Source organism: Lontra canadensis, unplaced genomic scaffold (genome assembly GCF_010015895.1).
Source record: "Lontra canadensis isolate GAN:19392208 unplaced genomic scaffold, GSC_riverotter_1.0 scaffold1, whole genome shotgun sequence".
NCBI lineage: Eukaryota > Metazoa > Chordata > Mammalia > Carnivora > Mustelidae > Lontra > Lontra canadensis.
The window spans coordinates 61173348-61242270 of record NW_022630995.1 but is presented as its reverse complement, the minus strand read 5'-3'; the positions used below and the strand labels follow the sequence as shown (position 1 = coordinate 61242270).

General features: G+C 48.3%; 2 protein-coding genes across 2 annotated transcripts; both read left to right on the top strand.

The window, feature by feature from the left end:
* The first annotated feature begins 8630 nt into the window (after positions 1-8630).
* Positions 8631-42006, top strand: OTOP1 (otopetrin 1). Its single transcript, XM_032852455.1, has 6 exons — positions 8631-9090; positions 22450-22586; positions 26207-26265; positions 30159-30289; positions 33451-34379; positions 41233-42006. The coding sequence occupies exons 1-6, from the start codon at positions 8631-8633 to the stop codon at positions 41401-41403; spliced, it is 1887 nt and encodes a 628-aa protein (XP_032708346.1). The 3' UTR covers positions 41404-42006.
* Positions 42007-53218: 11212 nt separating this feature from the next.
* On the top strand, positions 53219-55156 carry DRD5 (dopamine receptor D5). The gene has a single exon (XM_032868826.1). It carries the CDS (start codon positions 53219-53221, stop codon positions 54644-54646), a length of 1428 nt encoding a protein of 475 aa, XP_032724717.1. The 3' UTR covers positions 54647-55156.
* Positions 55157-68923: the final 13767 nt, after the last annotated feature.

Below are 68923 nucleotides of genomic sequence, written 5' to 3'. Positions count from 1 at the left end.
ACCAGCACAAAAGGCCTGGGACTCCCAGCGCACATCTCCTCTCCATATCTCTGTGTTTCGGTTGTCTGTTGCTGCGTGACAAGCCACACGACACGCTTGGGCTTAAAACCACCACCACTGTGGTTTTGTTCACGAATCTGAAGTCTGAACAGGAATTTGCAGGAACAGCTTGTTTGCACTCTACCTAGGGGGGACTCGATCGGCTGTCTGGACCTTCCAAGGAGGGTCGCTCGGCATTGGCGAGGTCGTTCTTCGTGCCCATTTCTCTTCCCAGGGCCCTCCTCCATGGAGCAGCCGGGGTTTCCTCCCCGCAGAGGAGCTCCAATCCAAAGGTGAAGCTTGCGTATTCAGTTTTCAGTTCCTGCTGTAACAAATGGCCACACACAGCAGCTAAAAACAACAGAAATTGATTATTTCACAGCTCTGTCCTTTGCAGTCTGGTATAGGTCTCAGATGCGGGCAGGGCTGTGGTCCTCTTTGGAGGCTCCGGGGGAGGTGGGGGGGACCATTACCTGTACTTCCAGGTGGTTAGCAGAGTTCAATTCCTTGCAGTTCTAGGACTGAGCTCCCTATTCTGAGCTGGCTGTCAGCGAGGCCGTTCCCAGCTCCTAGAGGCACCTGTGTTTATGGCCTCATGTCGCTCTCCCTCCATCCAGGCTTCACATCTCTCCTGCCTCCCCTTCCTCATCCTATCGCCCTGACCCCCTCTTCCGCCTTCCCCTCCTGCTGAAGGGCCTGTGTGATTACACCAGGCTCTCCTGGGCAACCCCAGATCTACTCCCTATTTTAAAGCCCTTAATTCATCTTCAGTGTTCTTTGGGCATGTAAAGCAACAGCGTCAGTAGCTTCCAGGGATCAGGGCGGGGACCTGTTTGGGGACATCGTTCTGCCCACCCCCGTGTCCCAGAGATAGGAGATGGGAGCTCTCACTAAAACCTGGGCTCAGGAACTGTTCAAGTAGCCACAGACCCCAGATTCAAGGGGGGCATAGCTTCCCCCATCCTAAAGGTTAAGGAATGTGTGGGCCATGTTTTAAAATTGCCCCGGTCTCTGGCCACACATAGTCTGTATCCCGCCCCCATGCAAAAGCCAGAAACCCTGGGGAGCCTCGTCCTGTAATCAGCACCAGACACAGGCAGGCACTCCAGGATCTCATCATCTAAATCAACACAGGTGCTGGCATGTTGCTCAAGTGCAGGGACCTTGACCCGAACACCTTCACAGGCAAGCTACCGGTCAATTACGCACAGAACCTACAGTGGCCAGGCAGGCATGGGCTGCCCGAGGTAACCTGCCCATTCAGAAAGGGGTGAGCAAGGCATGCAGTCACCAGTCCATAGAAGTTTTGAAATCCAGCTGGGAGCATGTTCCCTCCCCCACTTAATTAGGGACAGGGACCACTTCCAAGGACCTGTCAACGCTTTAAGCTCTACCCTCTGGGCCCTATCTCACCCCCTGTGTCAGTTTGGAATTCAGCAACATTTTCAGTCTGCTTCCTGTCCAGAAAACTTTTGAGGTCCTGAGGGCTCTTTATTTTGTGCTGTCCTTTTCTGTCTCAGCTGGAGCTCTTTTCACTAGAATAATTTGCAAACAATGAGAACTAGGAGGTCTTCTCAGGGCATTTAAAGAAATCTTTACCTCCTGGAGCTAGAGGGTAGATATCACTAAGGATCAGGCTCAGGACTTCATTGTGGGAGAGTATTCCAGGCAGCTGACTTCTCAGTCTGGGAAATCTCATCCACCAGAGTCAGGGCCTGAAGGGGAAGGACCTGATCTTGGGAAATGGACACCTACCTATGGCATGAACTGGGTGTCCTCTGAGCCGCCCAACATAAGGTTGGGCAGGCACAGCGGTAATACACTGCCGAGTAGAAATAGTATGTAAAACTTGAACTTGAGCGGGGCGGGAGACCATGAGTACGTTGCCTGTACAGTGGCTCAGGGGCCTTTGAGATCCATTCCTGCTGTGTTGTCTCCTTTACTTTAAACTACACCTGTAGTTCCCTGGGGAGTTTCTCATGATGGATGAGAAGTAGCTCGGGCTGAGTTTACAGGTGGTTCTGATAGGATGTCCGACCACGTAGACAGCTGCAACGCCACGGCCCCACCCAGAGGGGCCCTTGGAGGGAAGGTGGTGAAGGAAAATCCTCCCAGCGGGCTGAACGCTAAGTGCTACATTTGGTTGGCCGCCTTGCCTGGACTGGGAGATGTCCAGAATGCAAATCTCCGTGAATTCAAGGATGGTTGGTCAACAGGCTACCGGTTTGGCTAGATGGTCCGTGATGTGGAAAGAACTGGAAGCTGAGTGACCAAGAGGTTTGGGGAGGAATACATGGAGGGGCCTGTCAACATGGATTCAGAGTGAAGCAGAAGTCACACAGATGTGCACCCACAGCATCCCGTAGAGAGGAGGGGGTTGGCCAGCCTCTGCCTAGCCACGTTTGCTCAACGGCCCGTGTACGAGGATGGTGGTGGCAGGAGGGGCAGGGTTGGGCCAGTGCTCAGCAACACAGAAGCCTCTCCCCAAGGCTGACCTGGAGGATACCAGCACTCAGTGCAGACCCTGCTGTGATGATCTGAAAAGAGCATTCTAAATTTCGGTCATTTCTTCCTTCCCTTGAATCCAGATGGCCTTGGGACTACCTTCACCAACAGAGTACGCCAGAAAGGACGCTGTGTGGCTTCTAAGGCTGGGTCGTAAAGGCCATTCGGCTTCTGCTGGGTCTCTTGGAGCGCTTGCCATCCAGGTGTTCCCTCCTGGGATGCTCCCTTTCAAAGCCCAGCTGTAAAGCCATGGCAGGTTCAAGCCACATGCAGAGGGTGTGTGGGGAACCCAGCTGAGCCCAACCTTTGGGTTCATTCAGGTGCCAGAATGTGAATGAAACCTTCAGGGGTTTCAGCCCTGGCCATCAAGCCATCTGCAGCTGCTCTCATCTTCCCCGATAAGGGCCTGAACACCGTAGAGCAAAGGAAAAAGCAGCCTGCTTCCCCCATGTCCCCTGCAAATTCTGACCCCAGATCCATGGGCACAACAAAATGGTCACTATGCGCCCCTAAGTTGGGTGGGTGATTGGGTTGTGGTAGAACTTGCTGCTGATAGCAGACGCCATCACTGAGCTGCCTTTCCCTGGGAAGACCTGCCTGGTGGACATTTGATCACATCAGATCCCTTCCATCATGGAGGGAACAGAGATTTGTCCTCCCTAGAAGAGACATGGACGCCGAAGGTGAGTTTGCCTTTTCTCCCCGTGCCACTTCTGCTGGCTTGTCCATGATCAGTCTTACACACCACAATCTTGCTGACCCCCGACCATGGACTTAACCCAGTGCCCAGGACTTCCCATCCAGCCAGAGCCCATTCTAGTGCTTCCCAAAGGATCTGCATAGAAAAGAATGATAGTAGCGGAAAAAGAAGTTAAATCCTAATAAAGACTGCAGCTTAGCTAGTACTTCGGTATCAATGTTAATTTCTCAGTTTAGACAAAGGTCCTAGGGTGTATGATATTAGCAGGAGGTGTGGGGAGCTGGGCGAAGGGGACATCGAAACACCGATACTATCTTTGCAACTCTTCTGTAAATCTAACATTATTTCAAGAGGAAAAGTCAAGAAAATAGACCCAGTAGTGACCTCTTCCGGGTGAATGGCCACCGCGCCATCATGCTGCATGTCCTTTAGGGGAAGGCTCAGAGGAAGAGTCACAGGGTATCCGTGGTGATGTGCCAAGGGCTTTTCTCAAGGGGACCCAACCCCCTTTTCATTTGAGGACCCCAGGTCTGTGAACGGGCTCAGGTTTGGGACACTGAGTGAGAGGGTTTGATTCTCTCTTGTAATGAGTCGACATAGATCTCTGTTTCCCTTACCTGGAGATTTTCCAGTGATACAGATGGAATAATGCATGGCTTGAATTGTGCCTCCCACCCCCCAAAGTTATGCTGCGGTCCTAACCCTTGGTACCTGTGAATGTGACCCTCTTTGCAGATGTGACAACAAAGTAAGTTAAGCTGAGGTCATGCTAAAGTAGGGTGTACCCTTAATTCAGTATTACTGGCATCCTTACACAAAGAGGAGAGAGACAGATGCAGAGGGAAGATGGCCATGTGACAATGACAGGGGCAGGGTTATGCAGCTGGAGGCTAAGGGGCACTAAGGATTAGGAACAGGCACCGGAAGCTAGAAGAGACAAGGAAGGAGCCCTCGGCCCCTTAGGGGGATCGGGTCTCTGCTGACACCTGGTTACCAACCTTGGGGCCCCAGAACTGTGAGATAATGAATTTGTTGTTTTAAGCACCTTGTAATAGTCACCCTAGAAAATTGGTTAACATCGCTCCCCTCTTTTATTTTTAGAAACTGGGATTCTGTAGCCACCATACAAGGTGACCGGGGGCGATGCCTTCTACTGGGTGCTGGGTCCTGTGGCTTGTGTTGTCTGTGGCAGTTTAGCACTCTGCCAGCTGGCTCTGTCCCTCTGGAAGCCCAGCATCCTCGCTGAAACTGGGGAGTCCCTGTCTCGGGGGCAGTGTGTCTCACCGCTGTCTGTGTGGCACTGAACTGCCCGCAGAAAGCAGCTGCCTGGTCCTTTACGGAGAGGAGCGTGTGATCAGTGGAACGTGGGTGGGGGTAACATGTAGTTAGGAGGCCAAAGCCAGGGGCCTGGATGCCATTGGGGCTCATGGTTTCTCACCACCGAGCTGGGGGCAGGGTGAATGATGGAGGGTCCTCTAGGGCTCAGACCTTTGAAGTGGAAGGCAGGAAGATGGGTAAGTCTCTGAACATTGAGTATTGTCTTGAGTACAGAGTTAAAGGCACAGACTTCAGTGTCTCTCTTCTGGGTCCAGAAACTTATATTTTGTTTCTTCTTTTTTTAAAAAATTTTAAAGATTTTTATTTTATTTAAGTGACAGGGTGAGAGAGAGAGCAAGCACACAGGTAGGCAGAGCTATAGGCAGAGGGAGAGGGAGAAGCAGACTCCCCAGCAAGCAGGGAACCCAATATGGGACTTGATCCCAGGACCCCGGGATCATGACCTGACTTGAAGGCAGACTCTTAACTGACTGAGTCACACAAGTGCCCCATTTCATTGCTTAATAAAGGGGGTTGAGTTAGCCCAGAAAAGGGAGCCCCAGTTGCTCATCAGATGGGGAGTGCATGTTATCTTTCTCTGTGTTCTATAGGAGTAAATGTAGGGCTAGCTGCTCTAACAGTGAATGGAGTAATCATAGTGGCTTGGCACAACAGAAGTTGACTTCTCACAGAGGCCCCAATTCAGCAGCAAGAATCCACTTTGCCCCTCCCTGGGGGGCCCAGCCTGATGGACACTGCCATTTTGAACCCCGGATTCCCAAGGGGGCTCTGGGGTGGAGGTGTCCTCACTTCTGCCTGCTCCCCACCGACCAGAACTTAGTTCCCTGGGTCCACCTAGGTACAAGGGGCCCTGGGAATTAGAGGCCCTGGCTTGACAGCCACTTCCCAGTGACAATCCCACATTGTGGAAGGGGAGCATGGGTATGACGGCCAGCTGGCCACCTGTCCTACACAGCCTCGGCTCAGTGTCCTGCACATAGTAGGTGCTCAGTAAATACCAAAGTCTCTGAGTTATACTGGTTGGCAGGCACGTTCCAAAATACTTTATATGCATCAGTCTATTTTGTCCTCCTAGAACCTGGACAATGTTTACTGTGAAGAGCTTCATTTTACAGATGAGGAAATTGAGGCACAGTGAGGGTTAGTAACCAGCCCAAGGTCACAAGCAGGAAATGATGGATCCGGGGATCAAACCTTGCATTCCAGCATTAGAACTCACCCACCTACCCACTGCTTGAGACTGTTTTCCCTACAAATCCATGCTGACTTGAACTGATGTATAAAAAAGAAGAATGAATTGATGTGCCTTATAAAATCAAAAGGAAAGCAAAGGTGGATTTTATGGGAGCCTGGGGCGTTCATGAGTTCCTGCCATCTGCCAGGGACTAAGCCCTCCCTCCCTCACTTCTCCCTCTCTTTCTTTCCCTCCCAGGGTCCCGTGGCATTTGGCACAAACTATGGGCTTCGCTTTGTTGTCCCCAGGCTGTCCCCAGCCTTGTACCCAGCACTTGGGAGGTATTCAACACACATTTTCCAATGCATGATAAAAACACAGGCTGGGTGCTAGAGAGCAGAGTGGATCAGTTCTAGTTCTTGCCTTTGGGAAGCTCAGTGTTGGAAAGACCATTAATGATAGTCTACAGCGTGGGGAGTAGAGAGATGGAATGCTGGACAAGCCCACAGGGGGCCCCAGAAGGAATAAGTCTGGTGTTTTAGTTTCCTGGGGCTGCCATAAAAAAAGACCACCAACTGGATGGTTTAAACAACATAGATGTTATCTCAAAATTCCCCAGACTAGAAGTTCGAGCTTGGGATGTCCATTCCAGACCTCTCTCCTAGTTTCTGGCGGTCTTTGGTGTTCTTTGGCTTGTAGATGGCATTCTTTCTGTATCTTCACATCATCTCTATAGGTGTCTGTCTTCAATTTCCCCTTTTTGTAAGGCCACCCTCATATTGGATTAGGGCTCACCCTAATGGCCTCAACTCAATCATTTCCAAATAAGGTCACATTCACAGGTATTGGGGGCTAGGACTTCAACATCTTTTGGGGGACACATTCAACACATATTTATTGAACACCTATGATATGCTGGTCCCCACAGTTGTACATGCTGGAGATAAAGCTGTGGACAAGATGGGCAATGTCCTTCTCATGGAGTTTTCGTTACAGGGAGAGAGGTCACAAATGTACACACATTCTAGGTAACGTTGTGAGCTAAGGAGGAAAATGAAACAAGGCAAGGGGATAGAGCCCAGTGGGGCAGGTGCAGGGCTGAGGCCCATAACCTATTGGTTGGGTGAGACCCACACCTGGCTTCTTCACGTACCATCCATTCATTTGCACGTTCATTAACTCCTTGCTTTAGTTACCGAGAATCTGCCTGGCTTTGGTCTGGGGAAACCCAGCTGCAAGGCAAGTCTTAAGCTTCTGGGCTGTTCACACCCATTTCTGTGCACAAGCTCCACCCTCTTTCTGGATCACCTCCCTGCCCTGGCCTATGTGGCCTGGCGAGTTGCTGAGTTGCTACTCCTAGGTAGAAAGACTGGGCTTGTGCTGCCACCTCTGGAAACTTCTCACCTTTCCTGGCAGAATCCAGGCTCATCCACCCTCCCCTCCAGACACCCCTGCTCCCAGGGGCTGCTTGCTGTCACCCCTGTGGGGCCATGTTTCCTAGAAGGCAGAGCTGAATCTCACATTCGATGCTCCCCAGCTTCCCAGGGTATTCGTGATAAATACTTAAATATTCAGCACATTTCTGCTAGAATGTTGGGTCCTTGAGGACTGTCCCAGCACCTAGAACAGAGCCTGCCAAAACATTAGCATTGGATAAATAAGTGTAAATGAATGAATGAATTTTCTCTCAGCAGTCAGCCACATCTGCCCTTTTGCAGAAAGCTGGGGGGTGGTGGTGGGAATCTCCTCTTTAGCAACATCTGAGTGGGACATCCTGGCTGATGGGTTCACTTCAGCTTTGGATCTCCCACCGATTTGAGGGAGGGGGTGACTGCTGAGGGGGACGCCACAGTTCCAGGGGCAACGTCAGCTCCCACTCCCAGTGCTGCTCGGTGCAAAAGCAGTTTCCTGCTCCCTCGGAAGAGGGACAGAGGTGATCTCTTTTCTTGGGAAGTAACCTCTGTCTTGTCTCCATCTGGGCATCTCCTGGAAGACACACAGGTACACCAGACGGACATAGACACAAACAAAAAGACACCCCGTCCCCCTATTCATAGATCTAGGGACGCGTGCTGTGACACCTTCCCTCCCGCCCCTAGTAGACACACCCCAAAGACAGCCAGCCAGACATAGAGAAAACATACTGCAGAAAGGCACAGGGTGGAGGCCCGACAGACAGACAAGACTCAGGCACAGGGACACTTTTAGGCTCACCTAGACCTCTACGGTCAGCGACTCAGCGACTCAGCGGCTCGGGGACAGCCTGAGCAGGGCTCCCACCTGAGGACCGCCAGGCGCCCAGCTGGACCGCAACCACGCCTCCCTCTCCCCCGCGGGCCTACTGGCAGCGGCGGGCTCAGGGTGACCCCTCATCCTTCACTGCCACCCTGGAGGCGGCAAGAGGCACCTGTCACTAACCAGCTTTCTCGAAGCCGGGGCAGGGCTGGGTGGGCGGGCGTCCGCGCAGCTGGCAGCGGAGCAGGAGGACTCGCGGACATCGCGGAAGGGGGCTGGCCCGGGTCCCAGGCTTGGGGGTGGGGTGGGGGAGCGGTCAGAGTGGGTCGCGGAGTGGGCTGGAGGGCTGCCCTGGTCTTGACAAAGTCAGGGACAGTGGGCAGTGCGCACTCAGGAGCGCAAGGAAGAAACTGGGGTGAGCGCGGGTCAGCGGGGTGGGGGACGGTGGTAAGCGGACACGCGTGCATCTTGGCCGAAGGCAGAGGGGCAACAACTAACTGGAAGGGCAGGCGTCGGAGGGGATCGGGAGAGGGGTGCTGCTTGGCAGAGAGCGTCAGGGCAAGGGCAGGGGTCGGGGCAACAGGTGGGCTCCCGGCTGCAGCCACTCCGGGAATCAGACTCCGTGCGGGTCTCACCAGGATGCCCGAGGGCCAGCGGGTGCTCGTCTCTCCCCCGGCGGCGGCTCGGGGCGCCCTGGGCAGTGTGTCGTCGGGGCCCTCGGCCTGCCCATCGCCCCGCCTCCCGGCCCCGGGGTCCCCGGGGTCCCCGGGGTCCGCGGGGTCGCCGGCGTCCCCGGGGTCCGCGGGGTCGCCGGCGTCCCCGGCCCCTCCGCGGGGCGCCGTCCGCTCCAGCGTCCCGCAGAAGCTGGCCGAAGCGCTGAGCAGCCAGTACGGGCTGATAGTGTTCGTGGCGGGGCTGCTGCTCCTCCTGGCCTGGGCCGTGCACGCCTCGGGGGTGGGCAAGAGCGACCTGCTCTGCTTCCTTACGGCGCTCATGCTGCTGCAGCTGGTCTGGATGCTGTGGTACGTGGGTCGCAGCTCCGCGCACCACCGCCTCATCAGCCCCAAGGACACGCACGCCGGCGCGCGCTGGCTCCGTGGTGAGTCTCCGGGCGACCGCCAAAGTGACTTCCTCTCCCCTGACAGCGTTTCTGGCTCTCCCCTCCTCCTTTCCTTCTCTCTCTCTCTTTTGTTTTTCCTTTGGTAAGCCTGGTTTGTCCAGGAGCCTCCTCTCTCTGCCCTCAGGCTCTTGTCACACATTCTGTCTTAAGACCTACAGCTACACAAACCTGTTCACATCTCTTCTTGAGAAATGCCCGCCCCGGGTCCACAGACCCCAGGAGGGAGGCCAGGCTCCCTATCCTATGCGTTCCTGGCGTTCTAAGATCAGTCCCCAGAGGGCCTCTCATTTTATCCCCTCCTTTGCCCTCATTCTGGGCTCCAGTCTGAAAGGCTCTTAGTTTCCATCACCAGCTTTCCTTCCTATCTCCATGACTTTGCATATTCTGTTCCCTCCTCCTCCAGTGCCTTCCCTTTGCCCTGCCTTCCAAGACAGGGCTGGGGCCTCACACAGTTCCCCCACCCCACCCCACCCCAGTGATGCTTTTCTGATTCCCCCTGCTCTCTGAGGTGCTGACCACACTCCACCCCTCATTGTGCCCTGCGTAGACAGCATTCTTGTTGATGATTTTCGCCCTTCCCCCACCACCCAGGGTAGCTCTGTGATGCTTCTTTCTTATTGCTAGAGCCACCTCGGGGGGGGGTCTGGTGTAGAGTAGATGCTAAAAGCATGCAAAAGCGTGCATTTGGGAAGAATGGAGTCATGGGTAAGTGGATCAACACTGGGGCAGTGGAGGGTGCTTTTGCTCTTGCTCATTCCTACTGGCAACAGATTGAAACGTCAAGATGGAAGGTTCCCCTCCCACCAGGAGCTTCTGCTCTTGAAAGGGAGATAGACCTGGTGGAGTCAAGGGGAGGAGGGAGTCGGGAGTGTGCCCTGGAGAAAGCTGCTGTCTGAAAGAGAGCCAGTACATCTCCTTCTCTGTAGACCAAATACATCACACATCTCTACCTGAATTCTCTTGAGTTCTGAATTTAAATTTCCCTTAGAGTGTGACTTTCCTTATCCATGCTTGACCTTGGGCATGTGACTTAATCTGCCCACCCTCAGAGTTTCAGCTGAGGGAGAGTGACTGGTGGCTGGGTGCAGGCTGGGTGCCCAGCACATATCCCTTCCCCACCCCACTCACATCTCTTCAAAGGTCTGGTACAGGGCCATCTTCCCCACCCTACCTGCCATGAACTACTCCTCGCTCCCACTGGATTCCGTGTCTCTCTCTGTGCAGAGTGTTTCACTCCTTGTCAATTTCCACCTTGTATCAGGAGCCCGGTATCTGGATAAGATTTTAGGCTTCTTAGGCTCAGGGACTGTGTCTAGTTCATCTTGCCTTTGGAAAAACTGGACACAACTCCAGGCTGCCCAAATTCCTGTTCTGAAAATGGTCGTTTCAGGGAGGGTCATGAATGGCAGGGAATCCAGCACCATATCAAACACCCACACAAACAAACAAATGGGCATGAAATATTTTGAGCATATTGATTTACACAGGCTAAAAAATATTACACATGGATTTTGACCTATGCTTTCCTATAGTGGAAGGATCTGTTCTTTGTCCCTCCCTCACTTCTTTTCTCCTCCATCCTTCTTCCCTTCCTCCCTTCTCCTCCCTTTATTCCTTTCTTCCTCACTCCTCTCCATTCCCTTCTCTTTCTATCCTTGCCCTCTTCCCTTCTCCACCCCTCCTTCCCCTGCTCTTCCTCTCTCTCTGCCTCCCCTCTCTCCCTCTTTCCAGAAAGACTCCAAGCATTGGGATCTGAGTCAGTGGGTGAATGGTCATGCCAGTTCACAAAATTAGGAAGACAGAGGGAGGACCAGGCATGGGTATGCAGAATCAAGTTTCCTCTCCTGGGCTTGTTACATTTGAGATGTCTATTGGATGCCAAGTAGTGATAGAATAAATGTGGCAATATAGAGGGAGCACATAGTAGGTGTTCAATAAATGGTGGCTTTTTAAACAATCGTGATAACATAACCATTCAAATGAGGTATGTAGATAATGGAAATGGTGCTGGCCCTGGAAGGTTTGGTTCCATGTTCCAGGTCGAGGACTTTCACCTTCTGAATCCCTGCTTCCTTGTCAGTAAAATGAGAACCCCAGTTGCCTTTCAGGGAAGATCTGGGAGAGCCGTGTCAAGTGAACACAGTTTGCAAAGCACTCTGATCCTTGCAAATGAGCTTCAGCTCATCAAAGAATCCAGAGGCTAATTGTCCCAAGAGGAAAGACCGTTGGGGTGCCAAGAAGAAATGCCTTAGCCAGGGCTAAGGTTTTCCCTAGAAGCATAGCTGGAAAGACAGGTTTGACTTAGCTCTGCCTTGGCTTCTGTGACAGCCTTCAAAGTCTGGGGTGCTGAGAAAGGGCCAGCCTGTGGAATTCAGGGCACTAACATTTTCCAGAGAAAGTTTTGTGGTCTTGGTATGGTCTGTGAGGCATTTCTTTGAGCATTTGAGATATTCTGTTCTACCTACTGGGTGTGAGAAAGTGAAAATTTCTTTTGGGACACAAACTATTGACCTATTAAAAATTTTAGAAGGAATGATGGGTTATTAATCCAATTCCTCTGATTGCCAAGTAAAGAGATTCATTTTTTTCTGAAAGGAATAGCAGCCTCCATGTCTCAAGTCAGCCCAGTGGGCGCGGTGACAAGGATGCAAAAGTTTGGACACTCAGGGGACCCACAGTCTGGAAGTGTGGTCGGAACTCCTGAGAAACCACCAGGGATAATGCCAGGATCGCAGAACCCTGGACGAGCTATCATGGGGCTGAGCTGTCGGGTGGGTCCTGGGGGAATCCCAGCCCACCCTGCTGACTTTGCGGCAGGTGCAAGCTTATGAACATTGGTCTGGGCTTCACTTTGCTGTCCCTTCTCAGAATGCATGTTTACCTTAATTTCACAGCCTCGTTCTTCTGCAGACATAGTGTCTGCACTACACTCCTTGTTTCTCGTGGCTTCTGTTTCCACCACAGGGATAGCAAGCCCCACATCAGCATGTCCCAGACTTTGCTGAGATAGAGTCCAGAAGCTCTACAGTTCTCCCAAGTGAAGTGCGGGAGTCAATGGTTTTTAGTATATTCACGGATATGTGCAACCACGCCCCAGTCAGTTGGAGAACACTTTTACCATCTCGAAAAGAAACTCTGTCCGCTTTAGCTGTCATCCTCTATACCTCTAACTCCCCGCCCCCCACCACCCGAGCCTTGGCAATCACTTGGCAATCACTCGTCCACTTCCTGTCTCTGGATCTGTGCATCAGGACCTTTCCTCTGGATGGAATCGTGTGATCCATCATGGGCGTGACCAGCTTCTTTCACTCAGCAGGTTTCAATATCACACGTTTTCAAGGTCACAGTGACTCTTGAGGTGGTGTCATCACCCCCATTTACCAGACCAGAAAGCTGGGTTTCAGGAGGAGTGCTGAGCTCCCCAATCACCGGAAATGTTTGAAAAGAGAAAGAAAGAGAAGCGGCTGAGCTCCTCACTTAGGGGCAGATGGCATGATATCAACAGTTGTCAGCGAAGGCAAAAGTCTCCTTCCTTCTTGCTTTCTGTCTTCCCCGTTGAGCAGGAGGATCTTGGGAACTAGCAGAGAGCAACAGAGAAGGGAGCCAGGCGCACAGGGCGGAAACTCTTGTGGTGATTGGGCAGGACTGTTGATTGGGTTTTGTTTGACAGCCTGGTCTGAGCTCCCAGGACTCTCTGGGCTCTGGGGATGTTAGCACGGTCAGGCATGGCCCTGCACAGAGGGATGCGGGAGAGGGCAAGCACCATGGGGATGGCGAGGGACAGCAGAGTATCCTGGCTGAGGGCTTGCCTCCACCCCTGGCATGGAGCTCTGCTTCTGCCTCTGTATTCTTGTCTGTAAAATGGGGATGATGATACCACCACTCACATGGGGTTGTGATGAGACTCAGTGAGTTAGTACACAATAAAATGCTTAGAAGCCTCTGGCACATAGTAATAGATGTGCCTTATTATGAAATAAATGATTCAGCATGATGATAGGCAAGTGTAGGAGACGGGTGGAGGGCAGATGATAGGCAAGTATAGAAGACGGGTGGAGGGCAGAAGAGTAGCCTGAGGGTGAAGGCTTGAGGATTCAGGCAGGGATCCCCAGAGGAAGGTCTTCTGTTTTTGCCGGAGTCTGGAAAAAAAACCCTTAAAAATCATTAAAAAATGCAAAAAGAATACACAAAATACAGGAACTACACACTCCCAAGACACAGCCTGGGATCACCATGAGGGACTCTTGCCTAAAGGCATCCTTTTTCTTACATACTTTTTTTTTGGGATGAGATTTTTTTATCTGATAGAAAATATAAAACACAACACCAGAATTCCAGCATCAGTAAGATGATGGTGCTGCCCAAAAAGCTGATGTTGGTTTGACATTCATGGAAAGGAAGTCACACTGCATGTGGGGAGTACCTTTCCCCCCTTGGAGCATCGCACAGGCATCTGTAGAAGGGAAGGCCCTAGGAGGAATGCAAGGGTATTGAGGACACTAGAGGACAGAGGATGTAGCAGGGTCGAAAATGATGCAGCTTCACTCCAGTTAGCTCAAGGCTATCCTCTGGTTTCCAGAAAACAGAGTCACTTCTTTAGGGAAGCCTTTCCTGATCCCTTCAGACCAGGTGTGGCTCCCAGGCTGTATGGTCTCTGAGCGTCCTACGTTTTTTTCTTAACCCCAATCAAGCAGGATATTTTGTTGTTCACTTTGTCAGTAACCAGACTGTGGGCTCTCATAGGCAGAGTCCTTGTCTGAATGTGCCCCCCTCAATATATCCTGAGTCCCTGGCACTGTGCCTGACACATAACAAGTGGCATCTGGTATTTACTGAACCATCAAGGAAATGGATGGATGGAAGGAAGGATGGACGGACGGACGGACGGACGGATGGATGGATGGATGGGTGGAAGGATGGATGGATGATTGGATGGACGGACAGATGGATGAGTGAACAATGACAGACTCTCCAGAAGAGAATGGCAGTTCTAGGAGGCTGACTGCAGTTCAGTGTAAGGAAGAACATTCTAATATAAGCTCCAGCTGGTGATGGAAGGGTGTGCTTTGAGAGATAGTGAGCCTCCCAGCCCTGGGCATGTCCAAATGAAGACCCATTGGTTGCTAATCATGATGCACTGGGAAGCATTCTTGTGTGAGGTGGGGGATTATAGATTGACTCTGGTATCTTCTTCCCCTAAGAGCCTGCAGTTCAAGATTTCAGACTCCTAGTGGGGATTTGAGTGCTTAAGAGAGGAGGGGTCTCCCTCTGCCAACACTAGACCTAATAGGATTAGTCTCAAGTGATGTGGTTGGGAAACTTTTTACTTGGTTCTAATTTGTTAAACATTTCTTTGTGGTTGCATGTGATGACAATGATGTTTATAGGATTTCCTACATATGAGGCACTCTTCTGGTGCTTTTCATAAAGTGACTCATTTAACCTCCTCTATAGCCCTACGAGGGTGGCAAGCAGCTTACTTGATTGTTGTTGATACTCCACTGATATCCAGAATCATATATTCTCTTTTTGAGGTGTGCAAAGGGATATTATAAAACCAAGTTTATCGGTTATAATGTGATTTAATTCTTCTGTGCCTTATGTTCCATCCTACCAGATCTTTCATTTTATCTCTTTAAAGTAGCAGGTTGTAGGAGAGCGCCTGGATGGCTCAGTCAGCTGAGCATTGGACTCCTGATTTCTGCTCAGGTCATGATCTCAGAGTTGTGGAATCGAGCCCCACATCAGGCTTCATGTTCAGCCAGGGAGTCTATTTGACATTCTTTCCTTCCCTCTCCCCCTCTCCCTCCCCCCCAATCACACTCACATGCATGTGCACTCTCTCTCAAATAAATAAATACATTTTAAAAGATTTAAATTTAATTTTTAAATTAATGAAATTAAGTTAAATTAATTAATTATATATAATTATTTTATATATAATAGCATTATATATTATATATGTTATATATTTATAAATTAATTAAACTTATTTTAATTTATATAATTAAATTATATTTAATTAAAAATTAATCTATATTTATATAAATTTAATTAATAATTAATTTAATTATGGTTTTATTGTAATTAAATAAATCTAATTAAATTTAATTAAATTAAATCAAAATTAAATTAAAAAATTAAAGTAGCAGGTAAATATACAAGGCAAAAGCTGTTTTATTTGGCAGACAAAGGACTATTATATCTTCCTCATGCATTATGTTTTCTTTTTCATGTGTGATGATACCGGTGAAGGGATTCTTTATCCTATTTATTCCTTTTACCTTAAATTCCATATGGTGTGACATCAGACCTGTTTCTGCTTTCCCTTCAGTTGCAACATCTCTCTGTGCCCACTTTGATTTTCTTCCATTGCCACTAAGTGAAAAGTGATTCATAAAAGAGATACAGTTAGGTTTTGTTTTTATGTTCAATATTCCCATCTTTGTTGTCTAATTAATGGGAGATTTAGATCATTCTCACTTACTGTAAGGATTTGCATACTTGACCTTTTTCCCATTTTTCTTTATGATGATTATAATTATTTCTTTTACATATTGTTTCCTTCATTTTCCTTTTTTTCCACTGTAGCGGAATTTAATTTAATTAATTTAATTTTTTGTGTTCTGTTAGTCACCTTACAGTAATAATTATTTTCTTACTAACATATAATGTATTATTTGCCCCAGGGGTACAGGTCTGTGAATCATCAGGCTTACACATTTCACAGCACTCACCATAGCACATACCCTCCCCAATGTCTATAACCCAACCACCTTATCCCTATCCCCCCACCACCTAGAAACTCTCAGTTTGTTAGGAATTCATGAGATTAAGAGTCTCTTATGGTTTGTCTCCCTCCCTCCCTCCATCTTGTTTCATTTTTTTCCCTCACTACCCCCCACGACCCCTGCCTCACCTCTCAAATTCCTCATATCAGAGATCATATGATAATTGTCTTTCTCTGATTGACTTATTTTGCTTAGCATAATACCCTCTAGTTCCATTCATGTCTTTGCAAATGGCAAGATTTCAGGTTTTTGATGGCTGCATAGTATTCCATTGTATATATATATATATCACATCTTCTTTATCCAGTGATCTGTTGACGGACATCTAGGTTCTTTCTATAGTTTGGCTATTATGGACATTGCTGCTATAAATATTCGGGTGCACATGCCCCTTCGGATCACTACATTTTTATCTTTAGGATAAATACCCAGTACTGCGATTGCTGGGTTGTAAGGTAGTTCTATTTTCAACTTTTTTAAGAACATCCATACTGTTTTCCAGAGTAGCTGCACCAGCTTGCATTCCCACCAACAGGGTAGGAGGGTTCCCCTTTCTTCCACATCCCTGTCAACATCTGTTATGTCCAAACTTGTTAATTTTAGCCATTCTGACTGGTGTCAGGTGGTATCTCACTGTGGTTTTGATTTGTACTTCCCTGATGATGAGTGATGTTGAGCAGTTTTTCATGTCTGTTGGCCACCTGGATGTCTTCTTTGCAGAAATGTCTATTCATGTTTTCTGCCCATTTCTTGATTGGATTCTTTCTTCTTTGGGTGTTGAGTTTAATATGTTCTTTATAGATTTTGGATACTAGCCCTTTATCTGATATGTCATCTGTGAATATCTTCTCCCATTCTGTCAGTTGTCTTTTGGTTTTGTTGACTGTTTCCTTTGCTGAGCAAAAGCTTTTGATCGTGATGAAGTCCCAATAGTTCATTTTTGCCCTTACTTCCCTTGTGTTTGGCAATAGTTCTAGACAGAATTTGCTGCAGCTGATGTTGAAGAGGTTGCTGCCTGTGTTCTCCTCAATGATTTTGATGGATTCCTATCTCATATTAAGGTCTTTCACCCATTTTGAGTCTATTTTGGTGTGTGGTGTAAGGAAATGGTCCAGTTTCATTCTTCTGCATGTGGCTGTCCAATTTTCCCAACACCATTTGTTGAAGAGATTGTCTTTTTTCCTTTGGACTTTCTTTCCTGCTTTGTCGAAGATCAGTTGACCATAGAGTTGAAGGTCCATTTCTGGAGTCTCTATTCTGTTCCATTGATCTATGTGTCTGCTTTTGTGCCAGTATCATAATGCCTTGATGATTACAGCTTTGTAATAGAGCTTGAAGTCTGGAATTGTGATGCCACCAACTCTGGCTTTCTTTATCAACATTCCTGTGGCTATTTGGGGTCTTTTCAGGTTCCATATAAATTTTAGGGTTATTTGTTCCATTTCTTTGAAAAAATTGATGGTATTTTGATAGGGATTGCATTAAATGTCTAGATTGCTTTAGGTAGCATAGACATTTTCACAGACATTTCTTCCAATCCATGCACATGGAATGTTTTTCCATTTCTTTGTGTCCTCCTCAACTTCTTTCATGAGTACTCTATAGTTTTCTGAGTACAGATTCTTTGCCTTTTTGGTTAGATTTATTCCTGGGTATTATTAGTTTTTGATGTAGTGCTCCATGATTCAGTGTTTGCATGTAACAACCAATGCGCCATGCAATCTGTGCCCTCCTTAATAGTCATTGTTGGTCTCCACATTTGTTTTTTCGAGCACTTGAACATTTTACTGTGCCTTTCTATTAAATTAATGACTGTCTTTCCTTTCTTCCTTCTCACAGTCAGATGTATATAACTCCATTCTTATCCACCCCCCAAAAGAAACACCAAACATTTCCCCGATCAAGGCACATTGCTGCTGGCTCCAAGATTCCCCCACTTACTCTCTGCTCCACTGAGATGAGATCTGTGAAATACATTTGCTTCTCTCTCTCTTTGTAATTTTTTTTATTAAAGATTTTTATTTATTATGTATTTGAGAGAGAGAGAGCGTGCATACCAGCAGTGGGGACAGGTAGAGGGTGAGGGAAAAGTAGACTCCCAGGTGAGCAGGGAGCCCGACATGGGGCTCGATCCCAGACCACTGAGATCATGACCTGAGCTGAAGGCAGATGCTTAATTGACTGAGCCACCCAGGTGCCCCTGCTTCTCTCTTTTGCCCCTCTTTTTACCTACTGCTTATCTCTTTATCTTGAGACCTTTGAAATGTTTTCTATGCCTGCTTCCCACCTGTAGGCCTTAACTCTATTCTGTATCACAAAGTTTTTAATAGAATATGTAAATTATGCATTTCCAATGGTCTTTTAAAAATATTTTATTTATTTATTTGAGAGAGAAAGAGAGGACAAGTGGAGGGGTGGAGGGAGAGAGTGAAGGAGAAGCAGACATCCCACTAAGCACAGAGCCCAATGAGGGGCTCGATTCCAGGACCCTGAGATCATGCCCTAAAGTCAGACACTTAACCAATAGAGCCACCTGGGTGCCCCTCCAGTGGGTTTATCTTCATCAATTTGAATTTAATTTCTCTTATCCTATTTTTCTTTCCTATTAATTTATTTATGTATCTACTGGACAATTCACCTTCTGACCCATCCACCCAACCATCCTACCATTTTATACCCTCTGTGCCTCCCTCCTTCCATTATACACCCATCCTCTCCAATCTTTTGCTAAGTTTATTTCTCACCATTGTTCCCTCTCCTTTTCATCTTCCCAATGATGAGGACCTTCCCTCAGTTCACTGGCTGTTTGGTTAAGTCCTTTGTCAGATGAGTTATGTGGATGACACTCCCCTCTCCTCTACTCTCTGTCTTCCCCAGTAGAATGTGAAACTCACCAAGAGCAGACACTTTATTTTATTGTCCTTTCTATGTCTCCGGTGCCTGGGACAGTGGCTGGACCACAGTTGGTACTCAACAAATAGTTGTTGAATGAATTACATCTAGCCTATCTTCAAATTGCTTTCTGTCTTCTGCCCTGACAAGCAGGTGACATGTTGGCTGGAATGCAGTCGTTTCCTTTTTTTTTTTTTTTAAGGTTTTATTTATTTATTTGACAGAGAGATAGAGAGAGAGTACAAGTAGGCAGAGCAGCAGGCAGAGGGAGAGGGAGAAGCAAGCTCTCCGCTGAGCAGGGAGCCCGATGTGGGGCTTGATACCAGGACCCTGGGATCATGACCTGAGCTGAAGGCAGCCACTTAACTGAGCCATCCAGGCGCCCCCGCAGTCCTTTCCTTGAAGTGAACTCTAGCTGCTTTTCCACTGGCTTCTGGTTTCCCATGTTGCTGTTAAGAAGTCTGGTGCCAGCTTGCACCTCTACATTTTTGTGCACACCCCAGTTTTATGCAATATTACACATGTGTATTTTTGTTTCTCCAGCAATCTTGTTTGTTTACCTTTGAGCCCCTGGCAAAATGCCACATGCATAGTAGGAGTCCCCAGAATATTTATTGTACACATAAATGGATGGATAAAGGAAGGAAGGACTTCAAGACTATGAGAAGTTATACGATGTATTTATCATACCTCTTGAAATGTCAGTGACTGGGACGTTCTAGACCAATGGTTCTCAAGGCGGGGTCCCAGATCAACAGTGTCAGCCCCACCTGGGAACTTGTTAGAGATACCAATTTTGGGGCTCCACCCAAGCCTCTGGAATCAGAAACTCTGGGTGTGGAGCCCCACCATCTGTGTTTCAATAAGCCCTCCAGGTGATTTGGATGCATGTTCAAGTTTGAGAACCAGTCTCATCTTCCAGATGGGGAAACTGAGGCTAGGAGCAGGGAAATGACTTGCCTGAACTCACACATGCCATCGGTGGTACAGCCTGGACCTGTGCCCAGGTCCCCAGAGCTACAGCCATGCTGCCTTACCTCATCTTGCTATCTCCTTTGTAACCAAAATGAACTGTGCATTTGTCAACCATTTCAAAGCCCTGGGACTGAATCTCCACTCTTACTAAGTCTTTGATTTCACTGGGGGCTTTCCAAGATGAAAAAAAAAATGTGACTTAGAGTTGTTTCTATAAGGCTTTGAGCAATGGAAAGGAGCCAGGCGATTGCATTACTTTTCACGGGGGCTTCTCAGGCTGGAGCTGTAATGTTATAGCTCACTGTTATCAGTCTGTCCTCTCTCTCTCACCACAATGCACGTCACACACGATCCAGTTTCCTCCCATTCGTGGGAGAGAACGTATGAATGGCGGTCAATGTTGGCCCAGGAGAAGGATTAGGAAATTTGACATTGATCAAGGCTCCAGGATCACTGTGTTTTTCTTGCTAATATTTTTGTTTGTTACACGTTTCTTTTTAACATATTTTGTATATTCCTTTCCAGTCTTTTTTTCTCATAGGAATCTTTTTTGTTTGTTTTTATTGTTTGTCTGAAACCATGCCGGATGTACTGTCAAAGGATGGATGCTTCCTTTTTTCACCCTACCTAGTGGTGGTCGTTGCCACGCCACTGTTATGGATTCCCACTTCCTATCAGTTTTAAAAAGATTCTTTCTATTTCAGAAATTTTTAGGTTTACTGAAGAGTTGCACGTTGCAAGGATAGTACAGAGAGGTCCTGGATACCCGTATGCCCCTCCCCTTTATTTTCTTGAGAGCAGGATTTTCAGATTGGAGAACTGAGATTTTTTTTTAAAGATTTTATTTATTTATTTGACAGAGATCACAAGTAGGCAGAGAGACAGGCAGAGAGAGAGAGAGAGAGAGGGGAAGCAGACTCCCCGCTGAACAGAGAGCCCAATGCAGGGCTCGATCCCAGAACCCTAGGATCATGACCTGAGCCGAAGGCAGAGGCTTTAACCCACTAAGCCACCCAGGCGCCCTGAGAACTGAGATTTTTGAGCATAGCAGTGGCATTCTTAGATTAATCATTCTTTGGGAGAAGCTTCCAGAGGCCTTCTGTTTATTTGGGCAATCTTTATTGAATGTATATCATTTGTCAGACCCCGGGATACACATTGGGTGGGAACAATGATGAACAGGACACAAAACTGTGTTATTAATTAATTATGTATATTAATTAATTGTGTATATCTAATTAATTGTGCATATATACATATATATACATAACATAAAGTTTACTGACTTGTTTACTGACTTAGTTGAAAGTGTACTGTTCAGTAGCATTAAGTAAAATGACATTATGACAGTTTACATCCGGAAGTCTTCCATCCTGCAAAACTTAAACTCTGTATCCACAACTGACTATTCTCCTCTCTCCTAGCCCCTGGCACCCAGCACTCTCCTTTCTGTCTCTATGAATTTAACTATTCTGAGGAACCTCAGGTAAGTGGAATCATATGGTATTTGTCTTTTTGTGACTGGCTTATGTCACTAGCTTCCCCTGTGTTGGAGCCTGTGTCAGAATGGTGTCCCTTCCTGAGGCTGAATCATTTTCCATTGTCTGGATGGACCTCATTTTGTTGATCCCTTCATCAGTCAACGGACACTTGGTTGGCTTCTACCTCTTGGCTGTTGTAAATAAAGCTGTCACAAACATGGATGTACAAATAGCCTTTTGTGTCCCTGGTTTTGATCTTCTTGGGGATATACCCAAAAGTGGGATTTCTGGACCAGGTGGAAATACTCTTTTAATTCTTTGAGAAACAGACGTTCTGTTTCCAGTGACTGCACCATTTTACCTTCCCATCAGCAGGGTACACAGGTTCCCATTTCTTCACATCCTTGCTAATATTTGTTATTTTTTTCTTCTTTCCTTTCTTTCTCTCTCCTATTTTTGTTTTTTATTTGTTTGGTTTTTTTGGGGGGGCGTTGCTAGCAGCCATCCTAATAGCTGTGAGGTGCTATCTCATTGTGGTTTCAATTTGCGTTTCCTTGATGATGAATTATGTTGGACATCTTTTCATGCATTAATTAGCCATTTATAAGTCTTTCTTGGAGAAATAATCTATTCAAGTCTTTTGCTCATTTTTAATTGGCATTTTTATTGGTTGTTGTTGAATTATAGCTGTTTATGGATTCTGGATACTAACCCCTTATCAGATACACGGTTCACAAATATTTTCTTCCCTTCTGGGGGCTGCTAGTGTCCTTCGATAGCCAAAGGCTTTTTCATTCTGATGTAGTCCAATGTATCCATCTTAATTTTGGCTGCTTGTTCTTTTGGTGTCCTATCCAATAAATCACTGCCCAGTCCAACACTGTAAACATTTTCCTCTATGTTTTCTTCTAAGAGTTTTATAATGTTAGGTTTTACATTCAAAATGTTGATTTATTTGGAGTTAATTTTTGTATGTAGTGGAAGGTGAGGTAAACTTCATTCTTCTGCGATTGGATATCTGTGCTCCCAGCGCCATTTGTGGAATTGACTGCCGTTTCCTCCCTGAATGGTCTTGGCAGCCTCGTCAAAGTCATTTGACTGTATCAGTGAGGGTTTAATGTGGTTTGTTTGGAAATAACTTCCATGAATATCAGCACTTATAGGTGTGTGCTTCTATGCTCTCCCCCCGCTCAATTTAGGTAGTATCACACTGTTTGCGGCCATTACCATCATCCTGGGATGCCTTAAAGTTGGGTACTTCATTGGATTTTCTGAATGTCTATCAGCCACCGAAGGAGTCTTCCCGGTCACACATGCAGCACATACTCTGTTGCAGGTAACTGACAATGTTTATTTATGTTGCCTTGGCTCCCATTACGTGCATCCCAGGGTGTGTATGAAAGGGATGCACTGGGGGGGACAGCATAAGGTAGGTTTGACTCCTTCCCTGAGGCTCAGTCCTTCAGCTGCCTCCCCTGAAAAATGGGTCTCTGTGTTTCCTTGGCCATCTTTGTGGGAATCCTATGAGGTAGAACTTGTAACGGAGAGTCAGGAAATCTTGCCAAGCTTGAGTCTACCAGCAAAGGGTAGAAGGGGTGAAATTTGAACATAGTTCATTAAGCTTTATGGAGCTGTAACTCACACATCATACGATTTAGCCCTTTAAGTTGTACAAATCAGTGGTTTGGTATATTCATGGGGCTGTGCAACCGTCACCACAATCCATCTTAGACCATTCTTGTCACCTCTGAAAGAGACCCTGTGCCATTACAGTCTCTCCTCTGGGTCACTGAAAGATTGTATTTGGAGATAGGGTCTTTTTGGAGATAATTCAGGTTAAATGAGGTCATAGGGGTGGCCCTATTCCAATAGAGTTGGTGTCTTTATAAGAATGGGGGGATTAGGACACAGACTCACGGAGAAGGAAGAACATGTGAGGAGGCTGGAGGGAGACGGCCATCCACAAGTCAGGGTGGGGGGCAGGTCCCAGGAGAAACCAACCTTGCCCACACCTTGATCTTGGACTTCTGGCCTCTCAGACTGTGAGCAAACACATTTTTGTTGTTTTAAGGCACCCAATCTACGGCATATTGTCTTGGAATCACTGACAATTCATTTGTTGGTTATTTATTTCAGGGGAGTCAAATCCATGGTGACAGAGACATATAGTGATTCCAGTGACAATGTGGAGAACCTTAGTGAGACCAGAAAGAACCAGTTTCCCTTCCTCTCTCCCATCTCTCCTTCTTGCCTTCCCGCCTTCACTCTGAACCCAGCAAATACTGTTCCCAGGACTAAGAGTGCAAGGGTGAAGGGCAGTGTCAGTCAGATGGGGAGGAGTTCATAAACACAGACAGTGACAACATGGAGGCTCGATGCTTTGACCAAAGTCACCCAGTGATGAGGGAGTATCAGGGAGGACTCTCTCCAGCTTTGGTGTGAGAGATGGTTTTTGCCAGGAAGAGCCCTAGAGTTGTCAAGGAAAGAGGGGTGTGGTGTGTTAGAGATGTTAAAAGAGGACATTGGGAGATGCATGGTCTTCCCACATGACAGGGAGAAGATGTCTGGGTCTGTGGGGGGAGGTGGGCTGGGGCAATGGGCACAGACAGAGCCATGGTTTGGGGTAGGGCTTATGAGCATGGACTCTGGTTAGAAGACCTGGCTCTGGCTCGCACCAGCAATGTGAGCTCTGGCAAATTACTTAACCTCTCTGGGCATCACGGTTCTCATCTGTAAAGGGCTTACTTCTCGGGGTTGTTGTGAGGATTAAAGGTGCTGTCGTGTATAAAGCACTTTACCAAGGCTGACAGCCACTCGGGAGTTTGAACTTTATCTTGAGAGCAAGGGGGAGCCACTGAAGGCTTCAAGGAGAGGCATGACCTGGACAGATGTGACTTTTCAAAATATCACTCTGCTACTCAGTGGGTGGTAGATCTCTATCTTCCTAATTTAAGGCATTTTATCAGCCAACTAATCAAGCATTCTGTACCTAGTTGTCACTTACTACATGCCTTTACTACACGAGATGACTGAGGAATGAAAGACATTCTTTTAAAACAACATGGTATTTATTTTAAAATTGTGCTAATATATATATTATATGTGTGTATATATAATATATATCATAAAATTTGCTGTCTTAGCTGCAGTTCAGTAGTGTTAAGTGTATCCACACTCCTGTGGATAACAGAACTCTTTCATCTTGCAGAATTAAAACTCCATCCCCATTAAACACTAACTGCTGATTCCCTCCTCCCTCAGCCCCTGGCACTCACTATTCTATTTCCTTTGTCTACGAATACAAATTCGACTACTCTAGGTGCCCCAGATAAGGAGAATTGTACAGTGTTTGTACTTTTGTGACCGGCTTTGTTTCACTGACCTAATTGTCTTCAAGGTTTATCCATATTTTAGCAGGTGTCAGGATTTCCTTCCCGTTTAAAGCTGAGCAATATTCCATTGTATGGTTGGACCACATTCTGTTTACTCCTCCACCGATGGACATCTGGGTTGCTTTTACCTGTTGGCTATTGTGATTAATGTTACCATAAACAAGGGTGTACAAATATCTTTTTGAGACCCTACTTTCAATTCCTGTGCATATATACCCAGAAATGGGATTGCTGGAGTTCATGGTAATTAAAAGATATTTATTTTAAAAATAAAACTTAACAGAAAAAATTGGAAAAGAGGACAACAATGTATCTATAAGCCCATTAACTGAAACATTTGTTGCTCTTTTTGTATTCTGTTCCTTCTTTATACTCCAGGGTATGTTCTTGTGGAAGTTTTAAGGGGAAGGGGCAGAATTTTCCCTTCTGAAGTTTCACCTAAAAAATTGTTAACATTTTTTGGGGTGTTATGAAGTCCTTATGAATGTATCAGTGAAGCGGCTGTCTAATTTGGAAATTATTGATAAATCCTTTACCAAACTGCTTCCCTGTTGTTGGGCTGAAAGTCGTCTCCACCAGGAGCCACTGCTGTCAGACTTTTAAGTTGCTGGATGTCTCAGGAACTGTGCCCTGAAAGTGTTTTCAGAGCAGGCCAGTAAGTCTTAGGTAAAACAATGTGGAAGAGAGATGATGTGTTCATGAATTTTTTTCTTTTGTGCTATCTGATTTTCTTTTGGTAGCGCGTAATTGCACAATGAAGATAAAGTGAGACAAATAAAGTGCCCCAAAGTGTATAGTATGTGGTGGGTGCTCAGTGTGTGTTTGTGTGTATGAAATAAAGCCCAAAATATTTTAGGAGCGCAAATAAAGCAGATAGGCAGGAGAATTTCAGCTAACAGGGAGTAAGTTGCCAGTGGAGAGCGTTCACTGAAAACGTGAGTACGCCAAGGGCTGTTCTAAGTACTTAGCCTGGGTGATCTCATTTGATGGCTCATAATAACCTCCAAGGTAAGTAATGTTACCATCCCTGTTTCACGGAAGGGAAAAGACCTGGAGAAAGGTACACTGACTTAGCCCAGGGATCTGTACACAGGTTCTACACTAGCCTCCCCCATGGGTCCCTGCCCTGTGCTGGGTGGTGCATGGCACACAAGGAAATGAAGGACCAGCCTGAATCAATCTTCTCTTCATTTAAAGCACTTAAAATATGGTGTCAGGCCACTGGCATAGGAACTGTTTGGTGGATAGTTCTTGGAGGAAGCCTAACATAGGTGATAGACTCGGGCTGCCAGTCCCCAAGCCCCATCCCCACCAATAGCTTCAACCTGACCTGGGAGCTCTTCCTCCCAAACCTGGAAGCCTCACTCGGTTCTCACCCTGGGCTCCAGGAGGAGCGTGGTCCCCGCCAAGGAATGGCACTGACACCTGAGACGAATCTGGGATGGGAGGTCACTGAGGTCCTCAACATCTTCCCATTCTGTTCTGCAAGTTTCATAGCTTCTCAACATGCAAATACAATGATGGTTTTCACTGAAGCATCTTTCTTTTTTCCCTTTATTTCCAGGTGTATTTTCTTTGGGGGCATGCGAAGGATGTCATCCAGTCTTTCAAAACCCTGGAAAGGTAAACATCACGGGACTTGCTTGACTATTGAATTTGGTGTACATGGAGAACAAACAAAGTCATGGCAGCTATGGACCTTGGATTGTAAATATGAGGCCAACTCTCCCCTCCATCCCAACAAGCGAAGCCCTCCCTTGTGGCAGAGGGAGGAGACCCTGCACCATCCGCCTTTTTCTGGGGACGGCCGGGAAGTAGGATGAAGTAGGACGATGTGGGTTTCAATTCCCACGCTGCCATCTGAGACACTTTCCCTTATGATCCTCAGTTTTCCTCATCTGTAAAATGGAGATAATAGTAGAGCCAAACTCTGAGGACTGAATGACGTAATGGATCTAAAGTGTATGCCTAATGCATGACAAGTGCTCAGTGAGCATGGGGTCAGTGACTATATCTGTCCCCTTTCTCTCAGCTATTGTAAAGATCGAGGGAACAAACTGATAGGATAACAGGGCGAATTAACAAGATGGGAAGTATTGTTCTCATGCAAGAAAGCCCTGGGTGCACACATACCAGTGAATCAAAGGATCAGCATTTGCTTCCTAGAAAGATCTCTCCTATCAGTGAAGAACAGACAATCCCCCAGTAGCACTGGAAATGACAACAGATATTTAAAAGACTGATTTATGGATGACCCCTGGATAGAACTATTTTGATAAACTATTGATATAGAAATAACTTGCACCAATCTCCTTATGTGGGAAGGATCAGCCTCAGCAAGCAGTTAAGCATGAACCATGTGGCTAGTGTGCTCAGAGCTGGCTGCCAGGCAGGGGTGATGGGCCAGCATTATTCCAGGGGCAGGTCCTGGGAGCTGTGCCCTGGCAGCCTGTCCTAGCCCCAGACAGCTCCCAGTCGCCACTGGGAGTGATTTCCATGTGTTGCTGTGACCGCAGTGGCCCCCTGGCTTTGCTGGTGAGGTCTCTCTCTTTGCTTTTGTCACTTGTGTAATAACAGCCTTAGGACATTGGGTCTGTTTCCCCACAGGCAGAAAATGGGTTTGCTTTCCACATCCTTGCTGCCCAGTACAGCCGCCACCAGACACAGGTGGCTACAGAGCCCTTGAGCTGGGGTTACTTCCAATGGAGATGTGCAGGAAGTACACAAATACCAGATTTCAGAGACTAGGATGACAAACAATATAAAATATCTCACAAATAATTTTTTTGTGTTCGTATTGATTATATGTTGACATCATAGTGTATTTGAGAGATTGGGTTTCAGAGAAAATTATTCCAACCCACTTTCACCTGTTCCTTGTCTTACCATGTTTTAAAAATGTGGGGAAAAGAAAATCTAAAATCACATGTGTGGCTCCCATCTGTGTCTTGCACCATCAGTGTTTGGATTAATACTGCCCTGGGCCACACACCCAGACATTTGCCACCTGGATCTGTCATCTGAGGGAACTCTGAGGGATGCGACACAATGCTGTGTGGGCCCTGCTTCCTGAGTGACTGGACACAAGCCTCTCCCTATCTTGGGGCCCCTTTGCTAACCTTGACAGAGAGAGGCTTCAACAAGATAGGCATAGAGCTTGATTTAATCTGTTCCATTTGTAGGGTAAAGTGTTAAAATATTTTTGGGTTACTCACCACCTTCAGGCTTTAGATTCAGACTTCTCTAGAAAAATTGGAAGATTTGGCCATCCCAGAAGTGCATACAACAAAGGGCTAGAGCTGAGTGGGGGTCGTTCTCTCAGTTTGCTTCAAACCCCACCACTCCCTAATGTGCCCCAGACCTGCTTTCTTCTTTCATATTTCCTGTCAGGCCCTGAAGGCTTCAGAACTTACCACTCCTGGACTTGTTTTTTTTTTTTTTTTTTCCTGGTCTTTTGAGCTAATATTCCACTGTCCTGTGTTTTTAGTATGTCCTGGGACTTTTCTCCTGATTTAAGAATTCTCCTTAACTTGCTTGAGTCCCTTTCTCCTCCCCAGGGTGAGGTTTGGAGGAACAGGAGTTCTGCAAGCAGAGCTGAGAACATAAACTGAGATTAGAAGTGGCTCCTAAGACTTGTCTTTGCTGTGGTCTGGGGCTATCAGTCCCAAGTATGAGAAAGGTGGCCTGGCATGAGGAAGTCCTTTAGGCTATAGGACAATTTCCAGGTCAGACCAGCAGGCGGCTGCCAGCCCGCAGGGAGCTCACATGGCACGCCAGGCTCTGGTTGCAGGTGGCGTGGGCATTATCTCATCGGCTTCCGTGGCCTGGGATTGGACAGTGCCATTTGGCTCAGGAAAGAGGAGAAGAAAAGGGAGATGTGTGCATTATAAGTAGAAGAAAAGGCAACCAGCCTGAGGCAAACAGCATTGTCTACATTTGTCCAAGGATCTACCTTGTGCCTCCCAGATGCCCTGGGGCAGGCTGGCCACAGTCTATAGAGCTGGGCAAGCACAGGGGTGAGCAGATGGGCAAACACCTGTTTCCTTCTCCACGTGTGCCTGGGCATTCTGCAGCTGCCCAAGGAAGGCAGGGTTCAGACGAGGGAAGTTTGACTTGCAGTCACTTGTGGGAGCCCCAGGGGGTCGTCTGGGGTTAAAACTCAGAGGAGAGGAAAAGTCAGGGTTGAGGACCCAGTTGTAGCAGTTTTCCTGTGGGCAGATCATGGACAAGCGTGCTCTTGGTTAGATGGGTCGGGCATGCTTCCTCTGGTGTTGTGCTCTCCACCCAAGGAACCATCAGCTCTGCATGCTTCAAGGATGCCTCTCTCAAATCACCAGGATTCATTGCTTCTGCTACCCACAAGGCCCATTGTTAAGTGCCTGGAAACTACCAATGTGCATACATCTTAAACCGCAGGCACGGGGACTGGAGGTTTTGAGACAGGCTCTGATCCCTTTGGAACACTATTCCCCACAGACCTCTCCTCTGTGCCAGAGTCTAACGTCCTCCTTTCTCTTCATCTTCTTTTTCCCAGGAGCCACGTGGCATTGAGGCAAGGGCAGGCCCTGGGATCAGACTAGGACAGCTCTGCTGCTTACTACTTCTTCAAACCCCAAGGCAGCTACTGTCTTTATTTGTGACTTCAACCTAATTCCTGAGCCTGTCTGAGACTCCAGCGGCTCAGCATTTTGCCACAGAACAGACTCTATGCTTTTGCTCTGCCATTCTCAGTGGGTTAGCATTTCATGCTGCTTGCTTCATGGTCACATGATAGCTGCCAGAACACCAGCCTTCGTTTCTATTTTCAAGGCTGGAAATAAATAGGAGAGGGGCAGTGAGTAGGATTTTCTTATTTTTATCTCTTTCATCATGAAGGCAGAAACTTTCGGTAGTGCCCAGTAGTCCTGACCTCACACCCCACTGGCCAGGGTGGCCATGCTTAGCTTCAAGGGAGACCAGAGAGCAAGTCTCTGACTTGCTTCAGTTTCCCTAAAGGTAAATGGCAAGACAAAGGGAGTGGATGATGATCACTGGGTTGGCCAGCCAACAGTAAAGGCATGCCCAACTCTCTAGATTTCCAGTGTAGCCCTTCCTCTTTCCCTCATGGTTTTCTCCTCTTCCCTTCTGGAAAAAAGGGTTTGGGGTATGGTGGGGATGGTGTATGCTTTCAGGAATTTTCCATCCCTCGACCTCTGCTTCCAAGACCCAGTTTCTTTTTGTCCCATTGACAGTGAGTTGAGAAGTGGCAGGTTCAGGATTATGACAGAATGCCAGGACTGTGGCTTTGGAAGCTCCCACAGAACTGCCTCTCTCCAGACAGGGACCCACCCAGAGTCTGAGCTGCCTGGTGAAACCAGAATCATGGCTAAGAAGGAAACATGCATGTGCATGCCTGTGGGCGTGTGTGTGTGTGTGTGTGTGTGTGTGAGTATGCACATGTGCCATGTCTCCATCTCACCCCATGGGGCTTGGAGCCTCCCAGGGCTGTTCAGTAACTGAGTCCTTGTGTTCTTCAGGTTTGGGGTGATCCACTCGGTGTTCACCAATCTGCTTCTGTGGACCAATGGTGTCCTGAATGAATCAAAGCACCAACTTAATGAGCACAAGGAACGGCTCATCACTCTGGGCTTTGGGAACATCACCATAGGTGAGTGCTAAGAGTTGCCCCACCCCCACGCTGGGACCTCTTGGAACCCCGCAGAGACAGAATGCTCAGAGATGGAGGGGAACAGGGTCCACCCAACTCAACGCTGGCCAGACAATCATCTGTTGTTGAAAATCTTTCAAAACCTCCCGAGTCCCTAATCCTGGTTCCATAAGTAGGACATGTTGAGTGTAATTAATGGTTTCTTCGGTGACTCAGGGACTTGTCAGACCCAAGGGTGATCATTTAGGGTACCATTTCTCACGGTACAGTTTGGAATGGAAGTGAATGTCGTTGTTTACAACTATGGAAAATTGGCAGTCATTGTGTTTTTAATTAAGCCTCTATTACCAGTTCATTTGACTAAAAGTATAGCTTTTTAAAAATACCCAGAGAAGTCTAAGGGTTGCCGTTAATTGGTTTCAGTTTGTTTGAAGTTGTTATTGAACTCTACCGGGCTTGTACTTTTGACCCATCTTTATTCCCTCTTGCTCCTCTTTGAGAGTCTGTGGTGTCAATCAAACTCCTTCCGAAGTTCTTTAGAATTTATGACCTGTCACTTCTCTCTTAGAGCAGTGGGATCAGGCTGACAGGAATGTGGGGAGAGGAAATGTATAGGAACCACATATCCCAGATTTGGGTCTTGTTCTTATTGCATACTGGCTGTGTGACTTTTCGAAGCCATTCAACCTCTCTGGGCCTCACTTTTCTCATTCATGAAGTGAAGGAACCCACAACAGACACTTTCAGGGAGTCCTTTCAGCTTTGATGTATTACACATCAACACTCTCCATATGACCCCAGGGCCATCACCAAAGGCAACTTTATTTATTTTTTAAATTTATTTATGTATTTGAGAGAGAGAGAAAGAGAGAGAGAGAAGGGAAGAGGAAGGGGGAGAGAGAGGATCTCAAGCAGACTCACTACCCAGCTTGGAGCCAGATGCTAGGCTTGAACTCATGACCTTGAGATCATGACCTGAGCTGAAACCAAGAGTCGGATGCCTAACTGACTGAGCCATGCATGTTTCTTGAGGGCAACCTTAAAACTGTTTCCTCACCAGTTGGGTGGGGATAGTGAAATCAGGAGTACACACTATTCCTTTACCCCCAACCCTTGCTCCATGCTGGCTGCCAACTCTTGGAGAAGTTCTTCTCTTTTCCTTGTCAGTGCCCATAACAGTAATAGCAGTGAAAACAATGACAAAAACAAACTTTTGTTAAGTGTCTGCTGAGTGTCTGGCATGCTGCTTCTGCTCTAGTACATCTATGTGGCACACTTAATTTTGGACCCCAAACACCGTAGAGTAGTCAGTTTTGACCTTATCATATGGATGAAGCCATCAAGCCACATGAAAGTTAAGTAACTAGCCCAGGTTCACAGAACCAGGATTTGATCTGGCTCCAGGAACCCCTGTGGGAATGCAGACATGGATACGTTTACAAAGGGAGGACTCCATCAGCTCTAACATTCTGTTCATCTGAGCCTTTCTCCTCAATTTCTTCCCCTGACTTTTGTGGAGTAGTGTACTGGGTTCACGTGGTGGGAAACTCCTTATGAGTTCAAAATTGTGGTGTTCTGCAAAGGTGAGGTGATTTCTGCTACCACAGAGCTTTCCATCTGATTTTATGCCTGGCATATGCAAATTATAAGCTAAAACAATGACAAAGTATAAAGGAAAAAAAAAATCTACAATAGCACCTGCCCAGAAATGTAGTTCCATGCTGTTAATATTGGTTTATTTTTTGTAGTGTCCTATTTATTTATGTATAGTTAAGATCATGCTATAGCTATTCAATCTTTTTTTTTTTTTGACTGAAGCCTGTAATAAGAAATAGAACTCACATTGCAACCCAAATGCACACAGACCTGTGTGTGCACAGATATGTCATGAAATAGTAACCTTACCGTATCAGAGATGCTCACATTTCTATTGTCACTGATGTCATTCCATCCCATTCTGTTCTATTCTATGACAAATCCATTCTGTTGAAAAAATATATTGGCAGCTACCCACTAAATTGATTTCACAACTGAGTACTGAGCTGTGATATGCATTTAGAAGATACTGTATACAGAATTTATTCTTACTTGTTTCCATTGTCATGTAACATGATTATTTTCCTGTATCATTACAACACAACTTAATTATAATTTTTAAAAAGATTTTATTTATTTATTTGACAGACAGAGATCACAAGTAGGCAGAGAGGCAGGCAGAGAGATAGAGGAAGAGAAGCAGGCTCCCCGCCGAGCAGAGAGCCCGATGTGCGGCTTGATCCCAGGACCCTGAGATCATGACCTGAGCCAAAGGCAGAGGCTTTAACCCACTGAACCACCCAGGCACCCCAATTATAATTTTTAATGGCCACCTACCATTCCATTGTATGGATGTACCAAAATTCACTTAACAGTTTCTAAATTGTCGGACACTGATGTGTTTCTCTCTTATGTGCATGCACACATGCAAACGCACATGCACACACAAAATTTTACCTAATGCTTTAATTACATTTTTGACTTGTCCCTAAAACAGATTAGAATTATAGATCAGAGACGATAGCTGTATCATCTTTAAGGCTTTTGTTACATATCTTATTATTTATTTATTTGTTAGGAAATAGTTCTTTTTTTTTAATTTAAATTCAATTAGTCTATCTATAGTACATCATTAGTTTTAGATATAGTATTGGATGACTTGTCAGTTGCGTATAACACCCAGTGCTCATCAGATAATTCCCCACCCCCACCCCCTGAGATAATCATTGTTAACCTTTTCGCTTATATCTTTCCAGATTTTTTCTATGTCTGTCTATCTATCTATCGTCTATATACCTATATTTTATAAAAATGAAATTATACTCTATCCTTTTTAGCAAGCTTCTTTTGCTCAGCAACATCTTGCAAACATCTTTATATGTTAAGTAAGTTTCCACAATACCATTCACAGGGGCTAGTGTATGGATAAGCTATGATTCATGCAGGCAGTACTCATGACTGTCAATTTAGCCATAATATTAAACGTGACAATAAGCCACCAAACAAAGCTTGAATTCAATGGGAAAACCCACGTGTGAATCCTCAGTGGAAATATTTCTCTGTATTTTTCCACTTGCCCATTGACCATGCTAACCAACCCCCAATGCGTGTCCTCTGACCCCCAGTCTTGGATGACCACACACCTCCGTGTAACTGCTCGCCCCCGATGTTCTGCTCTGCCATCTCCCAGGGGATCTACTACCTCTACCCCTTCAACATAGAGTATCAGATCCTGGCTTCCACGATGCTCTACGTCCTGTGGAAGAATGTCGGACGCAAAGTGGACAGTCAGCAGCATCAGAACATGGAGTTCAAGTTTCCTGGGGTCATGGCAGGCTCAGTCCTGGGCCTGAGTGTGCTGGCTGCCACGATTGGGGTCGTGGTGGTGTATCTGGTTCAGATCGGGCACTCCAAAACCAAGAGCGAGTTGGCACTCATCATGTTCTACCTGTACGCCATTGCCTTGCTGATGATCATGGGGGCCGCAGGGCTGCTTGGAATTCGGATCTACAGGATAGATGAGAAGTCGCTAGATGAGTCCCGAAACCCTGCCCGCAAACTGGATGCAGACCTCTTGGTGAGCACTGCCTCCGGCTCCTGGCTCATCTCCTGGGGCTCCATCTTGGCTATCCTCTGTGCTGAAGCCCGCCCCCTGTACACCTGGTTCAACCTGCCCTACTCCATCCTGGTGATCGCCGAGAAATACATCCAGAACCTCTTCATCATCGAGTCCATTCACCGGGAGCCGGAGAAGCTCTCTGAGGACATCAGGACCCTGCGGGTAGTTACAGTCTGCAACGGTGATACCATATCCCTTGCCTCGTCCCGCCTCAAGAGCGGAGCCCTGGCCATGGACGTGACTTCCCTGGGCAGGGAGATGCCCCACACGGCCAACGGAAATATGTACCCGAGAGAAGGCCTTGGCAGAGAGTCAGAGGAGAGGAGCCAGGAAGGAACCCCGGGCCCAGCCAGCCAGCCCCGTTTCCTGCAAGGAGATGCCAAGAGAAGAGTGTTGAGGAATATTGCAGCATTTTTGTTCCTCTGCAATATCTCGGTAATCTGCATTGAGTTCTTTATCTTAAAAATAATCAAACTTTTCCCCTTGCTTTTCTCGAATGGAGGCAGCTTATTAGCAAAATGATTCAAGGGTCAGGCTAAAGAATGACGCTGGAATGAAAGCCACTTCCTTGCCTACAGCTGGATGCTGGCAGCTGGGATTGGGGCTAAAGACAGCAGCTGAGACGGCTCTCGGTCTGTTGGTTACACCCTCCCGGGTGTGATCTGAAACAGAACGCCCCATGCGGAGGGCAAGGAGAGGTGGCAGAGAGAGCAGGCCACTCCAGCTTTGTAGGTGACGGTTTTCATAAGCCAAGGGAACTTTCATACAAGGCCTGTCTGGGGCAGTAGCAAGACGAGCGGATCTCTGCCCCTGCCTGCCAAATTGTAAAAGCTTGTAGATACACAGACAGAGAAGCCTCAGCCAGGCTCGGTCCCCTATACTGTGCAGGTGTTCTCAACACCACATCCTTATTTCAGGGCTGTGTCCTTGGAGCAGCTTCTGGGAGCAAAAAAGGCCAGCAGAGCCCACATTCCAAGGACAAGGGAGGGTGTGAGGAGCCTCTGAGTACCCCGGTCCAGCTCAGGGGTCAACTACCAGCTGTGTCTTTTGGATGACCTTTCCCAACAACCTCTTCTTCAGAGGGGTCACAGTCTAGGGAGGAGGGACACAAGGGAAAAATGTACAGTGAGCAGGACAATCACTGGGACAGGTGTGTGCAAGGTGTCAGGGGAACGTGGATCCAGGGAAGGGTTTCAGTGAGTCAGGAAGGATTGAGGGGAGGCCCAGGCTTAGTTAAGAGTGCTTTTGGCTATAAAGAATAGAAAGCTGGGCCAGTGGTATCTTCAGCCTTAAATATAAGAATTCTGAAGGTTGGCAACTTGGGGTTGGCCTGGCAGATGAACTCTATTATCAAGGATCTAGGTACATTCATCTCTCCACTTCACCATGCTTAGTGTGGTGCTTGTTGCCGTTTGGCCGCAAGGTGACTGCAACAGCACCAACCATCACGTCCTAGCTTAAGACACGAAGAAGGAGAGAAGTACTACCGCCAGGCAGTGGCTTTCACATGGTCACCTCTTGCTGCAAGAGAGGCTAGGGACGTGGAAGTTTTGCCTTCCAGCCTCTGGTGGAAAGTAGCACTGTTGACGTTGTGCTGCATCTCAGTTTTGGCTGCCTCGGTGTCCAGGAAAGGCTGGAAGTTTGCCAGGCAGTCAAGGCAAGTGAAAGCATTTGGAGCAGAGGGCACACCATGTTCAAAGGCACAGAGGTAGAAGACACCATAGCCTATTTTGGGACCCGCACGTAGTTTAGCATGAATCCCATGCACATCGAGGAGAGCGGTGGCTCAGGAAACAGGAAGGCGGGTCCTGGTAGTGGGTCTGGCTCAAGTGAACTTCATAAGCCTGACTGAGTCTGGTCTTTATGCTGGAGGCAATGGAGGCCCCTTCTGGTTTGTGTTGTGGAATGATCTCCTTAGCAGCAGGTGCGAGAATGTTGGAGAGAGGGAAGCCTGAGGGCCGGGACACCTGAACAAAAAAGCAGCCCTGTATCTTCCCAGATGGGAGATGATGGGCCCTTGACCCAGAGTAGTGGGCGTGAGGATCTAATCTGAGTCTTGCTTTGGATGTCCCGGACCTTGGTCCTCCTCCGGTCGGTAGACAGTTATGAGGACCTCTGAAGGAATAAGGGGGTCCCAGGAAAGTTTGGCTCCAGGTGGGCCCTCCTCTTTCATTGAATTGACACTTATGGAGCACCTGCTGTATGTCGGGCACTATGCGGGCACAGCAGTGGATGAAAGAGTTAAACGGGAAAACGAGAGAGATATTAGCAACTACAGCGGAGCTGTGTTTTACAGGAGGCTTGTCTGTGTTTTACGGGAGGGGTGTATCAGCTCATCTGACAGAATCGGAGTTGGTTCTAGAATTTCCCTAATGTGTATTGTTTTTGCTCCACACCCAGAGGGATGAATAGATCTGTCTTCAGCAAGTTCAGGAAAGCCACTTTCCCTGTGAATTCTTTGCTTGACCACTGGTGAGGAAGGTGGCTTGCTTTTTCGGACAAGCTTGAACAAGAAGAGCAGTACGATAGTGGAATCAAGTGCTAACAGATGGTCTGTTGCGACCCAGAGTCCAGACTCTGGGCTCTGTCCCAGGAGGGGGACACATGCTGTCTCTCCACGTCTGAGCTCAGCCCCTGAAGTCCCCAGGCCCTGCCTCTGTTCACTGGGGAGTGAGCCAGAGGACGGAACTCGCTGCAGAGTGATGGTGAGGGTGCCCTCAGCCGACTCCACGGGCAGCACTCGCAGACCTGCTGTGGGTCCCACGGGACGGCAAATCTGCTCCAGGACTGGGTGGTTGGTGTCTAGGAGGGGACAACAGCTGGCCGTGGAGTGGACAAAGAAGGGTGGTGGTGTTGACAATGGAATTTAGGGTGCCATGGGAACACAGGGGTCTGGGGTGATGGTGGCAGGTGGCGGGGGGTAGGTCAGGCAGAACAACAGGCATGGGAGATGCCACGCCAGGCAGGACTTGCTGGAAGTGCTCCAGGAGCAGGAAGGGAAACCCACGCAGCGAGTGAGGGCAGGCAAGGGAAAGGACCCATGAAAGGTGCCATGGCAGACCATGCAGGGCCTCCTGAGCAATGGCCACAGGCAGACGGAATCCCAAATGCAACAGAAAACCACCGAAGGGTTTCAAGGTCAGGACAGAATCTGAATCCTGCTTCTTTTCTTTTTAATTCAGCTTCATTTTTAATTGTAGTAAACAGCACGTAGCATAAAATTTCCCATTTAACCATTTTTATTTATTTATTCTAAAGATTTTATTTATTTATCTGATAGAGCATGAGCAGGGGGAGCAGCAGGCAGATGGAGCAGGGAGCAGAGCAGGGAGTCTGATGCCAGACTTGATCCCAGGACCCCAGGATCATGACCTGAGCAGAAGGCAGACACTTAACGGACTGAACCACCCAGATGCCCCCCATTTTAACCCTTTTAAAGCCTATAGTCCAGTAGTGGGAAGTCCACTCACACTATTGTGCCCCCCACCCGTGTCTGAAACCTTTCCGCCCTGCAAACTATAGTTTGGCAGGCACGAAACAGCCCCTATGCCCACCACCCTGGGTCCTGCCAATGGCGCCCTACCTCCTGTCTCTGTGACTTCGATCACACCACGGAGCTCACGTAAGTGGGATCACAAGGCATTTGTCTCTTCGCAGCCGGCTTATCTCACTCAGTATAACGTCCCGGGGTCATCCACATGGTAGCATGTGAAGGAGGGGAGACGTCAACAATGACACCCGGTTCTGACTTGAGCTCTTGGAGACATGGTGATGCTATTTATGGAGACTGGGGACTCTGAAGGGGAGGCAGGCTTGGGGAGGGGCTCAGCTTGGAAGAAAGATCCTGAGTTTAGTACTGGACACCTGCTTTTGTGCAGTGTCTCGGAGATACCCAGGTGAGCGTAGCCAACAGGCAGATGTTTCATTTCCTACTGCTGCGTAACAAAGGACCCCAAATGTAGGATGAAAATGACAGCTGTTGGGCTGCTCAGGTGGCTCCATCGATTAGGCATCTGACTCTTGATTTTGGTTCGGGTTATGATCTCAGGGTTATGGGATTGAGCCTTGGAATGCTCTGTCTCCCTCTCTAAAAAAACAAAACAAGGATAACAACAACAGCCACGGGATTAGGTCTTACAACCTTGTGGGTTAGAGATGCTGGTGGGGCTTGGCTGGGAAATCCTCCTGTTCTTCTCAGCTTCAGCTGGGGTTGGTGGGCGGACTGGGCTGGAGGGTCCAAGATCTGGTGGCTGGGGTGGGGGAGGCTAGGAGGGCTTGGCTATAGTGCGTCCACATGGGTTCTCCAGTACGGAGAGTGGGGGTCTCAGGGCTTCTTATGTGGCAACTCAGGGACCCAGAGCTGACCTATTGGGAGACCAGAAGTGCCAGTCCATTAAGGCCTGTGTGTGGATGTTGTGTGGTGTCACTTCTGCTATATTGTATGGGTCAAGCAGTGACCACATCTCCCAGATTCAAGGGAAGGGGACAGAGACCCATCTCCTGATGGGACGAGGAGCAAGAGCTCCAGCCAACTTAACAGCAATATAAAGATCTGGATTTCAGGAAAGAGGACCCACCATCTGTCCTTCCCTTTTTTTCTCTCTGTCTTTCCTCCTTCCTTCCCTCCTGAGTATCTATCCACTGGGTGTCTCCCAAGGGCCAGCATGGCTGTGAGTGATGGGGGCAATGTGACCAAGGTTCCGCCTTCTTTTCGGTCTTGGGGGGCAGAGCTGGCAATAAGCATCAAGCAAGACACCGTTACAGTGATGTGTGCTCCACAGAGAACGAGCAGAGAGGGTGTGAGGTCGCAGCTGGTGGTTGTTTCAGATTAAAATGCCCAGGCTGGGGTGAGGGGCTTTCTCTCCCACCACACAAAGGGCCAATGGACTGGGGCCCCAGGGTTGCAGGACATCTGGGCAGTGGGATTAGGGGTTGGCGATGGATTAGCCAGCTGAGAGAGGACTTTAAAATCCCATGTTGGGAGTAGACTTCATTTTAACTACGCCATGAAGACCTGTGGGGACTTAATCAGGAATGAGTCTGGCAGCTGAGTGGTGAATGGACCCATCTGGGGGCTCAGTGTAAGCCGGAGAGCAGGCAGGAGGCTGCTGCAATGGTCCAGGCGAGAGCAGAGAGCAGGGAGCCTGGGCAGGTATATGGGGGCAGAAATGGCTACACGGCTGCCTGGGTGTCTTGGGGGAATGTTCCTCCAGGATTGCTGATGGGCTGGGCGGCAGAGGAGGGTTTTGAGGGTGAGCAAGAAAACAAGGATGACACCTGGAGTTTTGACAGCAACAGGGAGGAAGATGTTGCTGATGGTGGTGGGGGGGTGGAGTTTGAGATTCAGGTGAGACACCACGCAGCCTGTGGGGTCCTTGAGGGAGGAGCAGGTGGGTGATTCCAGCTGGGGAGTCATCGGCCTATAGTGGGTATTTACAGCCAAGGCTGGGGGAGCTCATCCAGGGATCAAGTGTGTAGAGGGAAGGACCCAGGGGTGAGCCTCTGGCTAACCCTGAGAGACTGAGCAAAGGAAGAGCTGGGGACCAGCTGGGGAGGAGCAGGTGGAGTGGTGGGAGGGGCCTGAGAAGCAGAGCCTGAGAACACAGTGGGGCAGAGATACAAAGTGACACCTGTACGGAGAAGCCCTTGTCCGTTAGCTCCTGCTGTGTAAGAAATCACCCCACATTCAGCAACCTGATCACCACCTTCTCGTCATGGCATCTGTGGAGCAGGAGTCTAAGCCCTGCTCAGCCGATGCTCTGCTAGGGTCCCTTACTAGGAGAACATGGCCCACTGGGGGCAGCCGCCACTTCAGAATGGACTCTTGGGGGCTCTTTCCCAACCCACTCCTGGGGGGCTGCTGGGCCTAGGGTGTGAGTTCCTTGAGGGCTGCTGGGCTGGGAGCTCCCTTGGTGCCTGGTCACAAGGCAGCAGGCAATGGGGGGATAGCTCCTTTTCCTGCACGAGGGCGTGATCAAGAGGGACTCTGCAGCCTTTCAGCACCCAAGCTCAGAAGTGACACCTCATGAATTTTGTCATATTTCGATGGGAGAGGCAAATCACTAGGCTGAGCCGGACTCAAGGGGAGGGGGCTTCACAAGAACGTGACTCCCAGGAGGTGGGATGGGAGGGGGAGGTCATCTGAGAGGCTGCCTGCCACCATGCAGGGGTAGAGGAGAAGGACTCAGGGCAGGGAGACCAAGGAGGGGACCAGTGTGTGGCTTCCATGAGCAGCAGTGACAAGTTACGGCTTTTGGTTTTGCAAAAGTAGTTGGGATTTTATTCTCTTCTGAGCTGTGGGAGATGGGTGTCCTTGTTTGCATCTTACAGGTGAGGACACTGAGGGCTTGGAGGGGTTAAATGAGAGTCCGTAAGAGCCACAAACCCAGATGTGGCTCCAAAACGTGTGCTCCTCTCCCCTGGTGGGGGGGACGTGGGCAGGGCCTGGGCTGTCTCTCTAGGTCAAGCCAGAGAGGAGACACCAGAACTCAGTGGCCCAGGCCCATGTGGCTAGGATCTCTGAGCACCAGTGTTAGTGTGTGAAAGCGGGTGTGATAAACAGGTAACCTCTGCTATAGGTAAACCCTGGGGGCGGTGGAAACACAGAGCATTCCTGACCAGACTGGTTAGATCAAGGGGGACTTCCTGGAAGGAGTGGTAATCTCAGGACTTGGAATAAGGTAGGATTCAGTCAAAAAAGGCCGACAGGGAGCCTGTGACAAAGGAAGAGGCACAAGCAAAGCTGAAGACTTGAGGGAGAAAGGCATATCTGGCCTTCAGAGGTTGGAGTGAAAGGCATAGTGAGGGACATGGAGATGTGGACAGGTGCCTGGTCATTGGGGGAAATTGGACTTTCTCCTGAAGGCTGTTGGGAGCCACTGGAGAGTGACAAGCAGAGGAATGTCAAGGTCAGATGTGTGCTTTACAAAGATCACTCCCACCGTCAGGTCTGCGGTGATGGAAGGCATCCACTAGAGTGGGGGAGGATGTGTGTGTGTGACCATTTGGAGTCATTGTGGCCGTTCCGGTGGGGGATCCTGAGGACCCGTCCAAGGTGAGGGCTGTGGGGATGGAGAGAGTCAGGTGGGTGTGAGCAGCATTCACTCAGGATGGGGCCAAGGAACAGAGAAGGGTCAGGTGGGCTGTGTGGATTTTTACGAGCTCTGTGGAGACGCGCAATGTGGTGCAGGGACAGGTGTGACTCCATGTCCCTGAGTCCAGGCTAGAGCCTGGGGGTCACATGGGGCTTCCGAGGCGGCTGCTAACATGGGCTCCTCTTTGCTTCCAGCTCTGGATCCCTCCCGCCTTCGGCTGCCGCCCTGAGTACGACAACGGATTGGAGGAGATTGTCTTTGGCTTTGAACCTTGGATAATTGTGGTCAACCTGGCCATGCCTTTTTCTATTTTCTACCGAATGCATGCAGCTGCCTCTCTCTTTGAGGTCTATTGTAAGATATAGTCTGTGTCCGCATCAAAGCCCGAGGAGTGACCTAACAAGAGAATTCACTGAAGCCACCTGGGAATGGCCAGGTTGGGCAAACATTGCCTGACAAATGCAGGAGGGCTGCCTTTGTTTGTACCAATTGTGTTTCCCGTGAGCTGGAATTGTCTGTCACCCCAATGAATGTAATCAAGTTAGCTCAGCATCAATGAGGCGGCTGAAATCTGGCCTTGGATAGCTCATTCTAATTGAACCCAAATTATTTTATCTCCTTTTAAATGAGCTCCTTTGTTTTAAAAGAATGGGATCCCAGGTTGGGGAAAGAAAAATGATCCAGTTCTTTTTTCATAAAAATTGTTTTCTGTTATCATGTGACTCCCTACAACTTTTTTTGCCCATCTGAGTCATCTAATCATCCTTACATTTTATCCATCCCAGGGCTGATCAATGTAGAGACAAGCACGTTTAGTTCCTATTGTACTTTCTGAATATGTTTAAGTCTTTGAACAAAGTTACTTTTATCATCTGGATGGAAATTAGTGTATAGATCAGTATGGAGAAGTATTTCTTGCCCGAAATGTTGGCACATTTTTGTTTGTGATCATTTTGAGTTTTTTTTTTTAATTTTACTTTTTCTTCTATCACTGTTAATACATATATGCTTACTATAGAAAATGTGGACATTTTAGAAGACTAGAGAGGAAAAAACCACCTCAGATGCCACTGTTGTATTTTTCACACCTTGCTGTATTTCTCTTATCTGTGTTCCTGCCCAGGGTTCTTTTTGTTGTTATCATTGTTATGCTCACCAGTGATGATGTGACAGGTTCCATTTTGTACCTGCCTTTTTGTCACTTAACAAAAGAGCATAAACCCTTCCTTCACATTGTTCCAAACTCTTTGCAAATATCATTTTGATCCTGTATTGTAGTCCGTCAAGTGGACGGGCCATAGTCAGTTTCCTATTGTTGGTTTTAGAGTGTTTATACTTTTTGGTTTTTATAAGGGACTCTGCAAAAAAACATCAACTACCTTTGTAAAGCATTTCCTATATAATGGTTTCTATAACACATATACTTAAAATTAGGATGCCTATTCAAAAGGTTATAAATATTTTAAAGCCTCTTAAGGAATAATGACATGGGGAAGGCCTTTGTACGTACTTTGCCATAATCATTTCAAGTTCAGAATAAAAGTAGTTTAGTTAACCATCAATACTAATGTGAACATCTTCTCATCTGAGTGTATTTTAGGGGAGACAGCATGGGCAAGGGCATATTAAGAAACACCAGATTTTTTACATGACTCAAATACTTGATGTTCATTCCAGAAAAAAAAAAAAAACGTGGGCAGATGGACTAAAAACAAAGTGAAAGGTTGTCCATCATACCTTCTATTTAGGCTGGTGGTTTTCAACCTGGGACCATCTTGTCCCCCTGGGGACATTTGGCAAAGTCTGGAGATACTTTTTATGGTGACCGCTGTGCGGGGGGGGTGAGGGGGGCAGCGGGCATCTAGTGGGCAGCTAGCTGAGATGCTGTTCAACTTCCCATGATGCACGGGATGGTACCCGCAGCAGAGAATTAGCTGGCCCCAAAGGCTAATAGTGTCCTGGTTGAGAAACTGTGATCTAGAGGTAAGTGCTGTTCATTTTCGGTCCTCAGTACCTCTCAGGACACACACACATGCACATACATACATGTGCGTGCACATACATGTGAATGAGATTATTTTTGTATGTACTGAATTTGCATATAACTAGCTTCTCTTTCTTTTAATACACCAGCGTATTTCTTAACTTTTGGCATCCCCACGGCACAGATTCTCACACTTTAGCATGTGTAAGAATCATCTGGGGGAGCCTGTTAGGTTTCCTGCCTTTCCAGCCAGAAGTTCAAGTTCTGTTGAGCTGGAGGGGGGCTCAGGATGCTTAAGTAAGCATCTCAGGTGATGCCAACTCCCTTCTAGAAGCATCTCCTTGGGAGTCCTGGACCCCAAGTCTGGACTCCTGAAGAACATTCCTTGACATTGTGTCCTCTTCTGCAATATGACCTTGGCCAACTTCAAAGTACATTCCTCGGAGGGATGTAGCATTCCTTATTTAGTCAGACCTCGATGTTAGACATTTAAAGACATTTGATGGTTTCTCCCCACCGCGCTTTTTTCAATTACAAGTGAGGCTGCGGTGAGCATTTTCACGGCTAAGTCTTTTCATGTGTTGATAAACCACCCTGTGCGAGATGACTGCATGTGAATGTCCATTTATCCAGAGGACCCCATTTTGGCTGGTGTTAATTTCCCCCTGTTATGAGCACATTAGTACAGCCCTAGGACCTCCGCCTGTGGGGTTAGGGCTCTGCCAAAGAGATAAAGGGAATCACAGGAGGGGAGTGATGCCCCAAGCACTCAGGGTATCAGGAAAATCCGTTACCCACCTGTTGCAACCTCGTACAGGTGCATTTGCTAGCTCAATCTCATTCGTTCCTGCCCCCCACCAAGCCAGAATTTTGACTCACATTCTAAGAGTACCCTGACTCTTGGTGGGGCTGTGAGGAAGGGGGAAGGGCAAGAATTTCGGAACTGGACACCCAGGCTCACACCCAGACCTGGAACGCCAGGCATGCCTTAGAAAAGACACCCTGTCCACAAGACATTTTTCAAACTCTGGAACTAAATGCCACTAGCACCTGCTGGTCACTTGTTCCTGGAGGTCAGATCAGATTCCTTTGTCTGTTCTCACAAACACCAGTCAGGAGCCTTCCGTGTAACCCCGGCAGCCCACAGGGCATCTCTGGTACCTCTCTATGAAGCCGCTGCCAGGTTGGGTGAGTGTTACCACTCTATTTGAGTGGAAGGAGACTTTGGGCATGCTAGGGAACATACATGGCTAGTAAATTGTAGTGATGGACTATTACACTTTAAAAAACCCTTTTTCTATGACATACTCTTAAAAAGAGAGTAAATTTGGTAAAAAAAAATCCATCCAACAATTTCTTGAGGATATATGGACAGAATAATCCATCAGCTTGACAGGATATTTCTCTTTTTACTCAGTTATAAATTGCTACATGTGGCTTAAAAGGGTGAAGGATGGAAGCTACCAGAAACAGGGTTCTCCACCCCACTGTGAGTTCGGCTGGGGAAGAGCACGACCAGCAGGGGGCACTGGTACCTTTCCTAGGAGTCTTTGCCTGAGCTTACAGGGCAACACTAGGGGAGATCTGGTCCACCCCGAGCAACCTCAAGAGTACCAATGAGGGGATGGGTGATGGGTGCAAACTGCCCCGTCTGTGCCCCCTCCACAGCTCTGGGCTGCTGTAGTGTGTGTCGGGGGCTGTTCTCACTCCCAGGTGAGAGCTCGGGAGGATTCTGGGTTCTCCTAGGGATGCTGAGAACTAGTTAAGAGTTTCAGCAAGGGTGTTCTTTCCCCCTGCCCCCACCACCTCCCACATCCTTGTTCCCATCAAGAGGCTTTACGGAACATGGGGTGTTCCCATGTGAGGAGAGTCCCCCAGAACGTGGTCAGGGAGGAGGCTGGGGCAGCGGGCTGGAAGACATTTTCACAAGGTCTGATGGGGAAGGGCAGCAACATTAGCTCCTACTCAGAGCAGACCTTAGGGGACCATGGGGAGGGGATGGGGGAGGGATGAAGGCAGTATTTTAATACTCAAAAGGAATGAGAATTGTGGTATGCTGTTTCAGCCACATTAAAAACCACCATGATAGTTCACTGTCTCAGAAATATAAATTAAATCAAGTCCCCTGCTTAAACACTTCATTGGCTTCTCATTGCTTTTAGAAGAAAGTACAAACTCTTGACCGTGGTCTGCCAGGATCTTCACTATCTGACCTCTGCTACTTCATCTTCGTCTTACGCCAATTCCCCTCTCTGTCACCCTCCCCCAGGGACCCCCACCTGCAGCCACTGCTGCAGCCACATACAGCTCCCTTGACTGTCTTGGATCCCACAAACTCTGTTCCTCAGGACCTTTGCACGTGCTAATCTCTCTCAGGAGAATGCTTCTCTGGCTCCTTGAACTGGGTCAGCCTCTTTTCATCCCTCAGGCTATGCAGAGAGGTCCCTCCATTGTGAGAGGTGCCCTGGTCATCTGTCTAAATAGATCCCCCCGTGACCCTTCACCTTGGCCCCTTTATTCTTAATCATTTACTTATTTCTTTGTGCTTCTCTGTCCTGGACACAACCATCTGTCTTGTGAGGGTAAAGGCTTAGCCTCCTTCTACCCCAGGCCTCACCACATGGGTTGCTGCCCTCACAACCCAGAGTATTCCATGGTGTGTGGAAATGCCTGGAACACGGCGGAGGTCACGATTGGCATGTTTCCATGAATCATTCTTTTTTTCTTTTTAGAGAGAGAATCTTTTTTTTTTAACTTTATTTTATTGTTTCAGTGTTCCAAGATTCATTTTTTTAAATCATTTTTTAAAATTTATTTTCAGCATAACAATATTCATTGTTTTTGTACCACACCCAGTGCTCCATGCAATCCGTGCCCTCTCTAATACCCACCACCTGGTTCCCCCAACCTCCCACCCCCTCACCTCTTCAAACCCTTCAGATTGTTTTTCAGAGTCCATAGTCTCTCAATGTTCACCTCCCCTTCCAATTTCCCCCAAGATTCATTTTTTAAGGGCTTGGCAGACTGCCCCCTGCTTCTAGCACAGGCCTCCAGCTCCCTCTTCGCCTCTAAGGCACAAGGTGGCGCCCGAGGCCTGGCCCAGAAGAGCCCTGGGTTAGGCTGTGCTCCCCTTGGCTTGTTCTGGCCCCTGGACAGAGCACAGGGACCACCTCTCTGGAAGCCTGCAGGTGCCTTCTGCCCTCCTCCTTCAGAGGGAGGAACCGCTGGGGCGGAAGAGGAGTGGGGACTGTCTTCCTGACAGCAGCAAGTGTTGCCTCTGGCAGATGTTTCTGGAACACCAGTTGTGGATGACTGGTCTAAGCCAGACAGAATAAGCCCCCCCGCCCCTCGGCTGGAGGTTGGTACGGAGCAGGGCGTGTGAGTACTTCCAGGCCGGAGTCGGCAAACTACCCTCTGTGAGCTAAGAATGGCTTTTACGTTTTGCAAGGTGGTTAACAACAACACCGACACAAGAAGATTATGTGGCAGAGACGTGCCTCACACAGGAGCAGATAATGGAGCAAATTTGAGCTGGGGATTGTCAGTGCAGTCTGCCCAGGGAAAGCTGGCGGCCCGGGCACTGATCAAGCCCCTCCCTGTTGGTTTCCCTGTCTGCAGAGGGAGGGGAGGAGAGGTGGGTACGCAGGGTCCTGGCTTTGATGACCCGCTCCCCTGGGGGCTCCTCCCACTGCTCTGACCACCCCGACCCCACTCTCCGCCTGCAGGCTCCTCACCCTCTCCTTGGGCAGGTGGTGTTGCCGCCCTGCGTCCTCTTGGCTTCTCACTCGGCTCTCCTTGATGCTCTAGTTCATGGCCACCGGCTTCCTTGCTGTCTAGATGGCTGCTGACTCCCAAATGTGCATTTGCAGCCCGACCTCTCAGTTCCCTGATGGTTGTTTCCAGCAGCTTCGATGTCCCATAGGCACTTGAACTGAATGTGTCTGACCCCAAACTCAAGAGTTCTCAGTCCTCTGACTGGTTCTCCCTCCTTGTCTTCATTCCCGTGGATGGCATGGGCCTGTCTTGCAAGCCCGACATCCAAGGCATGTCTTTACGTGCCCCTTGTGCCACATCTCCAAGCAATAGCCACACTTATCACGTCTACTCCCAAATCTCTTGGCATCATGTGCTTCTCCCTGCTTCCACCTCCTGCCCACTCCGACGTATGGTCATCTCCTCTGGATCTCCTGAAGAAGCCTCCTTGCTCCCTTCTCCAGTGCATCCCTGTCCCCTAGCAGTCTGTCCTCATTGTGGTGAGAGTAGAGTTTGAGGAAGGCAGTTGGGCTCCAATCCCTTCCCTAAACAACATCCCCCAATTGCTTTTCATTACTTGAGTTGAAAACCACAATCCTTACCCTGGCCTCCAGGGTCCAGAATGGTCCTAGCTCCCCACTGTCTGGCCTTTCCTAGTGCTCAACTTTCCCTCTGTGCTCCCCCACACTGACCAACATCTTCCATTCTTTGGACATGCCCTGTTCCTTTCTGCCTCAGGGCCTTAGCACTCACTGCTTCCTCTTCCTTCCACTTAGTTAATTCAGCTGCTCTCGTAGATCTCCATCCAAGCAACAGTTTCTCAGGGAATTCTTCACTCACCCCTACACCGGGTCTGGAGTTCCTGTTATGAGCGTTCATAGCACCAACTAGCTTTCTTTCACTGTAACTATTGTATCTGTTAATCACACAGTTATGTGTGGGACTGTTTGACCACTTACTATAAGCTTCCTCTTTTTTTTTTTTTTTACATTTTTAAAAGATTTTTAAAAATTTATTTGAGAGAGAGAGAGAAAGCCAAGCAAGTGAGAGAGTGCACATAGTTGGGGGTTGGGAGCAGCAAAGGGAGAGCGAGAAGCAGGCTCCTTGGAATCATGACCTGAGCCAAAGGGAGAGGCTTAACCAACTGAGCCACTCAGGAGCCCATAAGCAATTTTTTTTTTTTTAAACTACTTAACTATAAGCCTTAAGAAGAAGGGATAATGTCTGTTTTGTTCCCCAGCTGTGTCCCCTCTACCAACAAAGGAGGAGCTTCCTAATAATTGTGGCTTTAAGAAACAAATGGATGGATGCTTGATGATCTCTTGAGACAAAAATGGGAACTGGGAGATAGTTTCAATATGACAGAAAACTCAGGAACCCCTCCCGCATATTTATCTGGTATTTGCAGGTTAAAAAGCTATTTATGTATTTCCTTTTGGAAAAACCTGAATCAACTCAGTGAGGTCTCCTTTTGCAGCATCATGTCTTAGCTGAGCTCTGAGGGGGCTTCCCTGCCCGGCACAGAGAGCTGTGGGGTGTGGGGGAGGGGTACGGGACTGCCCAGGAACACACACCATAAGCTCTGGGGGTTGAGAACGGAGTCCTCCTCTGTCTTGTGTCAACCTGGGCAGGAGCTTCACAAATATTAATTACGGCACACACTGTTAACTGCCCTCTCAGTGACAATCCTTTTCTTGCTAAAAAAACCTTGATTTTGGTCGGGGAAGCAAAGCGCCCAGTCTTTGGGGATGAAGCCAAGCACTGGCATTCCGTTTCCCATGGCCTGATGCTTGAAACCGTTTGCAGTCTGCCTTGTCATTAGGGCTGGTTTTCTTCCGGCTAACAAGAACTAAGTGCCTCCTAAGATCTACTTCACTGGTGATAGGTCAGAGACACATTAAGAAAACTCCCCCTCAGATAGCTCGCTCCACCTGGTTTTGCTCCTGGAGGCTGAACTTGGTCATGGTGCCCACAGCTGTAAAAGCCAGCCTGTGACCAGGAGGCTCCAAGGACACAAAAGCCACAACACTGAGAAAAGTGGCACATAGGATTAAAAGGACCTGGTTCCTTAGTTCTGTCACTGAGTTTCCGCACCAGCCCCTTGCCTGTTCCTTTGGAAGTTCTCGTTATGTGAGAGGATTAAATGTCTTTATTGCATAAAGCCATGAGTAGGCAGACCTTCCATTACTCACAGTTGAATGCATTTCTAATCAATGTATTTATTTGAATTTTCTTTTATTTTGATATAATTTCAAACGTGTGGGAACGTTGTCAGAGGACGAACTTCCTTGTAGCTTCCACCAGATTCACCAAGTGTTCCTGACCACTTGGCTCTATCTCTCCGGCATGGACATGGTGGGATATGACATGACGCCCTTGTTTCTTCCTGAAGCCCGGAACTGTGGTTAGGGCATCCTGCTCCTTCCACTCCGGATGTTTCAGCATGTACTCTCCAAGAACAAGCAGCATCTAGTGACCTAATTCAGGAAACTTAGAATTGATACCATACAGTTGTCTAATGGTCACTAACTGTCAATTGTCAGTGGTTTCATTGTCAAGAATTGTCTAATATACCACCCACATGATCATTTTGCCAACTGTCCCAATAATCTTCAAAGGATCTCTCCCCTGATCCAGTCGGCATGCCTCTGTGTCTCCTTTGACCTGGGACAGCTCCTTGTCCTTTCTTTGCCTGTTGGGACATCAGTACTTTGAAGGGTTCAGGTCCATTGTCGACGGTCCCTCTGGGTTTGTCTGCTATCTCCTCAGGGGGCACGGATACTGGATAAGGATGCTATGTGGCCTCAGGATGTCCCACCATGGGGTCCTTGACGTCTGTCTGTCCTAGCCCGGTCATGTTAAGTCTGTTCACTAGTTAAGGCAGAGCCTGCCAGGTTTCTCAACTATAAAGTTACCATCCTTTCTTTTTGTCAGTATCCTGTTCTTCTCCAAACTTGTACTTGGTGATGACTCTCATCTAAATCAGCTGTTACCATTATGGTTGCAAAACTGTGATTTTCTAATTCTGTTATTCCTTTGACATCAATTGGCATCCTCTTGCCTTTCTCCCTCCCTTCCTCTCTCTTTCCTTCCTTCCTTCCTTTTCTGGTTTATCACTATAGATTCTCATTTTATCACATAGATTATAATCCATTACTATCATAATTAATTCTGATGCTCACGGTGTCCCAGATTTGGTAAGTGAGAGCCCCTTCATATTGGTGGTGGGGTAATTCGACATGCCTTCATCTATAGGACTCCTGTGTGTCTGAGCTGTGAGGGGGCAGAGATCTAGGGGCTGAACGCTGGGTTTGAAGAGGAGGCCTCCAGGTCACTGTCAGGTCATGGGCTTGAGGCCACTTTTCCACCTACAGGATGGATGCAGATAGCTCATCGCTGCCTTTCTGCTTGGGCTCTGCTGAGCCAACCTGAGCGCACGGACAGGGCTGGCACCTGGGGAGCTCAGGCGTGTCCCATAACCAAGGACCAAGCCTTTCTGGGTATAAAACAGAGTTCAGTCTTTTGATACCAGCTGTGGCAGGAGCACCCAAATCCTGACTGCCGTACCTTTTGATTTTGTCATTTGTCTCAGCGAAGTGAAACCGGTTGGAAGGAGGAGAATCAGGGAGTTCAAACAGAAGAATACTTCCCAGCTAGATTAGGGAAGCCCCCTTTGTGCTAAAATGTTCTAGGCAAATCCTCTTTGGTACAATTTTGTAGGAGCCAAATGTAGGCGAGGAAGCGTTTCTTGTTCCCATCCTCTGGGGCAGGGCTCCGGCTGGGATGATGAGACAGGGAGTTCATGAGCTGCCTACTTGCTTAGAGTCCTTGCTGACAAGTCTGGCTTCCCAGAGACTTCTGGGAAATGTGGCAAAGAGCCGGGGTGAGAGAGGGCAGCCACTGCTCACAGGAAACCATTGTCCTCCAGCAGACAAAGGGCTTTAGGAGCCCTCCCCACGAAGACAAGATATTTAGGGGAGTCCTTCTTTGGGTTGAAATCACAGTTATGTGGCCCAAAGAAAGAAAGAACGAGCAGGAAGAGCAGGAATTTGCTAGCTGTGGGATCTTGGTCCATTTACTTGCTCTCTCTGAGCCTCGGTTGGTTTCTTGTGAGGTCACTCCCTACTGTTACACTTTTCCTTCATAGCACCCATCACGGTTCTAATTGTACATTTATTTGGATAATTCTTGTATTAAAGTCTATCTCTAATAACCTCGTAAAGGGAAGGGACAGCACATTTTTTATACTCCCTTGTATTCTCATGAACAAAACAGCTAAGAGGTAACAGGTGCTCCATAAGTACTTGCCAGATAAAAGTAAAAGGAATTGAAATTCGAACCTGTTTCCAAAACCCAAGTCCTTTTCTGACATCCTCAGCTGGTGTTCTCTAGGAAGACAAGATGGGATGGAGGTCATTCCAGGGTGAGGGATTGCCCTAAGACCCATTGGGGAAATTATCACTGGTGTTCTTTTGTTGGCCGGCTTGCTTGTGTTTCGTGGTGGTAGTGGCTTGAATCCAGGCTGTAGGTGGAAGAGGAGGGGCAGGAGAACATTTGGAGCAAGGGGGAGATGACTGAAAGACTTCACAGTGATTACCTGACAGTTAAGGATCAGGGACCCCGAGGAGATACTGAGGGTTTTCCATCTGGGGAAATGGTATGATCAGGTACATCTGAGAAAGATCACTCTGCCTGCCATTGATGGGAGGGTGGACAGAGGATCAGGGCAGAACCTGGAAGCTAGCAGCGTGTCGCTGTAAAACAGCAAAAAGAAGACACAGTCCGGGATGGGGTGTCAGTGGAGAGAGGAGCGGATTAGCTCCTAGGAGATGGGGAGAGACAGGAAGTAAGGATGACTCCCCAGGTGTAGGTGCAGGCCCCTGGACAGATGGTCTCACCACCTCCAGCAGCAGAAAGCACTGAAGGGAGAGAAGATTTGAGGGAGAAGAGCCTGGGGAAGGCCGGGCAGGCTGAGTTGGTCCAGCAGGCAGATGGAGGCAGGGTGAATGGGGCAGGGAGGTCTGAGTGGAGAGAGAGATTAAGGAGGGAATGAGAGAGTCCAGTCCCTGTTTCTAGACCTCAGTGCAGGGCGGCTATATGCCTCAGCTCGTTCTCTCCCCAGTTGTCTTCAGCTGAGCTTAACCCAGGCAGAAACTTGGCCCTTCAGAAGGGGAACTTGTCTGCTGCAAGAAGGAAGCATGCTATTCTTTTCAAAACTTTGGGCTTTGGATCATTGGTTCAAGCCTCAATTGCCACTTCTGTTAAGCACTGAAATATTAATCCATCTTTCTCAAGGTTATAAAAGAGAAAGACTGAGACGGTCCAGCAGGCAGGAGGCTCCCAGCCCACTGGAGTCAGCCTTCCTCCTCCTTGTCTTCTGGGCTCATCCAAAATTATTCCCCAAAGGAAAAATCTCTTAAAGACCCGGGGGGGGGGGGCGGTGTGATGGTGGGCAGGAAGACTCTCCCAAGAGGTCAGGTTAAGCCTGAATTTTGGAATGGATAATGAGGATGGGGAGGGGTAGTTTAGAGAAAATGGTTTCTAGGAGACATGCTTCCTGCATGCTTTTTCTAGATGTCGATTTCATTGAACCTTACACCACCGGGAAGAGCAGGAGTCATTAGCCCCTTTTGTGGATGAGAAAACCAAGACCCGGTGAAGTTTAGGGCGCTCAAGGTCACGCAGCCAGGAATGAAGTCCCAGTTGGGACTGGGGTCCGGGAGAAATCTAAAGCTGCCCCCTACCTTACAAACGCTCTTTCCCAGTGTAGAAGCCAGCGATTCCCCCATCCCTACGCCACCTCCCCGTTCCCCAAACGGGTCTGGGGCCAGGGCACCAGGGCTGGATCAGGGACCCCTTGGTCTTCCCGGGGCGTGCTTTCCATGGCACGCGGAGAGGGTCTGGCACGCGAGCGCCTCTCGGACCTGAGGATTTGCCTCCAGACTCCAGCGACGGAGCGCGGAGAGTGAGCGCGCCCGGGTACAGGTGGGGCGGCTGCGCGGGAGATTGAGGAACGCGGAGGCGCGGGGGCGCGGGCCCCGGGCGCAGACAGCGACAGAGGCAGCACAGCAACCCTCACCCGCCGCCGGCCTCTCCCGACCCCCGCCCCATCGGCGGTGCCGGTTGGTTCTTGGCTTCTCCGGCTGCGAACCAGACACAGCCACAGCCACCGCCGCCCGGCGCGCATTGTCCGGCTTCCTGCTCCTGGCGCTGACCCTGGAAGGGCGCAACGCAGCCACGGACCCGGAGGAGCTCGAGGAAGCCAGAGGGGTCCCCGCGCACTCGGGGCCCTGGCGCAGCGCACGGTGAGCGGCCCCCGGGGCTCCAGGATCCCTTAACCGCGGGTCCCGGTGCGCCAGCCCCCGGGTGCCCGATGGGTCACCTGGGGGGCGCAAGGCCGAAGTTGGGACCTCACGCAGCCCGCCCCCGCGGCCGAACCTGACATGCTGCCGCCGGGGCGCAACGGCACCGCGGAGCGGGCGCGGTTCCGGCAGCAGCAGCAGCTGGCGCAGCTGGGCGCCGCGGGGGACGCGGAGGGGGCGGCGCCGCTGGGGCCCGCGCAGGTGGTCACCGCCGGCCTACTGACCCTGCTCATCGTCTGGACCCTGCTGGGCAACGTGCTGGTGTGTGCGGCCATCGTGCGCAGCCGCCACCTGCGCGCCAAGATGACCAACGTCTTCATCGTGTCCCTGGCTGTGTCCGACCTCTTCGTGGCGCTGCTGGTCATGCCCTGGAAGGCAGTCGCCGAGGTGGCCGGTTACTGGCCCTTTGGGGCCTTCTGTGACATCTGGGTGGCTTTTGACATCATGTGCTCCACCGCGTCCATCCTGAATCTGTGTGTCATCAGCGTGGATCGCTACTGGGCCATCTCCAGGCCTTTCCGCTATGAACGCAAGATGACGCAGCGCGTGGCGTTGATCATGGTTGGCCTGGCCTGGTCCTTGTCCATTCTTATCTCCTTCATCCCAGTTCAACTCCACTGGCACAGAGACAAGGCAGGCTCCTGGGGCCGGGTGGAACCGCCATCCAGCCTGGCTAACGGGACACCCTGGGAGGAAGCGGGGGAGCCAGAGGTGAGGGCGGAAAACTGTGACTCCAGCCTGAATAGAACTTACGCCATCTCTTCGTCACTCATCAGCTTCTACATCCCTGTGGCCATCATGATCGTGACCTACACGCGCATCTACCGCATTGCCCAGGTGCAGATCCGCCGGATTTCCTCCCTGGAGAGGGCGGCGGAGCATGCGCAGAGCTGCCGCAGTCGCGCGGCCTGTGCCCCGGACACCAGCCTGCGGACATCCATCAAGAAGGAGACCAAAGTCCTCAAGACTCTGTCGGTGATCATGGGGGTCTTCGTGTGCTGCTGGCTGCCCTTCTTCGTCCTTAACTGCATGGTCCCCTTCTGCAGCGGACGCCCGGAGGGCCCTCGGGCTGGCTTTCCCTGTGTCAGTGAGACCACCTTCGACGTCTTCGTCTGGTTCGGCTGGGCCAACTCCTCCCTCAACCCGGTCATCTACGCCTTCAACGCTGACTTCCGGAAGGTGTTTGCGCAGCTGCTGGGGTGCAGCAACCTCTGCTCCCGCACCGCAGTGGAGACCGTGAACATCAGCAATGAACTCATCTCCTACAACCAGGACACGGTCTTCCACAAGGAGATCGCAGCTGCCTACATCCACATGATCCCCAACGCCGTGACCCCAGGGGACGGGGAGGCGGACAAGGAGGAGGAGAACCCTTTTGATCGTGTGTCCCAGATCTCTCAGACGTCCCGGGATGGTGACCCTGCCGCGGAGTCTGCTTGGGAGCTGGACTGCGAGGGGGAGATTTCGTTAGGCAAAATAACGCCTCTCACCCCGGATAGATTCCATTAAACAGCATAAGGAGTGCCCCTTGTGGATCTACACAGCAGCACGGACATCAACGAGCACACAGAATTCACACTCACCAGTACATTTCCAGAGCTGCCCAGTGGATCACATTTTCTGTGTCTGAAGAATTGGCAGAAGCATTTGGCATCAACTCAGTCAAATATACCCCAGCCTAGCAGAAACGGACCAGTGTCCAGTTAGAGAAGAGAAGGTGGTATTTGATTCTTTAAAAAAAAAAAAAAAAAAGTAGTAGCTGGTCTTTAAAAAATACACTCTCCGCTCCCTTTTAAACAATTGAATTGATTAGTCACTTATTTTTGTTTGGTTGATTTTTAGACAACAGGATCTATGTGGGTGTGTCGTGCTGCTGGGATGTATGTGGCTTTTGTGCATTTTGCTTCTTGTGGCCCTGTGTTATTGCAGTTTCTGCTGTCTCTGTGTCTTTATGACAGCTGATGAACTCTTTCTGATTTGTTCTGGTGTCTAATAAACACAAATTTATGTGCATGATGGGGTGATTATCTTTGCTTTGCCAGATTGATTTTCAGGACAGTTTCTGGAGAAATCACGAGAGTATCCTTAAAATCAGGGAAGAATTTGGCTTGGTCTGGAAGCACATCTTTATTTTATCTTTGCAGACAGGTTGGCCTTACAGGTACACACAGGAGCAAGGACCGTGAAGAGCTTCCAATTCCTCTGTTTTTTTTGTTTGTTTGTTTGTTTTGTTTTGTTTTGTTTTTTAGATACACCCATCTCAAGTCTGTGCTGAAAGCCGGCTTAAGTGATACAGCATCAGATAGGAACTCCTGTGCCCTGGAATTGTAATATTTTTTCTCATTTGGAATCTCCTGTTTAAATAACATAAAATAATTCTCCCAGTTCCTCCCAGATCAGTTCATTGAAAAGATTAGAGCATTAAGAGCTGAATCTTTCTCAATCTCAAATCTGTAGTGTTTTAGACATACTTGGCTTTTGATCTGCATTTCTGAAAGTCTCCGAAATGTGTGAGCTGATATGCTTTAAAAAAAAAAAATCTCATTTTTAAATAGACATTTTCATCTGTAGGCACCAGGAAATGAGAGAATGCACTTTAACAAAAAGGTAGGAGCCCGAGATGATATTTGAATGAACTTGAAATGGGAAAATCTATTGGTTGAGGTGCTCAACATGAAAAGAGCCCAAAGACTTTCAATCTTTTTGTTCTTCTCTGCAGCCTGCGTGGGGAAGAGAAGTGTTTTATGCCAGAGCCATTCCAACTGAGAGCATGTTATTACCACTGGATCTAAATGTGAGCATTGTTAATGGAAGCAAATGAAATCTGAATATGTAATTTCTTACAAGTCCCTACTCTGAGGCAGGCTCATCAAGGACAGTTCAATCAATTTTGGTCTCTTTCGGGATAATTTTATTGTCAGTCTACTAAGCAACCACATCTTGTTCATGGCAAGATGTACCGTACTTGACACATAATGCTTCATAAATATTTGGTGAATGAGTACCTCTGGAACACTGAAGTTGAAGCCAAGTCCCATTCGGTACCTCAATTTTCATACAGAATCTCGTCATACTGATATTGGAATCTGAGGTCTGTGTTCTGTTATTGGCCGCTGGTAACCTGATCACTTCTGTGGACCATTAGGGAAACATCGGGGGCCGTGAGATATGGTCTTGCTCTAGGATTCAGGAGATGGCTGTGTGACCTTGAATGAGTCCAGTAACCTTTCTGGGCCCTACTTTCTGTCCACATCTGTACATTGAAACACTTCTACAGAAGCAGTGTTTTCCAAATTGTTCTTTACTGTGCAGATGCTATGGTGGGGGTTTCAGGTGGGGTCTCAGGTTAGTGCAGCAAACCTGGGGAAAATAACTCTTTTCTCTACAGGGCTTCTTAGAGCTTTTCTGTGCGGTGTGAATCCCCAAGCAGGAGAGAATTCTACATTGCTTCCTGATGTCTTTGACCTTGTGAATTCTTGTTTGGCTCAATTCGTTACTCCCTTTTCTCTGGAGACCACAGCTGCAGGGAACAGGGTTTGAGAAACCGAATCAATCTGGATGTCTCTTAAGTGTATCTAATCTATTCTAAAGGACCCATTGTCATAAGCAAGGGTTTTTTTGTTTGTTTGTTTTCATTTTTGTTTTGTTTTGGTTTTTTTTTTTTTTGCAAATCTGTTCTAGGCCCCAGTTTAAACAACTTCTGTTGTTTAACAGAAGGAAAATGGATTATGTGAGAACCTTAAAAATCCCTTTTGCAAAAGAGCTCCAATCAGTTCTTGTAATTATTTATACCCACTTTGTGCTGGGCATTGTTCTAGGAATGTGGTTACCAGTCAGATACTCTGGGGTCTTGAGCTTCTGCTTCAGCAGGAGGGAGACGAGTGAAGGATCGCTACCACACTGCCCTGTGGTGTGCGGTGTGCGCGGGGCAGTGACAACTGATGGGACACGAATGGCCCAGTGTTCAGAGTGCGGGAGCTGCTGTCTGACTTCAGGTGGTACCTCTCAGAAGAGGCACGATGCAGAGAGACCCAGATGAAGGAGGAGGGTCGGGAGATGGTAAGGTCTGGGAGGAGGAGTGCTTCAGGCAGAGGGAATGGCAGGGCGAACTCCCAGAAATGGGACTATGCTTGGCACAAGAGGAAAAGAGAAAGGTGGTGGGTGCGGCTGGAGGCCAGGATGGGAGAGCAGCAATGGGCCGGCATTCAGGGCTGGGCACCTCGCACACGCTAATCCATTCAATGTTCACAGCCCTGCAAGGCAGGTAGCTCTTTTACTCCCATTTTACAGATGAGAAAATGAAGGCATTAGGAATCTAAATAACGAGCCCAGGGTCATATAGCTCATGAGTGGCTGAGCTGGACTTGAACTTGGGCAGTATGGTCTTGGAGTCTTTAATCTTCACACCCTGTGCTGGTAAGGAGGGCTGCCAGGGCTTTCCCAGGCAGCAGGTGCACTGCTGCTGGGATCAGAGCATCCCTTGTCCATTGTTAATGAGCTGGTTACCTGACACTTTCCTATGACACTTTCCATATGTAAGCCAACCTCCACTGTGTGCCAGCTCTGAACATCCTTGGTGTTTGGAGGGGAGGCAGCAGAGGGCGGTAGAAAAAAGAGCCATGTCCTGAGCCTGTATGTGGATGGCCAAGTGCTTTCCTGATTCTACTTGATCCTTTCGTTAACCTCACCTACTGTCATTTGTCCATTTTACAGATGAGGACACTGAGGCACGGAGGGGTTAAGTTGCTTATCCAAGGTCATATGACAGTACGTGTTGGAACAAGTGTTTACACTTGATCCAGTGGTTCTCCGTGGGGGTGATTTTGTTCCTCAGGGGACATCTGGCCATGTCTGGAGACTCTTCTGGTTGTCACAGCCGGGTATGGAGGGTTCCTGCCATCAACTTACAGAGAACAGGACAGCCTCCAGCACAAAGAATTCTCCAGCCTGGAGAAGCCCTGAGGCTGGTGGGCTCCGGGACCCAGCGGTGGCCGACAGAGCCACAACCCCGGGATTCTGAAGCTCCACAGCTTGCAGTCCAAATTTTAGCCCCCACATTTATTAGTTGTCTGAATTTGGGCAGCTTTTCTAATTCCAGTTTTTTTTCTTCCTAAGATTTTTTTATTATTTGAAAGAGAGAAAGAGCGAGCAGGGAGAAGGGTGGAGGAAGAGGGAGAGAGAGAATCTCAAGCTGATCCTGATCTGTGTGCTTGGAGCAGGATGCGGGGTCCATCCCAGAACCTCAAGTTCACGACCTGAGCCAAAACCAGGAGTCAGAGGCTTACCGTAATGAGCCACCTAGGAGCCCCTCGTTTTAGTTTCTTTATCTGAGAAATGGGAACATTAACCCCAAAGGTTTGGAGGAGAATTAAATGAGTGTGTACATCACTGAGGTTATTTTTGTGTTGTTCTTTCTCTTTTTCCTCCTTAAAAGAACTCCGTGGCTTGATGCAGTTTAAATCGACCTTGAGGTTTTCTATCGTCCTAGAAGCTGAAGACCTGAGAGCTGAGAGTCATTCTGTCTTGGCCTCACGGTCTTCTTGGCCTAGAAGAGTGTCTGGTATGGTGGAGGTGTTCAGTGAATGTGTGTCCCCACCTCGGACACACACACACGCGCGTGCACACACCAGTCTTACATGCTACAACTGAGTGAGTAATTAGGTGTTTACGCAGCAATCCCAGGGTGGTGGTCCTCACATTTTGGGCTAAGCAAAGGCCTGCAGGGCTGAAAGCCCCACACAGAGGGTTATTATCGTACAACACACCCAGATGCTCTTTTATAACTCGGAGAGGGCTTCCATATTTCCCCCAGAGCCCCATGAATATCCGGTGAGGTCCTTCCAGCCTGCCCATGGCAGAGATGAGACAAGCTGACCAAGGACAGGGAATGAGATGTCCTGAGATTCATCCAAGGTCACCCAACCAGGGACGCTCACACTAAATCTGAAGGTGGCCATACTTCCTGTGCCCTCCCCACCGCACGGCATGGAAGGAATGTGTGACAACAGGGGAACAGCAGGCATGTCCTTAAAATTCGTGCCTGACTGTCCTCACCCTCTCCTGGCTCTGTGTGACGACAGGAATGATGTGTTCCCGTCACATGGTGGCATGTCCTTAAATTTGGGGTTGTCTCGTGCTCCCTGCTGTGCAGATTCAGACACGCACTTTGGGCAGGAGCCCCACAGAAGCAGCGCCCTGTTCCTCTCACAGCATCGTACCGGGGAAGATGCTGTCACTTTCTGTCACTGGGAACGTGCGTTCTGGTCACCAGGTGATGATGGTGAATATAAAGTTACTTGATACTCAATACAAAGATACTTGATAAATATCCTTTGGAGAGATACTTTGAGACTACGGAAACACCCCATTAGCCCTCAGATTTTACCCACTGGCGTTGGCATCTATGAAGGATCTTTCCCTGAATCAATTATTGTTGTGATTGCCAGATGGGGTGTTTAAAAAATTTCCATCATCGTTTTACTGTTGGCTTTTTTTTTACTGCAAGGAAGGGCATTTATTTAACTCATACCTGTGTAGACTCTTGGATTCCTAGATCTTATAATAGGTCATAATCCTTTCCTCTCTGTATTTATTGTAATGTTTAAATGGTCTCCTATTGGACCAGGGAGGAGCCCTTTCGAGTTGCCTTCTGTGCCTTTTTGAGAAGCCGTTATTATTCATTGGGCAGTTTGCTATTTTTTTGGCCCAAGATACTCCAGACTAATCTTGTATATTTCTTGCTTGAGCTTTGGAATCAACCATTTCTTTAAGGAGTTTCAGTTCCTTTTAGCAGAGAATTGTATTTAGAAATACAATCTGGGAGCTAAGGTGTTATGCTACTCAGGCAATTGGTTTCCAGGCCCCCGTAGGGGACAGAGCTGGGACACAGATATATGTATATATTCGCACACATATTCTCCTATGCTTATATGCACAGACCCATAAGCTTCTCTCTATGTCTGTTCCTAGCAGTATACAGACATTAAGTCCCTAGGGTTTCTTCTGACTCCTTGTGGACATATTTTAAAATCATTACCCCCATTCAAATTCTGACTCACTGAACTTCTTAGTTCATGAGACCTGGAAGTTAAAGGGATTAAGTTACATGCCAAGATTTGTTTTGTTTTTCCATATCAAAAAGGGAATAATCACTAGACTTCCCTTGGAGTTTATTGATAGGGTTATGTCATATGATGCAGGCAGAATGGAAAGCCACACAGACAGTGAGAATTGGAAATCTATCAGCTCTGTGATTGTACCTGGAAAGCCTAAGGCAGGCCTCTCTGTGTCCCTGCAGTAGTCCTATGCTCCTTTTTCGGGTGCCCCATTCTAGAAACCGAGAGCTTAGAAGCCAAGACCTATGAGGGGAATGAAATGGATCAACAGCAAATCAAACGTGTGGTCACAGGAAGAAATAGGGCAATGTCAAGCTTGATAAGGAGAGGAATAATTGAGACTGGGGGAGATCTAAGAAGAGAATGTTCCTGAGCTCAGAAGGAACCCCTTGGGGCTCCAGGCCACTTTGGAGAGGACTCCAAGGAAGCATGAGCATGCACACTCACAAGCAGGGGTGGGGCCATCAGACTTTGCTTCGACTTTCCCAGTTTGGGGCGTGGGGCCACCTGTGTCCCATTTGTAGGACATGAGCACAATGCTGGGCCCAGAGAAACATGGAGAATGTTGTTTTCAGAACAGAAATGGACACTATTCCTTTCTCTTCTTTAGCAATGTTTTATGTGCTTTAAGCAAATTTTGAAGCTGGCTGCAGACATCGAAACTCATTTTGTCCACCTCCTGTATTGTGCACATGTGGAAACTAGGCCCAGAGAAGTTGAGCGACTTGGCCAAGAAGCCCAGCAAGGTCATAGGAACTAGAATCTAGAGCCCAGGTGTCCAGGCCCCCAGAGCAGTGCTCTTTTTGCAGCCATGTGCACCTTTCACTGGGGGTAGGGGGTGCAGAGGGTGCTCCCTGTCCTTAGAAATCTTTTTCTAAAGGCAATCATGATGCAAAAAATTCACGGTCAATGGTCTTTTCCATGTAAAATTAAGTTGATGAGATTTATTCTTTTCCTACAATATTCCCCATTAAGAAGGAACATTGCCAAGTTGCTTGTGGATTAAATACAAATGCTCAGGGATTTTTAGGACCCTGATTCATTCCTACTGAATGAAGTGTAGAGAATGGTAATTTAGCACTGATGAACCGTAGCTCTCACAGGAGTAAAAGGGCATCTGGAAGGCCTGTTCTTTGTTTGCCTTGTTATTTCATGAGAGAGAAACTGAAGTGGCAGGAAGCTCTTGTCAAAGAAGAAAATAGGGCTTTAAAAATGAAGTGAAAACAAGCTCAGAGGCACTGGGTCTCCTCCTGCAGGGAGAGGGGCTGCCACAGTCCAAGAAGGAATGTGAGTGACTCTCTGTCCCCTGCCCGCCACTCCCTCTTTGGTAAAATCATCTGGACATTTCAGACATCGACGTCCTGTTTCCCTGTGCGAGCACAGGACATGTTCAGGTTCTGTGTCCACGGAGGACCTCGGGGTGCCGAAGAGCACCCTTAGCGGAGGGTCGTGAGAACCCGATTTGTGGTCTGCTTGCTGCATGCCCAACATTTTACCGACATTAACTCATTTGATTGTTCACAGAAGAGCCAGGAGATAGGTACAGTTAACACCATCACTTTACCATCGATAATGGAGGGAGAGGCCCAGTGACCCGTCCAAGGTCACACGGGGACTGTGGCAGATCTAAAATTCAGATTCAGGCAGTAAGGCTCCCCACACTAAATGCTCGGCCTCTTAGGGCCACATGGCTTATGCTCCCTCAGGCCTGAGTGCTGGGAGATCCCATCCAAGGACATCAATCAATCCCTATCTTTTCTTGAACATGGTATCAACAACAGTTTGAGGTTATTAAGAGCAGTTTCCTGACCTTGACCTTGTCACCTGGAGTGGTTCCAGACCATCCCCACCCACCCCGGCCATGCCTTTCTCCAGCAAGTTTGGCCTGGGGTCCTGGTTCACCTGGTTCACATTTTTGTCCCTACCACTGGACACTGATGATGGTTCTGTGGCTCTGGAAACAAACCTTTTAACCGTAAGTCTATCAACATCAACACATTTTTCCCTAACAAATATTTTCTAGAGGAAAAAGCACTGAACATATTAAATGCATTGATCATTTTTCTCTTTGGTGCAAGGAAGCCATTTAGAGTGTTACTTTCCATGTTCTTGTTTTAATCTTACTAACTTTGTTTTTATGGAATCAATTATTTCCTTGAAAAACTTCACAGTGAAGATATGAATTTATCGATCAGTGTTTTTCCTCCATATCAGACTTCATCGATACCTTCTGCCACTGCGTTTTCTGTTTGGGGAGAAGGGTGTGATTTTTAACAATTTACCACGTAATTGTGTGATCGTCAGTTTTGTTATTTATTGATGACTTCTATCAGCAATATTTATTATGAATCAGATTAAAAACTGGTAATTTGGATTTATCATTTATCTGATGGATAAGAAATCTGTGAGCATATCTCAGATGACCCAGGAATGGTGTATTTTCCTGGAGTGGTCAATTCCACTGCTAATTCAGTTTTTTAAAATACTTCCCATCAGTTTGAAGGCTGTGTGCTAATTGGGTCTCACGCCTATCTCTAGCTTGCTGGCTACAGATCTGGGGATTCTTCAGTCTCCATAACTGCATGAACCGATTCCTTCTAACAAATCTCATTTCATATATATTTATGATACTGGTTCTGTTTCTTTAGAGAACCTGATATAGTTTCTGAATGGCTAACAGGTGAACGTGGTACAATGAGAACTGGACAAGTCTAGAGACTCATTCTGGAAGTTCAGGGGTAAGGTGGACGGGCCAGCAATCCAGCAGCTGGCGCTGGAGTTTCCCATTATGGGATCTGAAAGTCTAGACATAGACTCTCTTCTTGAGGATCCAGTGGGGTTTTTCAGGAGTTCCGTCTTGAGGAGGCAAGACCCTGGCACTGTGTTGGCAAATGAGGCTCAGGGGATGGGGTGTCTAACCAGCATAATGCAGGAAGGGCAGCAGAAGTCACAACTGCAGGGCTGGGGTTCAAGGCAAAGCCCCAGGCTGACCCACATGCAGATTAATTTATTAATTTGTCAACTCCTGTGGGAGGCAGTATGGCAGAGGTGTTATGGCACTCAGGCCCTGGAGCTGGAGTGCTCGTTTTGGAATTCCTGTGCTCCCACTTACTATATGACCCTAGGGATAATGCATGCCCAAGTTCCCCTATTTGTTGAGGGAGATAATTATAGTACCGCCCCATGGAATCCCATAAGGATTCGATGAGATACTCTGTATAAAGCCCTTAGAACAATAACTGCACACTCTTAGTACTGAGTTAACTTTGTATGATGTGTTAGGCTTTGTTGTGATTATGCTGCATAACAAACAATCCCCAAATCTCAGTGCTAACCAATAGTTACTTCTCACACTCATCAGGGAGCCCAGCTCTATGGGGCTCTACAGGGCTTGCCTGGATGCAGATGGGCCTGAGTTCAGGTTGTGAGCTGGATTCATGCCTGCCTCACTTGGCTGTCATTAGAATACCCAGGAAAAGAGCAGCAGTTGTTTGAGGCACGTTCACGGCCTGCTGGAGGACAAGATCTTAAGAGGACATGTCAAACTAAGCAAGGAAGGACACTGGATGCTTCTGCAGGGATGCTGACTGACTCACACACCAGCAGCCAAAGCAAGTCACACAGCCAAACCCAGCACAGCTGGGGTGAGGTTGGGGCACGTGGGGGCAGGGGAGCTAGTGCCAAGCAAAAATATAGTCTATAAGAATACAGTCTCTCACAGTAACATTGCCTGGGTGCCCAACAGCTCCCAGGAAGTGTCTCAAGCTCCAAAGATTCAGAAGTGAGTCAGTGACCTGCCCTCAAGGACACTGTCATTACACCAGCAACAGCTGGCACGGGAGGTCACAGGAGGCCCCCCAGAGAACTTAACCCTTCCTGGGGGCCAGAAAGAACTATTTTAATTCCCATATTTCTATAAACCAGGTATCACCAACCCCATTTTACATAGAGACTCAGGGAGCTAAGTCACTTTGGTCCCATGGCCAGAAAATGGCAGAGCCCGGAACCATACCTTGCTGTGACTGTCCCAGTGCTGTGCTCTTGGCATGGCAGCCATGAACTCAACTATGAAGGCAGGGACAGCAGGACCACGATGAGGACTGGCCGAAACTTCTGATCCTGGCAGGAGTCCGGTCCGCATGCATGTGAGCTCCGACAGACACATCTGCAAGCCTAGACCTTCCCAGCTGGGCTAGTGACTCCAGCCATCTGAAGGGCAGATTCAAGTTATCAACTGCTGGTCCCTGAATTGTCCAGAAGCGGCTTTCCACATCCTCTAGCCCATCATTCCCTCCTGGGAAACATCTTCGATTCTTGGGAGTTTTGCTTGCTTGTCCGTCCACAGTGCTGGACACATTCTGCAGGCGCTGTCCCCCTTGTTACTCTTTATATGCATGTATATCCTGGGTGTTCCTGTTCCCAGAAAGCCTGCGTTCTCCAGTTTCACCTCCATGGCCCCTGGAGTGCCTGCCCAGGGATGGGTGCTAAGTGGGGCTTGAACAAAAGTATGTGGAATGGGTGTATGGATGGCTGGGTCAGTAGGGGCTGCTGAGAGCCCAGGAAGGGGAGTGGATGAGGCTTCTGCTGGTCCCTATCCCTGCTCTGGCCTTGGGAGGGATTTCAGGCAGGACAGGTCTGGTGAACCCACATACTGGCGTGTCTCAGGGATGCAGGTGCAGGGGATGTTGCCGGAGCTCCCTTGGGTAGTCAGCGAACAGTGGCCATCTAAGACCACGGTCTTGCATCGTGTCCTGATGTGTTAGTTGTACTTGCTGCATTCTATCAGCCGGCTGTAGCCCTTCACCCAAACACTTCTCTCAAGTGGGAGCACCTGCCCTGCGGAACCAGCGGTGGCCTCCCCGTCAGTCTAGAGCATCTGTGTGGTTGCGGTCATGCATCCCAACACCCACTACAATCAGAGCCTGCCGAGAAGCCTCATTTTCCTAGTGGGTTATTTATAGCCAAATCATAGTGGGAATCATTATGTAAAGAGGGCTATTTCCTCCCCCGGGGCTGTCAATCTCTCATTCCGTGGAAGGCTCTGGCTGCAGCGATCAGACTTAATGAATGGGCTTGTGAATGGGAAAGTACTAACAGCAGAGGAGACTTGTTACTCTTATCTTCAGGAGAAAAAGAACCCCTGAGAGAAAGGAGACCTTGGGGATTTTCTAGTGTAACCATGCAGTGTTATAGATGAAAAAACTTGCAGATCACAGGAGGGAAGCTAGTTGTTGAAGTTGGATAGTTACCAAAAGGCCTGGGGCCTGGAGACCTGAGACTTAGTTCTAAATCACGCTGGATTACTTAAAATATACACGATTCTGAGCCAGGTCCCTGGTGGTTGGGCCCAAGGTTTCCCTTCTGGAAGGTGGGGAGGAGGACATCGATTCTGTGGCGGTTGGAACTACCGTGTATAAGCCTCTGGGCCTAGTAGATGACACAGTGGTGTCATCACAGAAGACTCAGGACCAGAATCTCTCTTCTCATCACCCCACCTTGCTTTAACCAGAGTAACAACACAAGCCACAAAAGCCGAGTACGTTCCCCTCATACACCAGGAGTTTTCAGCGGGAAGAACACCACCCATGGAAGATTCTGAATATTGTATTAGCGTACCAGGAACGCAGAGCTTCATCCTGCAGGAGTGGAGTCTGTGGCATCGGCTGTCACTGGAGGTGGGCGAGATCCCGACGTGTTCATGCAGCAGAGAAATAGTTGGCAAATATAACGGGGAAGGCGGAGGACCTACTGAGGGAGCTTGTGGGGCTGCAGGCTGAGAAGCAGAATGTCTGCCCCATGACCCCCTGGTCAATGAGCCCAGAACGGGCTAATCTCTAAGCAGGTTTGAGCAGGAATAGAGAGCCCTGGAAAACTGGAGGGCTTTGAGGGGTGGAAGGCTCAGCGGCTTCTCATCTCCAACCATTAGAAGGCCCAAGACACAAAGGCCAACCAGAAGTCAGAGCTAGGACCAGAGCAAGTGTGCAGCTGTCATAGTCTTTGTTAAATCGTGGACTTCATTAAGTTAGTAGGTTCTACATCCTTCCTGCGGGCAGAATGGGGAGAAGGGAAGAAAGGTGGGCTCTGCCTGAGAAACAGGAGAGTCTAAGCACTCACAGTTCAGTCGAGAGAGAGGGGTGTATATCTGAAAGGATTGTGGTGTGGTTCTTGCTTCTTGGAATAAAGCAGTAAAACACACAGGATGTTTTTTCAGAGCATTGCCCTTCTGCTGGAGCTCCAAGCCCTATATACTTTGAGACTGGAATTGACCTCTGAGCCTCCTCATTCTACATGCAGAAAGGAAGGAAGGAAGCTTGGAAGGAAGGAAGGCTGAGGAAGCCCTGCAGTCCCTGAAATGGAGTTTGTTTGAGGACTTTCTCGGGAGGAAAACAGGAAAAAAAAAGGATTTTCCAAAAGTAGAGTGAAAGTCCGCAGGAAACCAGTGTTCTGGAAGCTACGGTGGGAGGTGAGGTGTAGAACCAGGGTATCTACAGGAAGCATTCTACTCTCCGGGGTGGGGCCACCAACACCTGCCCAGCCCAACGCGGGCCCTGGCGGCTGTGTGCCTCCTGGTCTTCCCGGGCACGGACGGCAGTGTCTACTGATGCTGTCTTGTCCCTGCGTCTACTGAGGATTGATCTTCTGGTGTCCTTGGCCTTCTCAACCTCAAGGTCGCATCTGCTGCAGTGGCTGGCCTCATTTTCATACTAAGACTTTTTTGCAATTATATGGGTAGTTTTTTATTTTTATTTTTTGGGTTGTGAATTATGGAAGCCTCACACCCAGTAACTGTCAGTCCTTACTCTTATCTTGAAAAGTCACTTCTCCTGGCCTCAGTTTCATCTACTGTAAAATGGCAACAGTCCCATCTCTGGGACCTTAGTGTGACAAACAGACAGGACTGTGGTTATCAAAATCCTTTGACGACATGCACAGTTTTGTGTCTAGGAGGACCGCTGTCACATGGTGGCCGGCCCTGGGCTGGGAAAGAGGACCCCTCAGTTGGAGTAGTTTCTAGGACTGCCCTAACAGAGTCCCGCATCTACATTTATATCCCTTTATTCCAGTTGTCACAGTAATTTTTTAAAAATTAAAATTAAAAAATTAAATTAAATTAAATTAAATTAAATTTTAAATTGAATTAAAACTAAAAATTAGAAAGCTCTGAAAGTTCCAGTTGCTGAAAGAGTTGCTGTCAAATTAATGTGGGAGAGACAATTGTAAACTATTTTTTAAAACTAGGAAAAATCTAAAAAATCTAAAAATTCTAAAATCTAATCTAAAAATCTAAAAATCTAAAAAAAGTCCATATTCAGACTGCGGCAGAAGATCTCCAAGCTCCCATTCCAGTTTAGAGGGTCAGAGGTGGGCTCGTGAGAGACAAAATGGAGGTCCCATCAACTGAATGACGCTGAAAGGAACGCTCTTGACTTCTGTAAAACAGGTGAATGAAGGCACATTTACATTTTAAGAATACACTAGTTGTGGGGCACCTGGGTGGCTCAGTGGGTTAAGACTCTGCCTTCGGCTCAGGTCATGATCCCGGGGTCCTGGGATCGAGTCCCGCGTCAGGCTCCCTGATCAGCGGGGAACCTACTTCCTCCTCTCTCTCTCTCTGCCTGCCTGCTTGTGATCTCTCTCTGTCAAATAAATACATTAAAAAAAAAAAAGAATACACTAGTTGTAATGTATGGATCGCTTCTCATCTCCACCTTATTGACCTAATTAATCTACTCAACAGCTGGGCCAGGCTGGGTTGTGTTGCGGTGATGACCAACCTCTGAACCTCGGCGGCTCTCAGCAGTGAAGGTTTATTCTTGCTCATCCTGCAGGATCACTCCAGAACCCGGGCTGCAGGGCCGACCTCTCTTGGGGACACTGCGATTTTGTGGCAGAAGGGACAAGAGAAGATGGTGAACCACGAGCTGCCTCTCTACGCTTCTGCCCAGAAGGGATTCAGGTCACTGCCATCCCTGTCTCATTGGCTAATCAAAGTCTCATGATCCCTCCTGCGCTCACCTGGCCGAGGAAGCCCTTCCCAGCAGGGAGGGGCGGGAAAGCAGAGCCCAGCCGCCAGCCACAGGCTCCAGCTGCTTCTAATAAGGGAACTTCTGCTTCGTCTTACTGATGACCTAGTAATAGTAATGGCCAACAATCACTGTGCATTTAAGTGCTGGGCACTGTTCTGGGAGTTTGGCATTCATTAATTTACTGCGGTCTCACTGAAGTCCTATAAGTAAGTACCATCATGCCCATTTTACAGCTGGGGAACACTGAGGCAAAGGAGGGAAAGTGGCTGATATAAGGCCCACGGTGAGAGTGTGGTGGAGCCTGCACTTGACCTCAGGCTGCCCACCTCCAGAGGCTGCCCTGCAGTGCTGCATGCCAAATGAGGGAACACACAGAGAGCGCTGGGCTCAGTGGCTGAGGCCACTCGGCACACTTTAAATTCTTCCCACCTTCCTTGTCTGGTCGGGCTGCACTGGGTTTTCTGGGAGAGCGAATAGTGGAGAAGGCTCCCTTCCCTCCTGGGTAACACTTGCATGTGTGTGTGAGGGAGGCAGACGTGGGTCTCCCCAATTCTGCGCCCGAATACACAGGACATCCCCTCTCCCCGAAAATGGGTTTTCTCGTCCCTTTGTGATACTTCTCTTAAAAGCCAGGAAAATGGCCC

Coding starts and splice junctions, on each gene's coding strand:
- DRD5 (XM_032868826.1), top strand. CDS start 53,219: ATGCTGCCGCCGGGGCGCAACGGCACCGCGGAGCGGGCGCGGTTCCGG.
- OTOP1 (XM_032852455.1), top strand. CDS start 8,631: ATGCCCGAGGGCCAGCGGGTGCTCGTCTCTCCCCCGGCGGCGGCTCGG. Junction 22,587..26,206: donor CAGCACATACTCTGTTGCAG/GTAACTGACAAT, acceptor CTTTATTTCCAG/GTGTATTTTCTTTGGGGGCA. Junction 30,290..33,450: donor CTTTGGGAACATCACCATAG/GTGAGTGCTAAG, acceptor TCTGACCCCCAG/TCTTGGATGACCACACACCT.